Source organism: Brassica napus, chromosome A9 (assembly GCF_020379485.1).
Source record: "Brassica napus cultivar Da-Ae chromosome A9, Da-Ae, whole genome shotgun sequence".
Taxonomy (NCBI): domain Eukaryota; kingdom Viridiplantae; phylum Streptophyta; class Magnoliopsida; order Brassicales; family Brassicaceae; genus Brassica; species Brassica napus.
The window spans coordinates 18,824,966-18,894,715 of NC_063442.1; the positions used below are offsets into that span (position 1 = coordinate 18,824,966).

Consider the following 69,750-nt stretch of genomic DNA (forward strand, 5'->3'; position numbering starts at 1 on the left):
AGTAAATTAAAAGAAATCCAAAAATATCTTATTTTAAATGTATTGATATATATTCCTAGTGAAATATGTAAGTCTGAGGCTCTAAATGGTGACCAAAAGAATGAGTGAAAATAGTAAATTTCTTATCATTCCTTACAATTTGCACCATTTGCAATGAATATTTGTTCTTATGATTCCTTTACATTCTTTAACATTTAAGGAATAATAGACTATAATTATTTCTTATCAAATTAGAAGATGAATAGTTTTTACTCTTATTTTATTTATTTCCTTTTTATTCTTTTTTTTTAATGGTTACCAGTTAGAGCATAAAATTTAAATGATAACATTTATAGGTAGATAAAAATAGGACTCTAAATTAATTGAATATATATCATGATTTTAAATTTTCATCCTAACAAAGAGTTGATTGTATATGGGTAATTATAATAATTATGTTCTTTTCTCAGAGGCATTCTATTTATCATGTATTTAGATATATTGAATAAATAAAAACTAATAACTGTATTAAATATCCAATATATCAACAATAACTGAAACACTAAACCAAACATGATGTTTTTGGCAAAAAGAAAAAAACAGCCGATAAAGCATGATAAGCTTAATGAGTTGATATTAATGCAGAAGCTCTGTTAGCTTTACAAAAAGACCACAAAATGTCTTAGGAAAAAAATTAGTTGATTTAAAGAGAAAAAAATGTTGATATTAAACGAAATCTATTGGAAAACAAACTAGTTGTCAAACACCAAATAAAAAGAAGAATATACATTATAGAGTTTTTGGATGATAGTTGATAAAAAAAATGAGTTTTTGGATGATTTTTATTTATATCACGTTTCCAACGTACCGCTATTAAAATAAAATAAGAATTCCACAAAAGAAAAGCAATTTGTGATTAAAAAAAATTGTAATTTACATATTTTCAATAAATTATTTAAAAATGAGACAACTCTTTCACAAGACGTGAAGAAGACTAGAACATAGACAGCCTGTCAGATTAAAATCTCAACGAAGAAGTAAAAACAAAAACAAGAAGAAGAAGAAACAGAGCAAGAAGAAGAAGAAGAACACACAGCCATGGAAGAATCAGAACAAGTTCTTCCTCTACGTAATTATAATTCTCATTTCTTATATTAATTTCATATAATTTCAGTTGCTAACTAACAAATATTTCGTTACAGTAACAAAAGTCAAAGATCTGACAAACCCATCACCAGCCTCATCATCTTCATCATGCGAAACCAGAGAGGAAGCAGAGGATCTCTGTTTACCAATCTCCTGCAACGAGGAAGGAGAAGAAGAAGAGAACTCTCCAATACGAGAAGTAGCTCTCACCGTTCCGACAACAGATGACCCTTCATTACCTGTGCTAACATTCCGCATGTGGGTCTTAGGAACTCTTTCGTGTATCCTCTTGTCCTTTCTCAATCAGTTTTTCTGGTACAGAAGAGAGCCTCTCTCAATCTCCGCCATCTCTGCCCAAATCGCCGTCGTGCCTCTTGGTCGTCTCATGGCGGCAAAAATCTCCGACAGAGTCTTCCTCCAAGGGTCAAAATGGGAATTCACGTTGAATCCAGGTAGATATATCATATAAATCCAAATTTTAGAAATCTCACCAAGACCCGGCATTGAAATTTGTGAGCTAGAAACTAAATAATCAATATATATATATATATATATTTTAAATTAATTTATAGACCAAATGATCCATACATATTACCTACTAAAACTTTTGATGTTAAAGTCAATGTTTTGTTTCTCTGTGGAGGACCGGCCAGCCTTAAATCTCACAATGGATCAATCAATCCACGTTGGTTGGTTATACACTTTGAAAGTTTGTTATGTTTTGATTAATTTTCAGGTCCATTTAATGTGAAAGAGCATGTGTTGATCACTATTTTCGCTAACGCCGGAGCTGGATCTGTTTACGCCATTCACGTCGTCACCGTTGTGAAGGCGTTTTATATGAAAAACATAACCTTCTTTGTCTCTTTCGTTGTTATCGTTACCACCCAAGTTCGTATTTCAGGCTTCTTCTTTCCTTTTTTGAGCTTTTTCGTTATAAAAAGAATTTAAGTGTTGTTAAAAAAAAAGTTTGGAGTTGGATCGAGTTTATTGGTTCTCATGGAAAGTGTGATTATGTTTAGGTTTTAGGGTTTGGTTGGGCCGGAATATTCAGGAAATACCTGGTTGAACCGGCGGAGATGTGGTGGCCGGCCAATCTTGTTCAAGTTTCACTCTTTAGGTAAATACTCTTTGAGTGTTTTTCACGTTTCTCTCTTGAGTTTTCGATATTTTCTGTATACAAAACAAAACAAAACAAAAGGAATTTATTGTGTTTTTCCAAATTTCAGAAAATTTATGGAGATGCCATTTCAACTTTATGATTGTGGCATTATAAAGTTCTGAATTATCATAGTAAATGCTAGATCATATATCCAATCCCCATATACTCACCAATATTATTTTTTTCTTGAACACAAAACAAATAAAATTGAGTTCTAAACTTAAAAATTTTACTGTAGGGGTAAACATTTAATCACGAGGTTTTTATTTGGCCATGCATGTCGCTTTGGTAAAGTTATATCATCTTCATCTTCATTCTATTTTATATTTTAAAAATCTTCAATTTTATTCTTTAAAATAGAGTTTGGAGTAAAAAAATATATAATTTTACTCCATTTTTTACTTTATGGTAATGTAAATAAGTTTATTTTATAAATAAAACAAATTATTTATTTTTGTTCATCGTTTTGTTTTTTACTTTAGTATGTAATAATATTGAAGTAGAACCCAATTTCACTATATAGTTACTCATTTAAAAAAAAAGTAGAATGATCTATTAGAGATGCTGTGAAAATTAGTTTGAACTTTTTAAAAAAGTTGGTTGACTAAACTAGTATTTAATAATACAGTATGTAAAAGCACATGGGACCCAAGTTTCACATTAAATGTTGGACGTCTTCGAAAAGTACAATCATATGACGTTTTCTATACATTTTTGTAGTTGTTTGTTTTCTAAGCCAATAATTATAATTGATGTAAATATAATAACTTTTCCTTATAGATGTGGTTTAAGCTGTCCAAGTAGATGATATTTCCATTAACCAATCATTTGTAAATTGTGTCAATAAATAACATATTGTTTTGTGGTTTGTTAAAATGACAGAGCGTTGCATGAGAAAGAAGAACGGACAAAAGGCGGACTGACACGTACACAGTTCTTCGTGATAGCATTTGTCTGCAGTTTCGCATATTATGTGTTTCCGGGATACTTATTTCAGATGTTGACGTCATTGTCGTGGGTTTGCTGGTTCTTTCCAACATCAGTCATGGCCCAACAGATCGGGTCGGGTCTCCATGGCTTAGGTGTTGGAGCCATAGGACTCGACTGGTCAACCATTTCCTCTTATTTGGGTAGTCCACTTGCTAGTCCATGGTTAGTCCAAACTCACTCCAGTGTAGGCTAGAAATAAACCGAAATTTGTATATAATCTGATTGGTTTTTTTTATTATTTCTATGATAATTATTCACTAGTTATTAATCCAAACCAACCCCAATGAGACAAAGTTTTCAAAGTAAATCAAACAAAGAAATTTTAGTTTCAAGTTGACCATCACTTATCAAAGTCAAAATAACATAAAAAGAAGACTAAACCCAACAACCAAATGCCTGAATATATGGTTTTATCTTGGTTTAGATTCAATTTAGTTTGGTATTACAACAACTATGTGTCATCTGTTTTTATCAGGTTCGCAACTGCTAATGTGGGTGTAGGATTTGTGCTCGCGATATACGTCGTGGTACCAATATGCTATTGGCTTGATGTGTTTAAGGCCAAAACCTTCCCTTTATATTCGAGCTCTCTTTTCACAAGCGAAGGTTCAAAGTACAATATCACATCCATTATAGACTCTAAGTTCCACCTTGACCTTCAAGCTTACGAGCGTGAAGGCCCTTTGTATCTGAGCACTTTCTTCGCCATCAGTTACGGTATTGGCTTTGCCGCTCTAAGCGCTACCATCGTCCACGTCTCTCTCTTCCATGGAAGGTATAAGCTCATAGATTATTACACATATATCAAGTTACAATTATTGTATATTTTTGGATTTGGCACATGAATGGTTCTTGGTTATGTTAAGATTGTCAATGGTTTTTTGTAGGGAGATATGGGACCAAAGCAAACAGAGTTTTAAAGAGAAGAAAATAGACATACACACGAGACTGATGAGAAGGTACAAGGCAGTCCCAGAGTGGTGGTTTTGGTGTATTCTCGCTATCAATATTAGTGTCACAATCTTTGCTTGTGAGTATTACATAGACCAACTTCAGTTACCATGGTGGGGTGTTCTCTTGGCATGTTCAGTCGCCATTATCTTTACACTTCCTATCGGTATCCTAACCGCTATCACCAACCAGGTAAAACAGATAACTAAATGAATTTGAGTAAATGTTATAATCAAATGTTTCTCAAATGTTATGTGCCAATACACCACTTTCATATTCTAAAAGATGATCTTGATTATAGCTATGTCAATTTATTTGGATATATTTTGTATTTTGTAGGCTCCAGGATTGAACATTATTACAGAATATATCATAGGATATATCTACCCAGGATACCCAGTCGCAAATATGTGCTTTAAAGTATATGGATACATAAGCATGAAACAAGCCGTCTTATTTCTTCAAGACTTCAAACTTGGTCACTACATGAAGATTCCACCTAGAAATATGTTCATGGCACAGGTTACACTCTCTATTTTCAATTACATCATACCACTTGTTAAGGTTTTAAGTTATACTCACACATAAATGATCTATTTTAGATCGTTGGAACACTTTTATCATGTTTGGTGTACCTCGTAACGGCTTGGTGGCTAATGGAGACCATCCCCAACATATGTGATTCAATTTCTAACTCGGTTTGGACATGTCCAAGCGATAAAGTCTTCTACGATGCATCTGTGATATGGGGACTTATAGGACCACGTAGAATATTTGGAGATCTTGGTTTATACAAATCTGTTAACTGGTTCTTCCTCGTGGGAGCTATTGCTCCAGTTCTTGTATGGTTAGCCTCAAGGATGTTCCCCAGACAGCAGTGGATCAAGCTTATAAACATGCCAGTTCTTATTAGTGCAATCAGCTCGATGCCACCCGCAACAGCTGTGAACTACACAACATGGCTTCTTGCCGGATTCTTATCTGGATTTGTTGTGTTTAGATACAGACCACATCTATGGCAGAGGTATAATTATGTTTTGTCAGGAGCATTGGATGCTGGATTAGCATTTATGGGTGTTTTGCTTTATATGTGTTTGGGACTTGAGAATGTGAGTTTGGATTGGTGGGGAAATGAGCTTGATGGTTGCCCTTTGGCCTCGTGTCCAACCGCTGCTAATATTATTGTTGATGGCTGCCCACTTTATACGTAAAAGCGTTTTCGGCTCAGTTCAGTTGGGGAATGGCGGAGGCCGTTGCGATGCTAAAGTTTGGCTGGTGGATTTGGTGCATACGTTTCCTTCTCTCATTTACATTGTGAGAGTATTGTGTATAAATTGGAAAGTATTCAACAGTTTGGTTTGATTTTTATTCTGTTATTTGTTTTTGACCATGTTGTAGGAGAGACTACAACTGTTAAAAATTATAAGTTAGAATACCTAAAAGATCGGGTCCGCCTAGCTAGTTTTTTTGGATAAAATGCAAGCATCTTAACTAGAGAATGAGGCGAACAATGTGAAACGAGAAATGAGGACAAGTGAAACGAGTAATAGTTTATAATATCGATCTTTGTAACACTTTTGCAAGAACAAGTGTAAAAGTAGTAAGAAAATTAGTCAAAATGTGTAGAGAGATATGATGTTCTTGTTTTGTGTCCCTCCTCCTCTTGTTGTAATAACTTGGAAGCATTTTTAACGTTTCCACTTAATCCATCTAATGATATGACATTAGCATTTAATAATATTAACTTCAATTACTTTAGTGGATTATCCTCAAGTGTACGTTTGACGTTGCCTCTCACATGATCAGAGATGTCAAATGAGTAAGCCGTGTCTAAATAGTCCAACCTCCGTTAACATTTTTCGGGTAAAGTATCTAAAGTCTAAACCTGAACTACCTATAATTTACGGCTGAACCACGCAAATATTTTAGTTTTCTGAACATGAAAAAATTGATTGCAATTCTCTTTCGGAATTAGATATCCTATAGAAAGTCTTTTAGTTTAACCACTAACAATGAATCTTTTAGGATCGTAACACTGCTGTTGCAATCCTAAGTATATATATCAATAGTTTATATATATGGGCAAGCTACGTATACTTACAAGATGGATAATAAGATGACGATTTTCCTTCAATCAAATGAAGCAGCACGCTTGAATCTTCGTCTCCACATGTTCGTTGCTGCATGGTGGCATCTTTCGGAGATAGCTTTATCAGCAACAGATATTGCTCGAGATTTCAGTTCATAGACACATTGGAAATTTTCAAATTATGCAACTGTACCAAATACCAATAAACAAGATGGAATGGCATGGAAAAGTTTAATGATTGGTAGGTGTAGAGAGCTGGTTACAATGTGTTGGAAATAAAGGAATAATAAAACAGTCGTAATTAAACGGGAGAAATAGACTTGTTTCCGTTATCGAGCGTTCACATCTGATCAATGTTTAACCTAAAAAAAAGCAGACGAGATCCATATGCTTTACGGCGTCGTATTTCCTAAACCCCCTTTTCTTTTTTTATTAACTCTTTAAGCTTTCCCAACACTGCTCAAAGTCTCTCTCCGTTGTAAGTTAATCAGAGGCAATGGAAACAGAAGCGGAGAGAAACGAAGACGCCACAATCACGGCCGTCAAAGACATGAGAGCTCGATTGGAGAATCGAATCCGAACGCAGCACGACGCACACTTGGATCTCCTCTCGTCTCTCCAATCCCTAGTCCCCGACATAGTCCCCTCTCTCGATCTCTCTCTCCGCCTCATCTCTTCCTTCACGAAACGACCTTTCGCCGCCACGCCTCCTTTGCCCGAACCCAAGAAGCACCACCCCATCGTCAAATCAGACCCCCAACAAGGTCACGACTCGCAACCGCCGACGCTTATCGATTCCGGTGGCTCCGGCGCCGAAGCAGATGGATCGAGTGGGAGCCCGATGGCTCTGGTGAGAGCAATGGTGGCCGAGTGTTTGCTCCAGCGAGTACCATGGTCGGCGACGGATTCGTCGAGTGTGGGGAGGAAGCTCGAGAATGACCAGAACGCGAGACCCGCGGAGAAAGCAGCGCTGCGTGACTTGGGTGGAGAGTGTGGGGCCATTCAGGCCGTAGAGACTGCTCTCAAGTCGATAGCGGAAGAGAACGGTTCGGTTGAGTTGGAGGAGTTCGAGGTGAATGGGACGGCTCGAATCATGGTCCTGGCTATTGATCGAACCAGGTTGCTCAAGGAGCTTCCCGAGAGTTTTAACGAATCGGGTCGGGTCGTGGAAGCCCCGAATAACAACAACTCCACGGTCTCCTCCGGCAATGGCGGGTTTGGGGTTTCCGGGTCGGGTAATTTTCCGAGACCCGAGATGTGGCCGATGATGAATGCAGGGATGATGGGGATGCATCATCATCATCATCCGATGGGGATGATGGGTAGGCCACCACCGTTTCCTCTGCCTTTGCCTTTGCCAGTGCCGGTGAATCACAAGGTTAGAAGCGAGGATGATGATTTGAAAGACGTTGAGGCTCTTCTCAGTAAGAAGTCTTTTAAGGAGAAGCAGCAGTCCAGGGCTGGCGAGGAGTTGCTTGATCTCATTCACCGTCCTACCGCCAAAGAAGCCGCTACTGCTGCTAAGGTAAACACCCTCTTTATTTTAGCTTCTTATGGAATGTGTATGCGAGTTTAGAAGCTTTCCTTACTATTGTTCACAACTTATTTGATAAGTTATGTTGATTACATGGGAGAAAATACTACTCCATTTGTGTTTCCCTACTTGAATGTGAATATTTTAAGATGTATGGTTAGTTCTCAAGAATCGGAGTACTCAGTATTGTGTTGGAATTACTACAAGGTGAAAAGCAAAGATGCTTGTTCTTCTGTTTGGGTGATGATAGTTATGGATTCTGTGATCTCTCTTTTCAAAACTTGTGTGTTTGTTATGACTTCACTTGCCTCAACTCGTCTACATGTTACGTTTTCTTTGTTTTTATCACATATTTCGATTGGTTCTTGTGAATGACTGGTGTATTTGTTATGCTCTTCACAGTTTAAAAGCAAAGGAGGGTCACAGGTTAAGTATTACTGTAGGTATTTAACTAAAGAGGATTGCCGTCTTCAGTGTGGTGCCCACTTTGCCTGCACCAAGGTTTGCGTTTTTGTTTTGATGTCTATGGTGCTTGACCAGTAGATGCGTAGTTCTTATGACTTATAATATGCTTTCAGAGACATTTTCGTCGACTAATTGCTTCACATACGGACGTCAGCCTAGGAGACTGTTCCTTTCTCGATACTTGTCGTCACATGAAGGTAACTCTCTTTACTTCGGTTCATCTCATGTAGATAAACGGTAATTGAGCAGTGTTTTTTTTTTGGATTCGGACAGACTTGCAAATACGTGCATTACGAGCTTGACATGGCTGACGCAATGATGGCTGGTCCAGATAAGGCACTGAAGCCTCTTCGTGCTGATTACTGTTCGGAAGCTGAACTTGGTGAGGCACAATGGATTAACTGCGACATCCGTAACTTTAGAATGGACATTTTGGGAACTTTTGGAGTTGTTATGGCGGATCCACCATGGGACATTCACATGGAACTTCCATATGGAACAATGGCTGATGACGAGATGCGTTCACTCAATGTTCCCTCGCTGCAGACTGACGGTTTGATCTTCCTCTGGGTCACCGGTCGTGCAATGGAGCTAGGCCGCGAATGGTACTTTGAATTTTCTCTACATATGATTCCCCTTTTTTGTTGGAAGTTTCTTTATGCTTTGTTTTTGGTTAAAGTTTGGAGCATTGGGGATATAAGCGAGTGGAAGAGATCATATGGGTGAAAACGAATCAGCTTCAACGTATTATACGAACAGGAAGAACAGGTCACTGGCTCAACCATAGCAAAGAGCATTGTCTGGTTGGAATCAAAGGAAACCCAGAAGTCAACAGAAACATCGACACTGATGTGATTGTTGCAGAGGTTAGGGAGACAAGTCGGAAGCCAGACGAGGTTTGTCCTTATTACCTTTTTTTGTATATGACTTTGGAGGCTTCTTGTGAAAAAAATGGTTGAACCAGTTTGTTACCGTAACAGATGTATGCAATGTTAGAGAGGATCATGCCAAGAGCAAGAAAGCTAGAGTTATTTGCCCGTATGCACAATGCTCATGCCGGGTAATGTTAATAATACTTATTGTCATATGATTAGTAGACATGATTTGTTTGCTGATGTTGTGGTGGTTGTGAACCTTTTGGGTCTATAGATGGCTGTCACTTGGGAACCAGCTAAGTGGAGTCCGGTTAATAAACGAAGGTCTTCGAGCTCGGTTTAAGGCATCATACCCCGACGTAGATGTGCAACCACCATCACCACCAAGAGCTTCAACAATGGAGACAGACAACGAACCAATGGCGGTTGACTCAATCACAGCTTAATTGAATTGAAAGGAAAAAAAAAACTAGAGCGAATAATCCTAGCTTTGTTGAGCTAACGACCGTGATCATGTTGACTTTTGAAAGGTAACATTTTGTGGCATGCTTGTAATCTAAATCTTTATGAAAATGCAAGGAAAAAGCTTTTTTGAAGCCTTAGCAAAGGCAAAACAACACTAACGAACATTGTAACAGTGACAATAACATTTTTCAACTAAAACCCATAAAATTAAGATAGGTTTAGTAGTCAGTACGATTATTCGAGAATTCATTGCTATCAAAATGTAACCAAGATGAAAAACTTTAAAAACACTTTTAAAGTCAACCCACAATGCTAGTTCTTTTAGAAAGTATCTAGAGAATTAAATTAAAAATATGAGAAGCAAAAGTTTACAAGAACCGGTTTCTTAAAGAAATATTTCCAAGAACTCTCAAAAACACCAAAGACGCATGTTATTTTCGAAATGACTAATTTTGTTTTAAGACTAAATTTGAATGTGTAACCAAACAAGATAAATACCAAAACTAATAATTATTTATATTGCTATCTCCAACCACTACATGTGCTCTAAAAGAAAAAAAAAATCTAAAATCCATTTTGAAGTTAGACTCATCCACGAATCCTGCACAACCCGTGTTCAAAAACAACCAAATGAATGTTCTTTTTAATTAAACAGGCCATAGCTCAAACGAAACCAGTTAGAGGCAAAAAGAAAAATTAGAGCCAAAAGTCTCAGCTTTGTTAATTTTGTGGATCTAGACCGTTGAAAGTGCAGTCTCTGATTAGCTAACGACCGTGATCATGTTGGTTTATGAAAGAGTTAAACATTTGTGACATGATTCTAATAAAAACATTGACCAAACAACATTAACGAAACATTGAAAAACGCAAAATCACATTTTATTTTTAAGAAACTGTGACGGAATTACATGCTTATTCGCTCCAGTACTTCTCATCGTCAACATCCTTCCCGTTATCCAACGAATCTTCGCCGTCCGATTCGTTGACCAAACCCATCTTGAATCTCCTGACATCTTCCACAGCAGCGTTCCTGAACAGCCCAATATCGACGGCTCCGGCCACCATGTTATAACCACGTTCCCGGATCGCGGCAGGTCCGTCGTGTGGCATGGCGAACCCTGACAAGTAGGCCCCGCCTTTCGCTGGATCTGACGTCAGCACCGCCTTCTCCGCTCTCCTCATCATCTCTCTCACTTTCTTATGCCCCGGGTCCCACAAGTATCCTATGCTCGCGCTCAGATCCAACGGTCCCATCTGCACGCAGTCAACACCATCGACGGCTGCGATCTCATCAACTTTCTTCACTCCTTCGGCTGACTCCACCTGGCACATGATGAGTAACTCGTCAGCGTAATTACCTAAATACCCTTCGTCGATTCCGTACTTGGACGCTCGCACCACCGTGTGCGCCGAACCACGGATCCCGTCGGGAGGAAACCGGCAATACGACACCGCTTTGGTCGCGTCCTTGCGAGATTCGATCATCGGAAACATGATTCCCTGTGGGCCTAGATCTAAGGCCTTTTTGGCCCATGTAGGACAGTTCTCCGGTAAGCGAAGAACGGCGGCTACACCGGCGGCGTTAAGAGCTCGGATGCAGTCTAGAGCTTCCGGTATGCCGCCGTGGCCGTGTTCCATGTCAACGACGACGTAATCGTAGCCGGAGTGAGCAGCGATCTCGGCTAGAGTCGGCGAAAAGGAGAGCAAGAACATGCCGTAGAGAGTTTCGCCTCCTTGGAGGCGGGATTTCAATGAGGTTTTGGATCGGGTGGCGATTCCCTCCACGGTGGGAGAAGTGATGGCGGCGGCGGGGGAGTGATCAGCGGGAGATGAAGAGAATCGGATTGGAGTTAGGGTTTTCCTGGAAAATGTAACCGTGGATCTGACGGAGTTGGAATTTGAAGGTGATAGCTTCCCGATGATCGGAGAAGAGGAGTTAAAGAGATGTGTCGAATCTGTGTTGACTGTGGAGAAGATTGAAGCGGTGGCCATGGCGGTGTATGACCTGGGAAGTATCGACAATTTTGCCTTTTGCTTAATTCAAGTGTTTGGTAGTGATTACTCGTACTGACCAAATACCTAGTTAGCTTCAACTGTTTATCATCGTTCCCGAGCCAGATCAATGAACTTCATGCTGTTTTCTCTTCGTTCAAAAACGGCACAATGTGTCACTCGCACCTAATCAGATGCCACTAAAATTAAGGATAATTCAAGCTTTTCTTCAAAACAAAGCACTGGTATCTGAATATCTTACTTGATATCAACAAAATTACCTAACGAGATTAAAAATATTAAAAGAAAAATCCATCTAGGGTGATGTCTTGACAAGGAAACTGAAAACATACAATCATGCCTTGTACGAGAAAGAGGAGACTTTCTGCTATACCATGAAGCTATAAGATTCTTATCAAACACAACACTGTTGGATAAGCTTGGATAAAGCTTGTGATATAAGTTTCCTTTTCTTTTAATGAAGTTGTGTTTATCTTAATAGGATTAGGAAACTTAATGTTAGTTGAAATAGGAATTGATAAAGTCCTATATATATGGACGCATATTGATATGCAAATGTGTGTGACTTGAGACTTGTGATTTTGAGCTTTTGATTGAGTGAATAAGAGAAGGACTTCTTATTAATCTTGTTGTTCTATATTTGGTATCAGAGCAATCAAAGATTCTTTGAAAAAAATTAACAAACGAACATGGCAGATGTTAAAGATGGAATCGTATCACCCAAGGAAGCCGGACCAACAACCATCAAATACCCTATGCTCACTACCACAAACTATACTGTCTGGGCTATGCGAATGAAAATTGCACTCAAGGTTAGCGAAGTTTGGGAAGCAATAGACCCCGGAACCAAGGACGAGAAGAAGAACAATATGGCAACTGCACTTTTGTTTCAATCGATACCCGAAGGTTTGATCATGCAAGTCGGCGACCTAGACACCGCGAAAGCAATATGGGAGGCTATAAAGGCTAGACATGTAGGAGCTGAGCGGGTAAAAGAAGCTAGACTTCAAACCCTAATGACTGAATTTGATAGACTCAAGATGAAAGATGAAGATACAATCGATGTGTTTGCCGGAAAGCTATCTGAAATCTCCTCCAAATCTGCCTCTTTAGGAGAAACGATAGAAGAACCAAAGCTGGTGAAAAAATTCTTAAAGTGTTTGCCAAGAAAGAAATACATTCATATGGTGGCTTCTCTCGAACAAATGCTTGATCTCAATACCACACCCTTTGAAGATATTGTAGGGAGATTAAAAGCGTTTGAAGAAAGAATTGCTGACGAGGAAGAAGAAACACATGAGGATACCGGAAAGCTGATGTATACCAATGCTGATACGACCTCTGAGGGCTATGGCTATAACTCTAGAGGTCGGGGTCGCAGTGGTCGATCTAATTGGCGCGGAAGAGGTCGTGGTCGCGGGACGTTTCAACAACAGCGTGAAGCATATAGACAAGGACGTGGTGGAGATGCCTCACATATTACCTGTTTCAAGTGTGATAAGCAAGGGCATTACGCCACAGACTGTCCCGACAAACACCTAAAGCTACAAGAGACGGTTGAGAAGAAAGATGATGATACCGAAGAAGCTGATATTCTCATGATGCATGAAGTAGTCTATTTGAATGAGAAAAGGGTCAATCCAGCAACCTTTGAGGCTGAATTAGATACAATGGAGGTATGGTATCTTGATAACGGCGCTAGTAATCATATGAGTGGCAATCGTATGTTTTTCTGTGAGCTTGATGAAACTATCACCGGAAACGTTCGTTTTGGAGATGACTCAAGAATTGACATCAAGGGTAAAGGATCAATTAGATTCATTATCAAGAATGGCGAAAAGAAGATACTGAAGAACGTCTATTACATACCATCACTACGCAGTAACATTGTTAGCTTGGGACAAGCAACTGAGGCAGGATGTGAAATACGTATGAAAAATGACACACTAACTCTCTATGATCGGGAAGGACAAAGGATGGTCAAAACAACACGAACAAAGAACCGCTTATACAAAGTAATTCTACAAGTTGATCTTATCCAATGTCTGCGAGTAAAAGATGGTGGAGATGGAGAGATATGGCATGCCCGCTTAGGCCATATCAATCGCGAAAAGATGAGAATGATGGCTAACAAAGTACTCGTTACGGGTCTACCCTCCATCAGTCGACACACGGACACTTGTGTATCATGTCTTCGTGGAAAGCAGAACAGAAAACCGTTCCCACAAGCAACCCACTTCCGAGCAACAAAAGTTCTTGAACTAGTGCACGCTGATCTTTGTGGACCTATCTCGCCTTCGACACCATCACATAACCGATATGTATTTGTTCTTATTGATGACCACTCACGCTACATGTGGACGGTTCTGATAAAAGAAAAGAGTGAAGCCCTCGAAAAATTTAAAACTTTCAAAAGACTTGTCGAACAAGAAACACGTGAAGAGCTAAGGAATTTCCGAACTGATCGAGGTGGTGAGTTTACCTCTAATGAGTTTCGATCCTATTGTGAGAAACATGGCGTGAACAGACAACTAACAGCCCCATACTCACCTCAGCAAAACGGGGTGGTAGAGCGACGAAACCGAACCCTCCTAGAGATGACTAGGAGCATCTTAAAGCATATGAATATGCCAAATCATCTATGGGGTGAAGCCGTTAGACATGCGACCTACCTAATCAACATAGTAGCAACGAGATCACTAGAAGGAAAAACACCTTATGAGGCTTTTAAAGGTCGAAAACCAAACCTATCGCATCTAAAGGTATTCGGTTGTGTATGCTATGCAAGAACAGAAACACCCGGAAGAAAGAAACTCGATGATAGGACTAGGGTTCTGATTCATCTTGGAACCGAACCAGGATCAAAAGCCTACCGACTATTTGACCCTATGAACAAGAGGATTGTGGTGAGTCGCGACGTCATATTTGAGGAAAATAAAGAATGGAAGTGGAACAACAACAAAGGTCTTGATGGGTTCGTTGATGAAGAATATGAGATCAACTTGAGACGTCTTAGTAATGGTGAACGCGAAGCTGAAGGTCTTGTTGATGATGATGACGATGATAATGGAAATATTAACGTGACAAACCACGATGGTGATTATGAAGGTATTAACGAAAGCGAAGAAGAAGAAGACCATCAGCCCCAACCAAGACGATCAACGAGAATCAGTAACAAACCCTCTTACCTTGATGATTATATTCTGTTTGCTGAAGTAGAAAGTGAAAGGCTCTTGATGGTTATTAATGATGAACCGTGGAGTTTCGTTGAGGCAAAGGAGATGAAAGTATGGATCGATGCGTGCAAGGATGAGATTCATTCTATAGAGAAGAATAACACTTGGGATCTTGTTGAGTTGCCTGCAGGAGTTAAACCCATAGGACTTTAGTGGGTTTTCAAAATCAAACGAAACGCAGATGGAACTATCAGTAAATATAAAGCTCGGTTGGTGGCAAAAGGATACGTTCAACGACATGGGGTAGATTATGAAGAAGTTTTCGCTCCTGTGGCTCGTATTGAAACGATCAGACTGATCATCGCAATGGCAGCATCACACGGATGGGAGATACACCATCTTGATGTCAAAACTGCATTTTTGAACGGAGAACTAAAGGAGGAAGTTTATGTTAATCAACCAGAGGGTTTCATTGTTTCAGGTGAAGAGCGAAAGGTCTATAAGCTAAAGAAAGCTCTGTATGGATTGCGACAAGCGCCAAGAGCATGGAACATAAAGCTCAACAAGATCTTGCGCGAGCTGTGCTTCCACCGTTGCTCTAAAGAACCGTCTCTGTATCGGAAGGAAGAAAACAAGAGGGTGCTAGTCGTGGTTGTTTACGTAGATGATCTACTGGTCACGGGTTCCTCTCACAAAGATATCAATGAATTCAAGCAGGAGATGGCGTCTAAGTTCGAAATGAGTGACCTTGGCAAGTTAACATATTACTTGGGCATAGAAGTAGTTCAATACGAAGGTGGGATCATACTCAAGCAGGATCAATACGCTCGCAAGATACTCGAGGAAACGGGAATGAGTCAGTGCAACTTAACTCATGTACCATTGGAACTGAATGCAACGTTCTCGAAGTCGATTACTGAGGAAAAGGTTGATGAAAGGGAATATCGACGGGCCATTGGATGTTTACGGTATCTATTGCATACGCGTCCGGACCTATCATTCAGCGTCGGTGTGCTCTCTCGATACATGCAGGACCCTAGAGCATCTCACGGCGCGGCTCTTAAACAGATTCTCAGATATCTACGAGGTACTTGTTCCCTTGGTCTCCATTATTTGCGTGGAAGAGATGCGAAATTGATAGGTTACAGTGATAGTTCCCACAACGTTGATATTGATGATGGTAAAAGTACTAGTGGTCACATCTATCTTATTAAAACTCAAGTACAAAATGGGATTGTTTGGTAATGTAGATAGTAGTTAAAAAAATTAGTACTGTTTGGAAATATGGATAATAGTAAATTAGAAAAAAAAATAATGGGTTTATGCTAATAAAAAAATTGAAAGTCCATTATATTATATTAAAAAATAATGGGTCTATGTTACTTGATATATATATTCAAATCAAAATAATAACTTAAAATTAATTTATATCAAAAATTAATTAAAAAATTTACATATATTCAAAATTTGATTTTTACTAACATATTTTTCAGTAACTATTATAAAAATGTTTTCAATATATATAATAAAAATACAATACAAAGCCCAATTTCAAACACCAACTAAAATTATGGTTTTTATATTTCACATTAAATTTTAAAATATAATATATGTGATTATTTATATGATTGTACATATAAAATATTATTAATTATAAGAAAACTTATTTGATGGTACGTATAAAATACGATTAATTATATGATAAGACATATTTTGTAACCTATGATAACACACACATATATATATATATATAATAGTGATTATGGGTGGGCGTTCGGGTTCGTTTTCGGGTCTTTTTGAGATTTCGTGTTTAATTCAGATCTTTGAGGATTTGGTTCTGATTTGGATAACCAATTTAAATAAGTTTGGTTTAAATATTTGGATAGAGAATTAATAATTATTTAAGTATTTTTGGAGTTTTTAGTTTTTTTAACTATTTAAGATATTTACGTTTAATTATTTGTATATATTTTCAAGCATTTATGCGAACTTAAAAGTATCATAAATATTTTGGATGTTTTTATATATATTAAAAATAATTCGGTTCAGATCGGATTAGATTTCAATTCTTCAAATACCAAAATTTTGAATAATTAAGATATTTAATCAAATCTGGTTCGGATTTAGTACTACTTATTTGGATTGGAATCGGATCGGTTCGATTCTTCGAATTTGAGTTTTTTGCCCAACTCTAAATAGTGACATAAAAAGCAAATAGCTTCATACATCATATTTTTTTTAAAAAAATACACCCGCACGGGCGTGCGGGTCAAAATCTAGTATTCTATTATGGAGAGAGTCCTATTACCTGGAGTTCCACAAAACAAGAGATAGTAGCTCTCTAATCATGTGAAGCCGAGTTCATGGCCGCAACGGAGGCAGCAAAACAAGCCATTTGGTTGCAGGAACTTCTAAGTGAAACCATTGGAGAAGAAAGCAAACGTGTAGTTATCATGGTTGACAACAAGTCCGCGATTGCTCTTACGAAAAATCCGGTGTTTCATGGGCGAAGTAAACACATTCACAGAAGGTTTCATTTTATTCGAGAATGTGTTGAGAACGAGCAAGTTGAAGTTGAACATGTCCCGGGAAGTGAACAGAAAGCAGACATCCTAACTAAATCGCTTGGAAGAACAAAGTTCAAAGAAATGAGAGATCTTATTGGGATCAAAGATGTATGCAATGATGAGCTCAAACTTAAGGGGGAGAATGTTGGATAAGCTTGGATAAAGCTTGTGATATAAGTTTCCTTTTCTTTTAATGAAGTTGTGTTTATCTTAATAGGATTAGGAAACTTAATGTTAGTTGAAATAGGAATTGATAATGTCCTATATATATGGACGCATATTGATATGCGAATGTGTGTGACTTGAGACTTGTGATTTTGAGCTTTTGATTGAGTGAATAAGAGAAGGACTTCTTATTAATCTTGTTGTTCTATAAACACTGCATCAGACCAAGGTTTGGCAGTTCCATGTATTTTATACGTTTTTGTTTTTCATTTCTTTTAGTTTTTGGTTTAGTTCGGCTATAGTAAGACCCTACAAGAAAATGTGAGAGTAACGACTACAAATGTGTAGTCGTAAATTAACTTCGACATTATGTCTAACTTACGACTATGTTAAAGTCCGTCGTAACTTACACGTAATTTTGTTACTTAAAGATTTAGTCGTAAATTGGTCGTAAACTAACTTCGTTTTTACGACCACACTTTCAGGTAGTCGTAATGTGGTCATAAATGTACGAATAAATTACATTGACAAGCTACCATCCGATTAACAACCAATTTACGAGAAACGTAGTTGCATATTCGTGGTTAAGTTATTATCAAACGTAAATATGTTATTTATTATAACTAATGAAGTTATATATATATGTTGATGATCCAAGTTGATTATGATGATCCATTCTATCCTCGGTGGTTTCACGAATTGATACAAGGTCCAGTCGCTAAGGTCACCACATCATCTATGTATTTCACACGAGGCTACACTTTTCACACTTACGAATATCGAAATCGGCGAGCAACAATGAACTATGGAGTATGTGTGAAAGGTGAAACTGATTTCTATGGAATCTTTCAAGAGATCATCGAAGTGGAGTTCCCCGGCCTGGTAAAGCTGAAATGCGTTCTTTTCAAATATGACTGGTTTGACCCCACCGCCAATAGAGGTGTTTGGTATAGCAAGTTTGGAGTTGTTGATATAAATGCTACACGGAGGTACAACACATTTGAACCCTACATATTGGCATCTCAAGCAAACCAAGTTTGTTTTATTCCATACCCGAGGATTATACAATCTAGAATATCTTGGTTAGCCGCTATAAAAGTTACACCTCGGGGCCGAGTCTTGACTGATGCCGTAAATGAAGTAGAAGTACCTGAGCAAGCTACAAATGATATCTTACTTGTTGATCCACACAACCAGGGATATGAAGAACTTCCAGACGATGCAACAGACGAACCCAACGAAGATGAATTTGAAGAAAATGATGAAGTGGATTATGTTTCTGATGACGAGTGATCGAGTTTGATTATGTTGCAATGTTTGTGTTTTATTATATTATTAAACTCTTTGTATTGCATAAAAATAATATATAACTTATTATCTTGTTTGCTCAATTATATATAAACTTAGTTTAAAGAAAATCTTTGTACTTTGGGGTTTAGAAGTGTATAAAACTTATGATGTTTGGGGTTTTGGATTTGGGGTTTCGGTTTTAGGGTATAAACACGAAACAAAGCTAATTAGTTGTAAAGTACGACTCAGTTACGACTAATCTTAATTCTTCTCACATTGGTCCCTAATTGGTCGTAAAGGATTTCGTCCCGCATTGGTCGTAGTTTTAATTCTTCTTTACGACTATTAGTCCTTAATTGGTCGTAAATAAAAAAATTATTTAGTCCCTAATTGGTCGTAATATTATTTGGTCCCCCATTGGTCATAAATTTACGTCTCCTTTACGACTGCTAGTCTCTCATTGATCGTAATATTACAACCCATTTACGACTAACACCAAAACTCTATATGTACTCAAACCTCGCGAAGCCATTTGGTTGCTCATTCCCTTCTCTCTAACAACGGCTTCTCTTCTCTCTCTAGGTAAGTTTTTTTTTTTGTTTTAGTTTTAGGTGGTTACTTAGGTGATTAGATTAGGTTTGGAATTAGTTTAGGATGGAAGTAGATTAGGATGGAGTTCGATTATGATGGAATTAGAATACGTTTAGATTATTTTTATATAAAAATTTGAATTGCTTATAACCATCTATTGTTTTTGGTTTTTTTTTTCAGTTTGACGATGATGCTATGGCTGGCGGTAGAAAGAGACTTAGGAACCTTGCGCCTAGAAACTCTTACGTGAGTACCTTTCTCGGACAGCCGGATCCATCAGCTTCTACCTCCGGCACATCATCCGACTTCTTCGACAAAATAAACCTTAATGCTTAGTTTTTTTTTGGTTTTAATTAATTTGTATTTTGAATGTTTTATATTATGGATATTATTATGTTTACGGATGTTAAATATTTTCTTTTAATTTTATCAAATTTTAAATAATTAAATCAAACTAAATTTAAATATTTAATTTTAATTAATATATAAAATTCGTAAATAAATACAAAATTCGAAAATAAATAAATAAAGTTGGTCAAATTTACTACCAATAAACATCTAAAGTCGATGTAAATTGGTCTTTATCTTACGACTAATAAACATCGACATTAGAGGTAAATTGGTCGTAAGGTTATGACCAGTGTACGACTAATATATATGTCTATTCGTAATATTACGACCAATGTGCCTCTAATAATTAATTACGACTAGCTTCTAACGACCAATCGATTTTCGAAGTTAATTGGTCGTAATGCCCATATTACAACCAACTAGCTACTAATATTGTTGTCGTTAAGGTCATGTTTTTTTGTAGTGAGACTTGGATCCGATAATTTGTGATAAATTGATAATGAAATTAAAATATTTTACATAAATACATTCAAATAATTTTGGATGCAATAATTGACTTCTCCAGCATTGCACACGCAACCTTTTTGATGCAATAATTATAGAGGACTAGAGTCTTTGTTCGCGCTACGCGCGGAAAGTACTTTTAAATATTTTAATTTTAGATGATAATCAATGAATATCTCAAATTTTATTGTTTATTTTAATTAAAATTTTATTATATGTTGTACACGGGGTTTTCCAGTTTGTGAATTAATTGATGAGGATAGACTGGCCGGAAGAATTAATTTGAAGACGTAATATAAAAAGTTATTAAGACAGGAATAAAAAATAGAAAGATGTTTGGAGAGTTTTTTGTTTCTCTATAGCTTTGATTTGTTTTGATGGTTTTATTCCGATGAGTAGGTTAAGTTCGCCTTGAGTTCATCTTTTTGTTGACTTGTATCGTCTTTTGAAGTGCTTGATCTGTTTGATTGAAGAATAAAAATAATATCTGTAGCTAGTGATGAAGAGAATTTTAGTTTACCTGCAGTAGTAAACTTGAAATTAATAATAAAGTAAAAATTAATTTAATAAATTAAATAATAGTAAAATTGCCGCGGATATTGGGTCTTTGCAGTTTAGTACTTGTTTTAATAATAAATTAAATAATATCACATCATTATTTTCAGTGATAGCATATATTAAATCATGTGATATTAAATTCTAAATTGAAAAATCTTATTGATTAAAGATCAAAAATTTAATTTTAAATTATTATATTAAATTATTATCATAAGTTTAGTAAAATATTGTACATGATATTAGTTATAATTAAAAAATTAATTAGATATTTTAAAAGTTTGTTTTAGTTAAAATAAAATATATATTTAATTTTCAAATAAACACGAAATTAACTAAAAAAATTAATTTTTGCTGAAGTGAAAAGTGAAATATACATTTATTTTAAACAAATACGAAATTTATTAAATATTTAAAAGCTTTATTTTAATGAAAAATAAAATATATTTTATATTGTAAAAAAGAAAATGAAACGGTTTTTATTCAGATACAATTTGAGAGAAAATATAGGAATAATACCAATGCAATTTATACAATCTTTCAGCTCAAAATTAATTGCAAAATTCATTGATTTTATAAATAAATTGATTTATCAAAAATACTATTGGTCAGATATGTGATATTAATGAAAACATAAATACATTTTAATGAATTCCTTAATATGTGTGAAAAGTGTGTAAGTGACACTCTTTGTGAAACGAAGGGAGTAGAATATTCAAATAACTGAAATATTTATACAAAAATAATTTAAACAATTTTAATTTAAACAACTTTCTAAAGGTGGTCCAAATTTAAAAAATCACACATGAATTAAGTCATGACTTTTATTTTAATAGTATAGATTGATCCATATCGGTTTATAGTATACGTGGATATAGTTGACATGATTAAACTGTAATTCAGGTTGCGATAGCTCTATTGTGAGGATATTATCCTGTCGTTGAAGGTTTATACATCGAGGACTGAGGGAGAGTAAAAAGTGTCACAGCTTTAAAAAAAAATAGTTTGACAATAGAAATAAATAATTGTTCCAAGAAAATAGAGAAGATTTGTATAAAAAAGAGAAGATCATATGTGTCTTCATTCGTTATTTATTTGTTTCTGTTTTAAGGATAATAAGGAACAGGTGAACGTAAAAAGTTTTATAAATGCATAACCAAGCCTCGGTGCAAAACCAAACCACTCTAAAGAAGAAAGCCAATAGCACACTGTCAGAAGGAAACAAAACGACAAAGCGGAAAAAAAAAAAATTGTTATTAGAAAAGCATGCTGGCTGGGCAGTCTGTACCAACCATTGATTGAGTGACATGAGTGCAGGATGATCAACCATTACGCCTAATGCATTTTGGTTTCTTCTCCTCGTCAGTTGCTGAGCTGGGATGACTGTTTGCATAGGAAAACCCTCCACCACTGCTCTCAGTCACCACTGAGCTATCTACTTCACTGGCTGTGTGGTTGTTTTGGCTCGAAGAAATAGGCATGGGAGGCATGTCAAGTGGGCGATCCTTAGGTGGTAAGACTGCAGGGGAGACTATTTTTGTGACAGTCAAGGATAGTCTGTTCGATGTTCATAAGGATAGTCTGCAGCTTGGTCCCATAGGTAGACGTTCATAACAGGACCACTGAGTTTAAAATATAGCGTACGTTAAAATCAGAAAGTAATTGTCGATGGATCATATTACTAAGAGAAAATATATTTGATTAGTTGAAATACAACCACTTACTCTTTAAGCTGCAGGGGGACCATAATTTTCTGTGAAGTTGAGCCATCCTTGGTACGTAAAACCGGACGTTGATGGAGAGCCTGGCCGTCAACCAACTTAAGGTGACTAACAACATCTACAACACACACACACATAATTACTCAAAATATCCACTCAAAATATCCACTCTTTGGTTTAATTAGCAAACTCTGAACTTATCAACGTAAAAGTGAGAGATATTGACTAAAAAAACTAAAGTGGTGGTCTGCAAGAATCAAATTTTGAATTGACCTTTGCTGGTTTTTAAAGACTATTTTAATTATTCTTTTACTTGCTAAAAGCAGCAGATAGTTTTAATTAGTCAGAAAATTTTAAAAGTTTAAACTTGAGAAGAACTCATCTAAATCTTACCATGAAGATCCCCTCTAAGATCACAGTTGGCTTCAAAATCTGCAAAGGAATGGATCCTGAAGCACTGAGACGGAATGCCTTCAATGTTTTCTTCAAGCTTTGACAGGATAGAGGTATGTGTGATACAAATAACCAGCTTCTGGTCAGCCACACCGTACATCACCTTGCTGTTGGATGCAAAGAAGTTTGTCAAAGTGTAGATGCTTCCACGCTTGAGCTGTAACACGGTTTTGAGCAATGAACCACTGGGCGACAGTGCCCTAGAGATCAGATAAAAAAAGATTAATTCAGCTGAATATGTAAAAGTATGGTGTGATAATTCATATTGTTGTCTCTAACAAATATATATGCAGAAGACACAGTGATGAACATTGTATATATAGATATTGAGCACATTAATTAAAAGAGGTCTGTTCTGTTAGTGATGAAATAAATAGTCAGAGGAAGTCGAAAGAAAGAAGGATGAGACAGTGACACATACTTGTTCATCAATCATCAGCATCTCAATCCCGATAAGGATGCCTCCTTTGGCATGTTTGCGAGCTTCCCAGAAATGGATTAGCCGAAACTGCAACTTTGAAGTGGAGAAGGAACTTGAGCGATTATTCCAATATAACAACTAAAAAGAACACTGGAGCAAAAAACCATATATAAAGAACTAAACTTTGACAGATTTGTTTTTTAAATCAGATCTGATTCGGTAAGAATCAGAAGATGCACATTTACGTGAACACTAAACATTTAACAGAATATTATGTGAACCACCATTTCATATCAACCTATATTCGTGATAATGATTAACAATGAGCAGCTTCAAAGCTAAATTCAATGAAAAAAAAAATACAAATTCAAATCAAAATATCAGATCTAATACATGCAAAAAGTACATGGTAAAAAAAACGTAAAATGAAAAATGAAATTACGTTAATTTTTTGCAGATCACCGACACGGATGAACGTGAATACAAAAAATTCTCAACACTCAACAGAAACTCAGCAGATTCAAAACCAAATCGATGGTAAAAAAGCAGCGAAATAGATCGAAATCGAAACGATATTGGATCTCGAAAACAGAGAGGGAGAAGATACAATTGATTCATACCTTTGTGCAAGCCTCTGGTGTCGCCGGAAGCGTATGACCTGAGGAGTTGGAGAGATGACAGAGATGTCTTCAGGTGATTAGGTTAACGGGGATAGCGATAGAAGGAACGTTGGGTCACTTAAGGCGAAAACATAACAAATGGGTTCGGTATAAACATGTTATCGAGGCCCATAAAACAAAAACCCTTGATGACATGTCTAAATGATTGGTTCTAAATATTTTGTCCTATGTGGCATGCATAATAAGCTCTTAAAATAGTCTCTTTTATATAATAGTATATTTGAAGCTTTTCTTCCTAAAAAGACTGAATATCTTAGTTGATACCATCACAACGATATTTAAAATATTAAAAGTACAATCCCGTATAAGGATTTGGGTAGTTGGGTGAAGCCTTATAAAGAAATTGAAAACACACGAAGCATGCCTTGTACGAGGGAGGAGACTTTGTGCCTAACCATGAAGATATAAGCTTCCCGTATAAGGATTTGGGCATTTGAGTATTATCCGGTTTAGTTCATTTGTTCTAATATTTTTATTCAAAAATGGAAAAATTATTCATGGGTGTAACTGTAAACCATTTTATGGAATAGCATGAATAAAAAGAATTGAAATGAAAGGAATGAATGAATATGAATGGAATAGAAGTAGTTATAGGAATGAAAAGAATGGAGCAGAGATAAAAATTAAGTATTAACTGAATTAAAAATAAAATTAGGCATTTCACTCATTCCTCAACATTTACGTTGCTGAATGATTTTGTTAAGAAATTCTTCTCTTTCCATTTATTCCAAAAAAGTTTTAGGAATGCTTTATGAATGATCTTTCACTATAACTGGTGTTATTTTTCTAGAATCAAATGGAATGACTCATTTCACGTATTCCAATTCCAAATTTTGTTGATCCAGTTGCAGTCCATGTATAAATAAATTTTGGTCGGTTTCAGTTCATTTCTTTTAGGTTTTAGTTTAGTTGGATAGAAAAACTAAGAATCGGGAAAAACTTGGAATTTTTCAAGTTTAGTACAAATTTTGAAGTAATATTTGGATAATTTAATTAAAATATTGGATAATTCAGATTGTTTGTATAAAATATTGTGTAAATTTTTTATTTTTCATAAAAAATATTAAAGTAATTTTGGATAAATTAGGTTTTCAATAATTTAAGTTTTCAAATAATTTTTGATATTATCAAATACAAAAATTTGGTTTATAAACTATATCTAAATTATTTCAAAACTAAATATAGATATCATTTTTAGATATTTTGATTATATTTTGGATATATGAGTACCGATTTAGCTCTTAGTTCGGTTCGAGTACTTTAAATCCAAAGATAGAAAAGAACTGATTAGATATTTATGATTATTCAGGTCAGTTCCATGTGATTGTTTTGGTTCAAATAATAACTGTCATTGGTTGTAATGAATTTTGTTAGCTCCAAATATTAGTTAAAAATTAAAGAATATCAAGTAAGTTTATCTAAATTTATTTAACATTTAGACCAAAAAGAAAAGTTTTATCTAACCCAGTTTTATACGGGTAAGGCTGTATTTAGGTTTGGTAACGAAAAAAAAAACAGATAATTCCAATAAACATTGATCCTAATTCGTTGACAAAAGAAAACGTTCGTCGTTATTCAAGCCAACCAAAGTCAACGAGCGAGCAAAATGTGTAGATGCGGTCAATCTCTTTCACAATGCCACGTGTCATAATCTTAGATGCTTAACACTTTTGCCACGTCAGCAAATAGCAACTCTCAATCTCGTTGTTTGTTGTCGTGGTCAACTTGGATCAGAAAGAAATACAAAAGCACCAGTCGAGCCGAAACGAACCAAATAGGTAGGAAGAAGAAGAAGAAGAAAAGAAAAAAAAAAAAACAATTTCACCAATCTCGATGGTGTCTCCGCTTCGTCAAGTTATACAGTACCTTTTCTCATTTTAAAATCTTTGTTTTTTTCCTTTAGTTTTTCTTCGTTCTTTGATTGTTGTCTGAAGACGGTTTTGGTGAGTGTGTTTTCATTTTGTAGGGCATTTATCAGTCGTAGACGGCGTAAGAAAATGGCGAGCGGTGGTGGTACCAGTAGCAAGGAGAAAAAAGGTTTCTCCGTAAACCCTAAAGATTACAAGCTTATGGAAGAAGTTGGAAATGGTGCTAGTGCTGTCGTCCATCTTGCAATTTATCTTCCTACTAAAGAAGTCATCGCCATCAAGTGTTTGGATCTCGATCGCTGCAACACCAATCTGGTTCCTTTCTTAAACCCATCTCCTTCGTTTACGGGCCAACTGTTCTATTTTTTTTATTTAGGGTTATTAGTTTTCGATGATGGTTTTTTTAATCTCAAATTAATGTATTTGTTTTCGGTAGGATGATATAAGGAGGGAGGCTCAGACCATGAGTTTGATAGACCATCCGAACGTGATAAAGTCGTATTGTTCGTTTGCGGTTGATCATAAGCTATGGGTCGTCATGCCTTTCATGGCTCAGGGTTCGTGCTTTCACCTTATGAAGGCAGCATATCCTGATGGATTTGAAGAGCCTGCTATATGTTGTATCCTTAAAGAAACGCTTAAAGCTCTTGATTATCTTCATAGACTCGGCCATATCCATCGAGATGTTAAGTCTGGGAACATACTACTTGATGATACTGGAGATATTAAGCTAGGCGATTTTGGTGTCTCTGCATGCCTTTTTGAAAACGGCGATAGGCAACGTTCAAGAAACACATTTGTTGGTACTCCATGCTGGTTGGTTATTGTCGTTTTTCTTCAATCCGGTATTTTAAATTGCTCTCTACTCGACCATTTACATGTAATTTCTCATTTCTGTTTGTAGGATGGCACCGGAAATCATGCAGCCAGGAAGTGGATACGATTCCAAGTAAGTTCTTATGCTTCTCTGCCTGGTCCTTTTGTAGATAGTGTTGTGATTGGTTGGTTTGGTCTTCTGTACCTTCTTTACAGGGCTGATATTTGGTCTTTTGGAATAACTGCGCTGGAGTTGGCTCATGGTCATGCACCTTTCTCTAAATATCCACCCATGAAGGTATTCAATACTATTCATATTTGTACTTAAGACTTGAGAGCAGATCTTATTCATTTTCTTCCCTTGTAACAGGTACTCTTAATGACGATTCAAAATGCTCCCCCTGGCCTTGATTATGACCGTGATAAGAAGTTTTCAAAGGTAACTTGTGTTAGATTCTTATGTTTATTTTCCGTGTGCAAGACTTGTTCTTAACTAAAACATGTTCAGCTGTGCCCCAGTCTTTTAGAGACATGGTAGCGTTATGTCTGGTGAAAGATCAAACAAAAAGGCCAACCGCTGAAAAGTTGTTAAAACACTCGTTTTTCAAGAATGCAAAGTCTCCAGAGATTTGTGTGAAAAAGTTATTTGCTGATTTGCCACCTCTCTGGACACGTGTTAAGGATCTTCAGGTTTGCCTTGCTTTTATCTCTTCTCCGAGCTTGCTGTACTAGTCATGTTATGCTCGAATTCATAAGAGTCGTTGTATGACAGGATAAGGATGCTGAGCTTGCTTTGAAAGGACTTGACCAGGAAGCTATATCAAAGGTTACAAAAGTTTGAAATTGTGACTTAAAGACTCGAAATTGCACAAATGCTTATTAAAAGGTACCTTTCATGTCAGAGTGAATACCAAAGAGGAGTAAGTACTTGGAACTTCAATATTGAAGATTTGAAAGAACAAGCAGCTTCGGTAAGCTATTATGCTTTCATAAGAAACCATTGGTTGCCATCAAAGAATCCTGTGGTTACATTCTTTACCTGTTTATTTTTTTTTGTGTGTGCAACAGCTAGATGATGATGACATCCAAGAAGAGGGTATGGAAGAAGATGAATTTTTTGTCCAACAGTTGCGTAATAAGGCCAGTAACAGAGGACAAGTGCCATCAGAAGACATGAACGGAAAGGAAAAAGTTTCAGATTCTTTCAGTTTAACTGCTTCGCCTGTTGAACCAGCAACGCCAAGTCCAAATCACGGTGTTCCACAGGCCAAGGCTAAGTCATTGAGAGTCCAGGCTCATGAGAGTGGACCACAGAAAGGCCATGTTTATGCAAGGTTTGCCATTAGCTAATTGTTGTGTTTAGAGATGATTGGATTAGGATATTCCACACATCATGTCTACTTTATCTACGCAGGCCGGCTGCATCATCCCGTGTAGAACCTAGCTTTAGCGGAGCATTGAGTCTTCCAAAGCGTGCTTCAGAAAACAGTTTCTCAGCTCCTAGCAAATCTTCTGGAGGTGAGCAAGTACATTTGCTTATTATTGTTTTTTTATTTGTTGCTTAGAGTGGTGTGTTCTCTCTCTCTCTTGATTAGGATTCCGTGATTCTCTGGCTGACAAGTCAAAGGCTAATGTGGTTCAAACCAAAGGAAGATTCTCAGTAACATCAGAGTACTTGGATCTTGCAAGGGTGGGTTTTATGATCTTTTCCTACTTTTTAAGATGACTCTCCTTGCCTGAGCTTATTCATACTCCTTTAATCTGTAGGCACGCCCTTTGAGAAAATCTACCAGTGTTGGTTTACTCGAATCTAAAATGGTCAGTTTTTGCTAACACATTTAGTTGGTTTGCTTTCTGTCTCCTAATCTTACCATTCTTTTTGTTTTTCTTCCGGCAACAGCCCATCAAGGAGTTAATTAGTCGTCCTGCGTCTCCTTCGCCTCCTTCGTCTCCTCCGTTCATCATGCCTCAACTTCAAAATCTGGTCCTTCAAACTTCAAAACAACAGGTGTGCGGAAAAAAATAATACATTTCCATTGAGACATGAGTTTCTAGTACAGCTCTCAAGTTTTGTTTTTGTCTTAATGTAATTTCAGGAACTTATTATTAATCTACTGAAAAACTTACAAGTTACTGAAGCAACAGATGGTAAGATAGAGACATTTCAAATCTTTTTGATTTGCTATAGTGAAGAAGTATGGCTATAGAGAGTTTAACTCTCCTCCTCTGTTATAGGCTCTCAAAATGGAAAGTTGCCACTTATGCCTGGAGGATCTGACATCAATGGAACTGTGAGTAGATTTGTCAACTTTTTTCTTGGAATTATCTTCACATAGACCTCTTATGCAGTCCATAATCACAGGTTGTTGAACCAATATCTTCAGAGAGAGAAAGGTTACTGCTTAACAAGATATCTGAGCTTCAGTCTAGGTTCTTCTTCTTCTTCTGTTAATCAAATCTTTCTTTATAGAGATCAATGCGGTGTAGTATTTTCTAATTGCTTTATAAAAATTCAATTTTCTTTTAGGATGAAAGAGGTGACTGAAGAACTTGACGAAGAAAAGTCAAAACACGCACAAGTATGTTAACACTCTTTATCTCAAAAATAAATCCTTTTAAACGTCACATTATCCTAATCGCTTAACCGTGATGATCATATCTTGTGTTTGTCAACAGCTGCAGCAACAATTGAAAACACTGCTGAGTTACGCAGAAGCTTATGCAGAAGAGTAAAAGTATGTTTTTGTACACTAAAACACAGAGGGGGACAGATTTGGTTTTGTTTTATGTGAAGAAGCAGACATCGGCCATTTGTTTCTCACCGATGTCTGGAACTTTTGTTTTTATTTTTTGTGTTGTAAATGAAACTTATTACATTTGTATTGTATCCACCAGATTCTTTTACTAATAATCACATGTGAGGGATTCATAAACACATTTGTTCTTAAGAGAAAAGCTCAAAACTTGGTTGCTTTTTTTTTTTTTTTTTTTTTTTTTTTTTTATCATCTACTTTACAGACTCGTATAGACTCTGTGAACCAAACTGGGAGATCTTGATCCATGTGAACTACAAAAGACGTTTCCTTCCTAGCGCTACGGGCTAAGCTATCCGCCTGCTTGTTCTGCGTTCTTGGGATATAGATAATCTCTGCACAGGAAAAACTCTTTTTCAAGTTGTTTATATCCTCCAAATAACTTGCAAATGCTGGCCAATCCTCTGGTGTTGAAACCATTTTCACCAATTGAGAACAATCTGTTGCAAACATAACCTGAAATTATCGTAAGTTTTTCATACATTCCATTGCCCATAACAAAGCTTCCATTTCTGCATGAAGTGGAGAAAGGGACGCCCGGACATTCCTTGCACCCATAAAACCCGCAAATCCCTCTAGAGTACTGTACCATCCCTGTCCTAAGAAAATATCATTGTCTCTCTAGGAACCATCCGTAAAACACCATCTTCCTGGGATTGACGGAAGAACCATTGCACCAACCTGTTGAACCCTCTTTTCATCGGTCAGAATTTGAGACTCAGCCCAAAGCTTTGATTCCGTTTCAGCCAGTTTAAGGGTATCTAACGGATCTACATCCATATTACTAAAGACTTTATTATTTCTTCCCTTCCAAATATACCATAGTATCCATGCAAACTGATGATCCTCCATCTGTGGAAACACTCTCCAAAAAAGATGATCCATGTTCAGAAAGAGGGAACTTGTTGGAAACATATTTGGATTTGTTGGAATCTTTGAAAGAGCCCATGTCTGAAGTGCAGGAGGGCATTTAAAAAACACATGGTTGATCGATTCCTCCTCCGCACCACATCTTGCACAAACAGTGTATCCGGGTATCCCTCGCTTATGCAGATTTTTCTTGACTGCTATACACCCTGTCACCAATTGCCATAGGAAATGTTTACTCTTTGGTGGACACCGTATTTTCCAGCAATGTGCCTTCAAAATATCCACCGTGGGTCCAAACACTACTGGTGGTTTATCATTATCTGGATATATCCTTTCCACCTGATATCTAGATTTAACCGTATATTTTCCATTATTTGTGAAATGCCATCCATCTTTGTCTGCCATCCGAATTCTACTCAATGGTATACTCTCTATTAATTTCACATCATGTGGGTCCACCAAAGCCCGAATCGCCTGTGAATTCCATCTTTGCAAATGAGGATCAATAAGCGAATCCACTGTAAGGTCTGGGTAAAGAGTGTGTTGATTTTTATTGGCTGGTCTCGGGCGAGTGGTTGGGAGCCAATGATCATTCCATACTGATATAGAAGATCATGTTTCCACCCTTTTGATTAGTCATTTGCTTACCAGAAATCTAGCAGAAACAATACTCCGCCAACCATATGACGGGGAGTATGAACGAATCGGTTCCAGGGGTGAAGCATTCCTGTAGTATCGACCTTTAAAAACTCTAGAAAATAGGGTATTTGGCTTTTCTATCAGCCACCATAATTGTTTGCCAAGCATCGCAGTGTTAAAGTCAATGATATCTTTAAACCCTAAACCTCCATCTTCCTTACTTACACATACTTTGTCCCATGATTTTCAATGCATTCCTCTTGTGCTACCGCATGGGCTCCACCAAAACTGAGCTACCGCACTCGTCAATTTTTTTGCAGTAGCCTTGGGTAAACGATAGCACGACATCACATGATTTGGCAAAGCCGTAATCACGGATTTGATGATCACCTCCTTTCATCCTTTTGTAAAGAACTTAAAAGTCCAACCATTGACCCTATTATTTAACCGTTCCTAAACAAAGACAAAAACTTGTATCTTATAACCCCCAAGACTCTCCGGTAATCCTAAGTATGTTCCCATTCCTCCCAGATTTTGTATGCCCAAAATATCTCTTAGCTCCTGTCTGACAGATTCTTCGATTTTGTGTCCAAATTGAATTGAAGACTTATCAAAGTTTATAAGTTGACCCGAAGCTTTCTCATATTCCTTTAAGATCATTAGAATAGTATGACACTCTTCCTTTTGAGCTTGACAGAAGAAGAGACTATCAAAACTTGGTTGCTACCATTTCAAATTTTCTTTTCTTTTCTTTTTTTTCCTGTAACAGCCATTTCAATTAGTTTGCTCTTTTTAGCAGCAGACTTAAGTTTCATATTCTTATATATTAATTCTTGAAATGTCTTAAATCTTCATGTACAAGTAAAATAATTTTTCTAAGCTAAGTATGTATTCCTAAAGAGAACCCGCCCATCTGGATTTTCAAATTTTAATCTAATTTTGAATTTAGTAACTATATATATATATATATATATATGTAGAGCATAACTATAAAATCATTTTTATAGACTTTGTATCATTATTAAAATCTAATAATCACATGAATACAAAATGATTTTTTTTAAAAATAATATAAAACTGTCATGAAAACTAATTAAGTTAGATAGATATTAAAAAATAATATGAAATTTTATGATTTCGTAAAGAAATTTGCAATTTTTTTTTAAACTTGAATTTGACAAAATCGGGTTTTAATATTGAATCGGGTCATCGATTTAAGAGAATTTAACCAGTTTTGACTGAGTTTACCAGTTTAATTCAAATCCATTTTCAGGACAACCCCGGAACCGGTTAGAAAAGAGAGTCAAGCTCCGACGAGCCGGTCCGGACTAGTTTTCAAAACAGTGGTCTAATGGATTGTAAAATTATTTATTCACATAATAATCTACAAACCATAAATGGATATTATTGCATCAATTGTTTTTTTGCTTTCTTTGTTTTCCTTGAGTTTGATTTGCGTTTGTTCATGACAATCCATTATATATTAAAAGAGAACCATTGTAATACATACATTCACACTATAATAGACACGTGGCAGCCTCACAATGATTTGATAATAAGTATGCTAACGCGTTCACACTATATTCATAAATGAGTTCACACTATGTACTTTGCGCTTTTTTAATATAAAACTCACATACATGGTTCCAATAACTCTAGATTTTTTGTTCGAATAAAAATAGATAACGAATCAAAATCCAAACTATATATATATTATTTTTATTATTTAGGGATAAAGTTGAGCAAAATATTAATAAATTTTGATTTGATTCGTTATCCGTTTTGATTTGAACCAAAAAATCTGGATATATGTAATTCTACGAAACAAATCAAATACTAAAATACAATATCCAAAAAAGAAGCAAATCATAAATACCAATACTTTTAGGAACATATATCTAATTTGATATGTTATATGCATATATATACATATATGTAAAGAATTATATATACGTTATATATATTATATTTTTATGAATTAAATTTACTATATTAGGTACTAGAATTTAAAAAGTTAAATAATGTTTTATTTTTATAATACACTGTTATTAATAATTTTTTCAATTATTTTTAAAAATTTATTTTATTTACGGATCAAATCGGATATTCTTTAAAATTCTAAAATATTTCGGATATCCGAGTCACCGAATATCTAGGTGGCTAAAGATCGAATCAATACGAATGCTTCCAAATACCCAGATATTCGATTGAAAAATGACTAATGTCAAGGCCTTTTTTATTTTAAATTAATTTTAATTTTATCTTTCATGTATTATTTTGAACAAAAATGTCATTTAATATTAGTTAACAATATCGTTATATATTTGTCAACTAATTTTATATACTTTTTACATACACATACATGTGCTCCTTGATGTGAGCACTTTATAACTAAGTATTCACCACAACTGAAGTATCTAATTTTTTTGAAAGTTGAAATGTTTTTTCTTAATGCTTCTTTCACTACCGACCAAATTGTAGTGAAATTATTTGTCTTAATAATTTTCTTTTCTTTTCTTAAACTATTATCTGTTTAGAAAACTATAATATGAAACTATTGGTTCGACATGACGACTATCTAAAATTCATAACATGAAAATAAATAAATAATATTAATTTTTGGATTTTACCTGAAAAAAACCAAAAAATCAAACATTTTAATCGAATAAACTAAAATGAATATTAATTTAAAATAATAGTTATATTTTAGAAGATTAAAAACCAAATAAAAAACTTAAAACCGAACCAGTATCCAGATTAAACAGATTTAATATTTTTTTTTATTAAAAATAACGAATTTATTAATCACATCCGGCGCAAGGCGCGGGTTATTACCTAGTATAACGTTATAATGGAAACAATATTGCATAAAATGAAAGCTACAGAACTCACTTCATCTACATTCAACTCCTTTAGCTAAATCTAATGTTGTCAAGCCTTCAAAAATCAAATCACTTGTGGTTCCAGGTATCTTCTTCTTAGACCGCCTCCAGCGCACGGAATACACAACCATGTACACAGCAATAATGATCAATACGGAGACCGCACTAGTAGAGAAATACCACACTGTATCTGGAGATATAACCGACATTGAAACCAAGTAAGAAACATATAAGGGCACTGCAATCCACATGAACCACCATACATAGCCTTCACCAGCTGGTAACAAACATAACGCCATGAAAACTTCTCCAACGAAAGCCATACTATTCACATTCCGGAGAACATAGAAATATTTATGATTCATCACTATAGTACCAACACTCTTCTTGCTTTCCTCAGCTGCATTTTCTTGGTATACACCGCCTGGTGGCTGCAAAGCTGTTTGATAAGTAGTTGTGATTATTAGTGCAGCTATCACTAGAAGCGCAGCTCGTGTTCCTTCTGATGTCTGGTTCTTGTACCGTACTGTCAGTGTGAACAAATGCTCTGTGAAACCAATCGGAGTTCTCAAGATTTCCGACACTTTCTTGGGTTTTGGCAGAGAGTTTCCGGTCTTACCTCCCGATTTTCTAACAATGTTTTCGATGTTTCTGTTCGTTTGATGTTCCCCCTGGTTCTGTAAGACATCTAGAGCTGTTAAACCGATCCGGTTATGAACGTTTAGGTTAACCGCATGACATTTTACCAACAGCTTCACTGCTTTGAATCTGTTGTGATATGCTGCTAGGTGCAAGGCTGTGTTACCGTCTTGGTCACGTTTGTTTAAAAAATGCATCTCTAGCGATTCAGCGTCTGCTTGACGCAGTCTCTGAACCCATCCTAAGAACAGTTCAAGCTCTTCATACCTGTCGTTTAAAACCGCGATGTGTAGAGCGGTTCATTGACGTTAGCATCTCTAATGCAACCAGGACAAGCTAAGAGAAACTCTGTCATGAGATCAGTCTCTCCTCTATTAGAGCTAGTGAAGCTCGAGCTCAAGCTCGATGAAGATGGTGATGAAGAGAGAAAGAGTAAAGCTTGTTAGGGATTTCAAACTGTATGTTTCACTTAATGAAAAATGTAACCGTATACAATCAGTATTTATATGTGCATTGTTAACCATCTCAGGATACGTTCCGTCAACAAACACTGCCTTATTTCTAGCACCTAAGGCCATTAACATCAATGTTGGGGTCAAAAACGGTTACGACGGAATTACCACCCGAAAATCTTCGGAGATCGTATTTCCGAAAGAGATAGTAAAAGGAAAGATGTAATTTTCGTAAAAATAACCAATACGAAGTTTTTACAAAGAAGTATCCTTCGGGATTAAAACCAAACGAACCAAGCTCGTTCGCCACGCATGCACGCCTTCTGGTCGCTACGTAGCGACCGAGCTCGAGCCAAAGCTCGGTCGCTACGTAGCGACCGAGCGATCGTCCCGATCAGTCGCTACGTAGTGACCGAGCTCGAGCCAAAGCTCGGTCGCTACGTAGCGACCGAGCGATCGTCCCGCTCGGTCGCTACGTAGCAACCGAGCTCGAGCCAAAGCTCGGTCGCTACGTAGCGACCGAGCGTTCGTCCCGCTCGGTCGCTACGAAGCGACCGGGCTCGAGCCAAAGTTCGGTCGCTGTGTAGCGATTGAACCTTTCAGAACGTCGGTACAACACCAGTTCTTGCATTCTCGTCAAAACCTTCGAATGCTATCTCCCGAAGACCGTAGCAAGCTCAGTCCATGTTCCGGCCATTCTAATTCATCGATCAAACCTCGCGGATTAGAAACCGCGGAAAACTCGTAGTAAACGTGTCGAGTCGGAAGACGGCCCAAAGAGACCTAAAACACGACTCGAGGCCCATCCTATGATTTTCCTAACCAAAAGCCCGTAAACCACAGCATGGTTTACGCTTGGCCCACAAGGAAGGATAAATGTCAAGTTTCCGCGGATAAATACGAAAGTTTTGAAGATAATTGTGAAGACCGGGAAAAATAGAATATCTCCATTTTTATGCTATGACGGCTTAAGGGCAGAAGAGTAAAAGCGTAAACCGACCTTGGAGCTAGTATATAAGGAGTCCTAGGCAAGGAGCAAGGAGGAGAAATTTTTCAGAGCAAACTTAACACTTAGAGCGATTTAGGCAATTTTCCGTTTTTGTTATTTCGAGCTGCGACTCAATTAAGTTTAGCCGTCTTAGGGTTGCTAGAACTAGGAATCTCGCCGACAGCTCTCGAGCCCAGGCTTATACCTTGTTGTAAACGCTCATACGCAAATTCGGAATAAGATCTTCGTTGCTCTCTTTTCGATTTCTTATACTTTATCGTTGTTATTCTCGTGTTCTGATTGCTTGACGTGTGGTAATTAGCAGATATCCGGGTCCTCTGGGAAATTAGGGTTTTCCTAGTTTCCTTATTTAAACGGAAATCGACGGTGTGAATTTCGGTTCCCACAATCAATCTACGCCAGCAATTGAAATTGCCAAGACCGCTAAGTTTCTCAGAGACGAGAGAAATACCAGCATGATCCGCATGATGAACATATAACAGATTCACATGAGGATCGGAGAGTGACGGTGGGATTGAAGAAGATGACGTCTGAATCGGAGATGGTTCATGAGGCTCCATGATTGGTATAATGAAACCAAATTGGTTTCGATAATTAACACACTAAAGAGGAGTAATATAGTTTGTTGTTTTTTGTTTTTTTGTCGTTGCCTCTCCTAACTTTATAAATTAGAAGATGATATAATTTTTTTGTATCTTTTTCATTTCATTTGAAACTTCATTTAATTTCTCTATATTTGTTGAATTAAAATCTTCTTAATGGTGTTATGACCATTACTAATTTCACTGCATTATTTTGATTATTTTTGAAAAAATATTGTATATGGCTAATTCATGTAAGTATTTATATATTTTGGGATTAGTGTTTAAGACCAACATGATAACTTAAAATCTTATAGATATTCAAATTTTTCAATGATTTGTAAGCAACTATAACATCTTTCATTGACTCAAGCACACAAAGAAATATTTTTACTATACCATTGTTCACATTTTTAAAATCAGAAAACTATGATCATTTGATCATAGGTTTTTGGTTTACCTCTTCACTGATCACATTGTTATTAAATATTATTTGGTTTACTTTGCGTTGAGCATTTTGTATAAGTTTAGATGTTTAGTGATTAGTACTCCTAACTATCATATTCTTTTTGGAAAATTTCATTTAGTTATAATTATTTGTTGAGTAAAGTACATGTACGAAATGAATAATAAACTTGAAACTCTGACTTGTGTTTTTGTTCTCATAATATTTCTTTTAGTGAGGTTTTAGCAAATTTAACTTGTCTTTCGAAAAGATATATTTGTATTTTACATAAAACTAAGAGAAACTTTGTAGGATAACCCTTTTAATTTTATTTTCATAAAATAGCTTCTAAAGAAGAAAGTGACTAAAAGGAATTTTGTTGAAGAGTAAATATACTTTAATAACCTTAAGGTTAACTAACCCTAGACTTTGGATTTAGAGTTAAGTTGTCGGGTAAATTTTTTTTTAACAATAAACAAAAATTTAAAAGTTGAAAAAATATTCAAAAATAGTTTCAAAATTGTTTTCGAATTTCAGAAGGAAAATTAGAAAAAAAATATTTTTCTTTTTGAAAAAAAGATTCAAAATGTTTTTAATAAAAATTTCGTATTAAAAACATATAATTCGAAAATTATTAGAAAAATATACATTATTATTTTTATTATTTATATATATATATATATATATATATATCAAGGAGTAGAAGTGTCTTATTTTTCTCGTTGAAAACTCTTTGTGTGAGAGAAACTTACAAACATATATTTGGGAGAATCGCCATAAAACTAATCAATATTTATTTTTTTATTACACTTGTAGAAAAAAGGTAAAACTAATCAACACTTTTTTTTCCAAGCCTAAGTTCACATTGTTGTTAAGCCGAACATAACAACGAAGTGCATAAATAATTATTTCTAAATTTATTAATAGAGGAATACATACTCACAAATGGTTAAACATGTATAATTATTCTATTTTAAATAGGTAATATTATTAATAAATAACATAAGTTTTCAAATTTCAATATCCTAATAATTCTATTCAGTTCAAAATTTTATTTTTTTGTTAGATATGAGTTAAGATCTTTGGTAGTGCAGGTTGCACTATTGATAGGAAGCTAATGACTTTGAAGATGATGTGAACCCAAAAGAAGAACATGTGTTAGTAAGGAACTAATGCTTGTTTGATTTGTGCAGATGCTAAACTTCAAGATTAATACCGCTGGAGTATGATCCAAGTATATTATCCTGTTTTTTTTTCATTCAATGCTCGATAACTAAAGAAAAGACACATATAAGTAATCAAAAAACGATAAATCATAATCGTATTCCATACATTAAAGCCAACTTGTAGACTGTAGAGTACGAAAATACAACACACATGCTTGTGAAGGAATACCTCAACTTCATAAATCATTATTCATTACCTCAAAAACAGAGAGCTCTTTTTTTTTTTGATCAACTACAGAGAGCTCAAAAATAGTTTAGATAAAGTTCTGCTAGATCCCCTCATGTTCTTTTGTTACTGCTGCTCCAGTCGCACGTCAAGGTAGATCTAAGTGACACACACTACTTGCCAAGCTTCTCAAACGTATGTGATAGAACAATGATGTATATTTGATGAATAACCGCCCAACCTCCCTCTCTTAGCCTCTACAAACCAGAGTACTAAGCCAATTACAATCTTGCTTGCAGTAGAGAAGCAAGCCCAAGACTCACCAACTAACTCTCAATAACAATCCTCCCTCTTATTTATACTCTTCTCTTGAAAGTAACTGCCTTCTCTTCTTCTTATCGTGCATGTACCAGCTCCTTTCCACGTGCCTTGTATCCTATCAGTATGATACATCACTGGTCCAATCTGTTCTCCTAGAGACTTAAATGTCCTCTCTCTGCACCCCTAATCTTCCAAGTATACACTAATTTCCGGCTTGTAAGCGTTCACTCCAAAACTCTAGTGCACGGCTATAGAGAATTTCTTAGGATCAAAGCAAGACAAAACCCTTCTCACCAGCTAATTCAGCTGGATAGTTTTGAACTCATAACCCACAGCTTCAACGACAGTGTAGTTAAACTCATCTTCAGTGGTTAAAGATGAAGAAAAATGGAAATCTCGAGCATGGCAAAATCTTTCCCGGGACAAAGACCGCTTCCTAAACAAAAACGAAGGAATGTACCTGGTTTTGGCATGTATCCCTGTAGAATGAACCTGACCATGTTAGTTACTCTTTTGCAACATCAACTACAAATCACAAAGACATTTTAATTGTTGAATGCACCACAAATCTGTTATATCTACATTCCTCCCATCCCGAAGGTCGATACTTCTTTGGATCCATGTAAATCTCAGGATTCAGGTGAACGCACCTGAACAAAGTGAGAACCTTCCAGCCTTTTTGTATGATATTGCCTGAATACAAAAAACATGAAAAATGAATAAACAAGAGAGTTTGAAGATGATTTACTGTGTTCCATTCAGGCTATGAGCATAGACGGACCTTTATTTGGCCATCACGTTTTGCTTCCTGGACCATAGAGAGAATGTTATTACTCTAAAGTGTCTCGTCAATAACCCCATAAAAAAGCCTCTTTTTATTCAGTAAGAGACAGTGAAACAAATTATACCAGTTTAGAACCGCCTTAAACTTGTTTTGCTATGAGGCGCCTGAAAGGTAGTCCATTTTACGTGTCTGTTTAAGAGTCAAATTTTGGGTATGATGCTCAATTTTTAACAATCGGATCTTGTTATCCCTGTGTACAACGAAAACCACTATTCAAGCTTGTAAAAAGAAATGGAAAAGGATTATCAAAACATATATTCTCATTTTACCTTTACCTTCAGTAGAATCTGAGGGTGTTCTTGCAGGAAAATGGTAGCCCAAATATTGGTATTTTCAAATGATACATCAAAAAAGCATAGATAATTTCATCTTCCTCTAAAAAGAAACGATGGCGCCGCTAGGGTTAGGCGACACAAAGGGCGACTCAGAGATCTGCGTTTTCCCCGCCTCCATCAGACCCCCGGCGACGATCTAATACATCTCTCCAGGCTCTCGGGACGCAAGGGAGACTACCAACACTCCTTGTGCTTCCCAGATTTCCCATCTCTCGCAGAATCGAAGTTTTCCTCTCTGGCTTCTTTGCCAAGTTACAGTATATTCTCTCATTAAACGTCCTCCGATTAAGGTAAGATCTTGTTCCACCGCCCAAGCAAGCAAAACCCTAGATATCTACGCTGTTTTAAGCAACCCTCCCCTCTCCCAAATACGACACACATCCCTCTCGAGTCTCTTATTCACATCCCTCTAGCGTGTGCTAAGTTCTCCTCTGTTTCTCGTACTAATATGAGTCAATTATCTCTTGTTGTGCGCAAAGGAGGATCCTCCAAAGACCCTCACCGTGCGATAAACCCTGAAGATGACATCATCCGTATCCCAGACTGTGATATCAACGACGCAAAGGAGCGCTTCCGCCTCACCCTTATCGGACGCGTCTTTCACCTTCGTGGACGCAGCATTGATGCGCTAATCAACCTTCTTCCCCGCCCAAGAATCTGGAATGTAGAAGGAAGAGTCCGTGGGCTGAACTTGGGGAACGGACGTTTCCAGTTTGACTTCGATAAGGAGGCGGACCTCATGATGGTGTTGAACAAACGCCCCTGCCACTTCAATCAATGGAGTTTTGCTCTTGAACGCTGGGAACCATTTACCAGCGAAAATTTCCCAAATACAATACCTTTCTGGATTGGTGTAACGGGAGTCCCAGTACATTTCTGGAATGACAAGACCTTCACGGAAATTGCGAATGCCTTGGGGAAGAAACTACTCATCGATGAAAAGAAAGCGCGCATCCAAGTTTCAATTGAGGCGGACAAACCCCTCCAGTTCGAACGTCGCATTGGCTTTCCCAACGGTGATATCGGCAAAGTTACCCTTATCTATGAGGGTCTCCATCGCTATTGCTTCACCTGCAAACTCATCTCCCATGATGAGAATACATGTCCTCTGCTCACGCAAGCTGAAAGGGAGTTCAAACGTAAACAGAGAGCAGAAGCGCATGCCAACAGTGACAACCCTCGGCCCCCCCTTCACGGCCCTCAAGGATACGCTGCGGGTAACCCACTAAAGAGACCTCGATCCCCTATGCATGAGCGTTACCATAGTCCATCAGCAATTTCAAGGAACAGCGGCTCTTACAGAGAAGATAAGCAAAGAAAGAGTACCTCAATATCCCTATCAACACGTGATGCTCGGGATATGCGGAACAGTGGAGGCCAAGGACGAGACATGAGAAACTCCAGCCGTCAAGACGGCCGACAATCCCACCAAGGCAAAGAAGTGTGGAGCAGACTAGAGGTACCGAGGAAAAGTGACGAGGATTTATACCGAACTAGAGGTCGAAACAAAGAGCACACTCACACTCACTCTAGATACACCTCTAGAAAGGAAGTGTCTCAGTCAAGAATCACTCCCACTTTGGAATGGCGACAAAGACACAGCCTCGAGGACTCGCGGAACAGAGACGCCAACAACAAAGGCGCAAACGCCAGAGCCACCATCAACTATGTGTCTCGTCATGTTCAGCACGATCGCACGGAAAAGCCACGAGCCACTGAGGACTCGCAAAAGACAATATCTGACACCCGTGTCTCCCTGGAAACAGGAGAATGTGCAGTAAACAGGGGAGCAAGTACAGGCCTTGCCGAAACAGAGGAGGAAAAATCCCGTCGACTCAAAGGCAAAGCTGTTGCCACTGACTCGCCCACATCAAAGAACACGGCAGAACTCATCGCTTCAGCAAACCGAAGCGCAAAGCTGATCATCTCTGAACCCTCTGAGCAACCCCAGCATAACTCAGGCCGCAGCAAAAGGTATGGCTCTTCCTCTCTGGAACATAGTGATAAGTACATGGATCTAGAGATGAGCCAAGTTCGGGACTTAGATATCCCTTTGAATGAAGTAGAACTGGCTGAGGTGGATAATTTAATCTTAGAGACGGAACGCTTGGAAATGGATGAGAATATGTTAGATATTGATAATGATGATCTACTTGGAGACTCTCCTGACCGTGATGCAGAAAAAATCGAGGCCATATCTCAACTCTCTCCAGCAAATGCTGTGATCACGAAAGCTGCTCCCCCTGCCCAACTACCCTTAAAGGAGAAGGCTATCCTACCCCCACATGAGCCCACCTCAGAGGCTCAGCCCCCCTACGTCCCAAAAGGTCTGCTTAAAAAGAAAAGCCCTCGCTCCTCAGACATTAAGGGATCAAATGCATCAAAGAAGCTCTTATCTCTCTTAAGCCGAGCATCCCCCAAGAAGAAGACGGCACTGGGTAAAAAACAATCATCTTCTTCGACTATGGTCCCTCGTACTGAGGTGTTCCCTTCTGCTTCACGCAAAAAAACTTTGTCTCTTTCAGGTTCGGTGGTGTCCCAGAAACCACCCAGTAAGAAGATATGAGTGCAATAGCGTGGAATTGTCAGGGTGCCGGAGCCTATCTGACAAAACAACATCTCCGGGAACTGCACCGCTGTTTTCTTCCTTCTTTTCTCTTTTTATCTGAAACAAAAAACAATTTTTCTTTTCTGCAAGACTTTCAGTTTGAATTTGGTTATAATAAACTGTTCACCGTGGAACCCGAGGGCAGAAGCGGTGGACTCGCTCTTTTTTATTTGGATTCTTTTGATGTTACTGTTCTTTACTCCAATAATCGCATGATTGATATTGAGGCCACCATTGAAGGGCAGAAAGTTTTTATAACCTTTGTATATGGTGATCCGGTCGTTGAGTACCGAGAAAATGTATGGGAACGCCTCACTCGTATGAGTCTTGTTCGATCTGGACCATGGCTGATGCTTGGGGACTTCAATGAAATAACTTCTAACCTCAAAAAAAAAAGGAGGTCGCAGGCGCCCAGACTCAACTTTCATCCCTTTCCGAGCCATGCTAGCAAACTGCGGAATGATTGACTTCCCTTTTAAAGGAAACTCCCTCTCCTGGGTCGGTAACAGGGCATCTGGAAAGGTTCAATGTAGACTAGACAGAGCTGTTGGAAATGAAGACTGGCATCATTCCTTCTCCCACACGAATGTGGAATACCTCCGCCTATGGGGCAGCGACCACAGACCGATACTCACACGCTTTCTCTCTGTGAAAAATCTCGCCAAAAGAGCTTTTAAGTTCGACAAGCGCTGGATAGGGAAAGACGGCTTCCGGGACTCAATTCTCCGTGGCTGGAACGATCCCTCTCTCTTCTGCCGGGAAGATCTCCATGAAAGAATAGCTCGCTGCCGCAGCTTTATTTCCCGTTGGAAACGAAACAACCCCTCAAATGCTGCAAAAAAAAAAAGAAGAAATCAAGACCCAACTAGAGCAAGCTCAAGTGGACGACACCTTCACCCAGGAAGCGATCCTCAACCTAAAATGGAATCTCTGTACTGCCTTTCGGGATGAGGAACTATACTGGAAACAAAAGAGCCGAGCAAACTGGCTGAGAGAAGGTGACCAAAATACAAAGTTTTTTCATGCTACGACGAAACAGAGAAGAGCCAGGAACAGAGTTATTAAACTCAAAAGGACAAATGGGACCTGGGCGGAAACTGAACACGAGCTTGAGCAGGTAGCCACAGGATACTTTCAAACACTCTTCACTTCCTCCGATCCCTCGGCTTTTGAGGAGTCTTTAAAGTATATAACAGCTAAGGTCACCCCGGCCATGAATGCTGCTTTAACGCAAATTCCATCAGACGATGAGATCCGTAAAGCAGTTTTTGATATCAATCCTGATAAAGCTCCGGGACCCGACGGCATGACCAGTCTTTTTTTCCAAAAATATTGGGGTATAACGGCGGAAGTGATGAGGCAAACAGTGAAGGATTTCTTCCAGCACAATATCTTGGACCCCCGTCTGAACCAAACCAACATCTGCCTCATTCCAAAAACCGACCGCCCCAGCGAGATGACTGAATTCCGTCCAATCAGTTTATGCAACGTAAGCTACAAAGTCATCTCAAAGATCCTGAGCAAACGTCTTAAACGTTGTCTCCCCAGCTTGATCTCAGAGACTCAGTCAGCTTTTGTAGCAAGACGACTGATTACAGATAACATTCTGGTGGCTCATGAAGTCTTCCATGCCTTAAGAACGAACCCAAGCTGTAAAGCTAAGTTTGTCGCAATTAAAACGGATATGAGCAAAGCCTTCGACAGAGTTGAATGGTCCTTCCTCGAGGCCTTACTCCTCAAGCTAGGATTCTCGGCTAAATGGGTCTCTTGGATCAAATTGTGCATATCATCTGTCTCTTATCAAGTCCTCTTGAATGGAGAGCCAAAAGGAAGTATATCCCCGTCTAGAGGGATCCGCCAAGGCGACCCTCTCTCACCTTTCCTGTTCATAATCCTCACGGAAGCACTCATCTCTCAGATACAAGGAGCGGAGAGAGAAGGAAGGATCACTGGTCTGAAAATAGCGAGAGGTAGCCCACCAATCTCCCATCTCCTCTTCGCAGACGATAGCCTTTTCTTCTGTAGAGCCGAAACCTCGTAATGTGCGGAGCTTATGAAGATTATCAACACTTATGGATGCTCGTCTGGACAGCAGTTAAATGTCGAAAAATCTTCTATCTTGTTCGGTAACAAAGTCCCACCGGAAGTAAAGTTGGAGATAAAACGAACTTTGGGGATAGTGAAGGAGGGCGGTATGGGAGTCTACCTGGGCCTCCCGGAGAAGATCTGCGGAAGCAAGAAGCAAGCTTTTGCCTTCATCCAAGATCGTCTCCAAAATCGAATTAACTCTTGGTCTGCAAAGCTTCTCTCCAAGGGAGGAAAGGAAGTACTGATTAAATCAGTAGCACAGGCGTTACCCACATATGTTATGTCCTGTTTCCTCCTACCTCAAGAAATTATTCGGAAACTCACAAGTGCTATATCTCGCTTCTGGTGGAGCACGAAAGATAATAACCGCGGCCTCCACTGGATAGCTTGGAAAAAGATTTGCCTACCGAAAGATAAAGGAGGACTAGGCTTCAGAGATCTTAAAAACTTTAATCTCGCATTACTTGCGAAGCAGCTGTGGAGACTCATACAATATCCAGATTCTATCCTGGCAAGAGTCCTCAGGGGACGATACTACCGCCTCTCAAACCCAGTTGATGTCAACAAGGCCAGCAATCCCTCGTATGTATGGAGAAGCCTTATGGCAGCGCAGCCTCTGCTAAAGGCAGGCCTTCGTAAAACGATCGGAACAGGACATAGCACTCTGGTTTGGGCAGACCCTTGGATTCCCACAAAACCGGCGCGCCCAGCCATTCCTTGCGGCCCTTCTTTCAACCCCGCACTCCGAGTTGTCGACTTGCTGGAGCCAAACTCGGGAGCTTGGAAGCTAGACCTCCTGCGCGAACTAGTGGCCCCCGAGGATATCCCCCTCATCCAGAGTCTTAAACCTACGCGATCCTCTCGTGGAACAAGGTACTGCTGGAGCCACACCAAGTCAGGAGTCTACTCTGTAAAAACTGGGTATGCTCTGGCCATGGAAACAATGGATGCTTCCGAACCTGCTCCTGTCCTGGAACCAAGCGCCATGGCCCTGCAGGCCCGAGTTTGGACACTCAAAACCTCGAACAAAATAAAACAATTCATTTGGCAGGCGCTATCCAATTGTATACCAGTCTGCAGTTCACTCGTAGATCGGCACTGCGGAAATGAGCGTTCATGCCCGAGATGCGGAGCGGAGGAAGAAACGCGCAACCACCTGCTCTTCGAATGCCCGCCTGCGGTGCAAGCGTGGGCTCTGGCCGACATACCCCACTTTCCGGGCTTATTCCCGTGCACATCGATACTTAGTAACCTGGATCATGTCTTGTGGCGAGCGAAAGACTATGGTTTGCAGGATACAATTATCAACAACGTGCCATGGGTAATATGGTACATATGGAAAGCTCGGAACGACAAAGCCTTCAATGGCAAAGATATCTCTCCGCTGGAGACTATCCAGACCGCCAAAGCCGAGGCCGAAAGCTGGCGTGTAGCACAAGCCATAGAAGAAATCCACGATGAAGATGATGATGGAATCACCCCGGCCAGCACCATCACGACCACACACGCTCGCCCTGTATGTTCCATTGACGCCTCCTGGCACAAAGAAGACAAATTTTTTGGTGGAGGAATGGTCCTGACGACCGAGGATGGGATGACGACTTCTGGTTCATTTGCTAGTAACCAAGTCTTAACCCCCATGCATGCGGAGTTCCAAGCTCTGCTGTGGGCCATGAAATCCTCTATCCAGTTAGACCATAGCTCAATGACCTTCGAGACGGACTGCCTTCAACTGGTCAATCTACTCGAAGAAGATGAAGAAGACAACTGGCCATCTTTGTTGGCTGAATTTGATGATTTCCATCTTATTCGTTCTATGTTTACTTTTTGCTCTATATCTTTTATTCCTCGTACTATGAACTTCCGAGCCGACCACCTTGCTAAGGGAGCTCGGTCTCGAGGCTTTTGCTTCTCCCATGTAAACTCTCAACTCCCAAGCTGGATGGCTCCAGAGGCCACCCTCTTGGCAGTTTCTTAATAAAATATGGAGCTTTCGATGTCAAAAAAAAAAAAATTTCATCTTCCTCTAGAGTTTTTTCGGTAATTTCATCATCAGTTAATCCATCATGTCTCCTTCAATGGATTACACAGAGTATCGCATATCTGAGACTTTGGGAGCATCTTTAAGAGTTTGCTGAGAAAATTATCTTTTGGAGATTCAGAAAGAATCTTCAATATTTATTGCATTTAACTTCCTTCCGAAAAAGTTTGTTTTTTAAAAATTGAAATATAAATGAACATTACGACCACATGAGGAAACAAAATTATGATTATAAGCTCAATCAATCTGGCCAAAAAATACTATTTCTCACAAGGTAGAAAATAGATGAAAGCAATCAGATGATGTCGCCATATGCAACAAAAATAGGGCCTCACCACATCATTAAACCAAACCGAGCAAATACTTGTAATACCTAAACCGGAACCAGGGAATCTAGGCTGGAAGAAAAGTGTTCCCAAACTAAATCCCTTACACAACTCCTTGAGTGGAAAAGAACAGAAAACTAAATCAGCATCGATGAAACATAAATCAGTATAAACAGGATCACACAACCATGTCGTCGAGTAGTTTCAATCAGCGAAAATGAGTGCATACCTGTTCAATGTGTTCATCATAATGAAGGAGCTCCATACCAATTAAGAAGGCACATTTCACTATGTCTCTCGCTTCTCAGAATGAATTAATCGAAACCGTAGCTCAGACTGTCCTAAACCAGGAACGACGTCAATGAAAAATGGTAACCGGACTTCATCATTTGTATATTTGCTTGTATTTCAATCTAATCTATTAGTTTAGGGTTCTATTTTTATCTACCATTAACAAGTCATAGTAGAACCATTTACAGAATTAGTTAATATGACATATTTGATTATTTACATTAATAATGAATCAACTATAAATTTGAATTTTCTTTTAAAGTATGATAAAATCTGTTGAAGAAGAATCTAACAAAATCTTACTTAAAATTTTAAATATTTTTATAAAATAATATATTAATTAATTTCGTAATTAGTAATATAATATTATTATAAAATTAATATTAGCTAAAATTTATTATAAAATGAAAAAATGAAAATTATATACGATTTATTTTATAAATTCTATAATTATATTATGTATTATATAAAAATAGAAGTGCTATATGAATTAAATATGACAAAATTTTATTTTTTTAAAAGTTGTTTCATTTAAATAAATTATCATTCATCGTTAAAATGGGTTAACATTAAACTATATAATATTTATATGCAAAAATAAATTTATTAACATAGGTTAAAATTTTATATCTGCAACTATATAATATATTTTTATTTATTATGAAACTCTCAACAATATATTTTTTAAATGTTTATATACAAAAATATATAGTATATAATAACCTTTAGTTCATATACTATTTAAAAATATGTTATTAGAAAAATATGAAATTTTTGTAATTCACTTAAAATATTAATGAAAAATCAAATTTAAATATAATTTTTCTTTTTAATATTTTAACAAAATCTGTTGAAAAAATTAGAAAAAATTACCAAAATTTCAATTATTTTTATAAAATAATGTATTAATATAGTAACAAAGACAAATTCAAAATTCATGTAATCTTCCAAATTTGGTACATTTACACAATATATAATAACAAAATTCATGTAATTAATAATACCGAATAAGAAATATAAAAAAATAATATTATAGATTTACACAATATATAATAATAAAATGTAAATTATATATTTAAAATCTTTATAATAATATCAAATATATTTATAAAATGAAAAAATATCCGCACGAATGTGCGGGTTAAAATCTAGTTCTGATTTAAAATTAAAAAAAAAACCGAATTAACGTATGCAATTCTACTGTGACCTGATATTTAATATCTATATATATATATATATTTATATATAATAGTGTTTCCCTCACTCTTAAGCCATCCACGTCAGAAATTCAGTGATTCTGGACGCACCACGTGTCCTCCTAAGCTGGTACGCTGCGTTTCATTAATAGAGTTGTGCGCGTGTCCTCCTAAGCTGGACTTCGTCTTTACTTTGGTCTTCTGTGCAATTTGTTTGGGTTTATTATCATATCTGGCCTTTTGTCGTCTCCACCTTAGATGAAGCGCCACGTTTCAGTTAGGAGACCGTGTTCTTCTTCGTTGCCTCTCCAGAACTTGTGTCGGTTAGGTCTTCGTAATAGCTATTTCATCTTCTTCCTCATAGACAGAAACATACCAGTTACGAATAATCATCTTAAAACCCTCCATTAATCTCTCACACACGATTCCTATTCAATGTGATTTCTGGAAAGGTACGATTTCCTTATTAGAGAATCATCCTCTCATTCTTCTAAGCTAACCAGTAAACTACCACTGTAAGATATGGCTAAAGTTTCAGTCTTTCTCTCCGATCTGCAGAAGGGCCGCTACTCCTCCATTGTTTAAGTCCGGTTGCTCCGTTTATGGGAGGCCAGAAATGTCCACCGTGGTGGAGAGCTCATGGGAGTAGTGGATATGCTCCTTCTTGGTTCTCAGATATCTTATTTAACTCGGCCTTTTGTTCATGAATAGCATTCTTTCACAATTTTTTTACTATTTGAAAAAATGAAGAAAATAATATTAGAGAAAACCAAAATTTATTTTATATATGACAATATTAGTTTGTTTTGTTATTTATATTGTTTGAGGAATAAGTTTAAAGATGTCGGATCGTATAAGGAATATTTCAAAATATTTTTTTATTAGTATTGTGAATATATAAATTTAAATCGTTGGAGGGAAACTAAGATATGTGTTAACAACCTAATTAAAAATATTATTTTTGGTTAAATAAGTTAAGATCTAGAGACATTAATGTTTGTTACTATAAATAATATCACTTAATAAGAAATATCATTAATAATCACCTCATTTAAATTTTTACCATAATTTTTTTTGACATCAATTCTTACCATAAATAAGAGGAGAATTTAGGGTGGTTTTGTTATATATAAATTCATTCGGCTTAAGGATAATGTAGGGATATTAATTATATTATATAGTACTTTTAAATTTTTTAACCAACAAGTAAGTTGGGTTCAACTTTATGCTTACTAGATCGTTTTTCCGCGCTACGCGCGGATAATATATTTTTTAAATTTTTTTTTTCATATTTTTTTCACATGTAAATTATCATCTTAATTTTAGATTAATTGTGTTTATTTAATCAATTGCAACTTACTATTTCTACTTTCATTGTAAATATTTTGTATAAATGAGAAAATTTAGTTTTAAAATTTTATTTATCGTTTTAAAATTTTATTTATATTAATCTCAAATAAGTTTCTATTATATGAAATGAAAAAGAGTAACCTGACTATCACAGTAAAATTAAGAAGATAGTTTGAATTACTTTTCTTTTATTATGTTTGGCAAACTTTACTTTTGTATAAGATTCGAAACATTTTAGGAATTAAAATTTCATATAAGTAAACACATCAGAACAAACAAATTTGTTCAATAATGCACCTGCATTTATTATTATTGTTTTACGTAAATTTTATAAATTAATGATTAATAACTGTTTTAAAACTGAAACCGTTTAAAATTTGTCTATGCATTATTAAATAGTAAAAATATTAAATTATAAAATAATATTAATATTGATTGGAAGTGACGTAATAATATTATTATTAGTGACCAATAATTTAAATCTTTTAAATTATGTATTTTAATCTTTTATGGTAATCATCCTAAATCATCCTAAATCTTTATACTAAAAGGGGGATATAATCAACATTCAGCCTATCCACGTCAGACAAAAAAATCAGCCAATCAGAGCTAGTCTTTTTACCACGTCATTTGAGCTGAGTTATTAAGGGTATTTTGTGTGGGCTTTGTTTTAACAATCTTCAGCCCAACCCCACCCTGTCGACAAACTCTTTTACGGCTCTTCACTTCGTCTTCTTCGTTCTCTGAGTTTAAGCGTTACTTTGAGCCTCTCCTGATCAGTCAATGATCAACCTTAAATTCTTCTAATTTTTTTTTTGTTCCACCTCCCCTTGATCCTGCACCTGTAGAAAGCGTTGTATCTAAACCTAAATTCACTCAAAATCAAAAACCTACTTTGAAACTACATCCATGTCCACGAAATCCACCGGAAAATCTCAGATCCCCACTGACAAGACTCAAATCGCTGTCTATTTTAATGACATCTCACAGGACCAGCTCAGTCAGAGCTTCCATTTTGGTAAGTCCATTTCGGCGAGGCAAGAAACATTGCTATATGTTGGACCTTTATTGGGTTATAGAGCTCCTCCTTATCGATGAACAGGTATGATTTTTTACCGCTAATTTACTTCCGTAATTATTCTAAACCAGCCATCAATCGTACGGTTCCATTAATTGATTAAGCAGGTTACGGTGCGAGTGTGTGTTTTGGCAGGTCGGAGTGAAATTGATCCTTGGAGATGGCCAAGGCCTGCTGTCGAGGTGTAGACGGTTTTGGTAAAAAGTATTTCTTCTTCCTAGAGGGTTTCTGGTTTTCTAAAGATCATCACTCTAATTATGTTTTTAAGTACCTTCAAAACACTTAGGTGGGATTCATGTAAACAATTTGTTTTAAGTATGGTTTTGAATACATTGCTATTGATATAGGTTAACCAAAGTTGTGAGATGTTTAAGCTGTTTGATTTCTATTGCTGTCGCACAAACCACAAAACCCAACGTGGAGTTCATATAATGACGATGTAAGTGATAATTGTTTCTTTTTAAAATTAACTGTATACTATATGCTTCATATTTTCCTATATTAACTCATGTGCAAATTGTCGTAATCAATACGAGCTTTTCTCTGATGACATTACCAGCATATAATAGGAAGAGCTCGAGTTAGTTTTCTCTTACATGGCTCTAGGGAAAATGTGTTGCAGCTTAATATTGTTGAAGAGAGCGGGTTGAGTTTGGTCATTTGACATGAACAAGAATGAAATGTGTTTGGTTTTAATGTTAAGTTATTCAATTTTTCTTAGGAGCTCAAATCTGCTGAACGCCTGAACGCATCAAAAACATTCCCGTGGGAAAAGGGGCTCAATATGATGTGCCTCATGGTCGCATTGGAGATCTATAACAAGCAGCCGAGAAAGAGGTATGAAGTCTCATTTATCCATACCTTTTGAAACCTACCTTTTATAATCAAATACAAATCTGAAAATTCTTTGTTCATTTTAGGTTCTGGATGTTGGCTCAAATGTACCCGAAGAACAATAGGAACGAAGATACGAGAGTCTGGAAAACTCCTCAAATGGAAGGACTTATCGATAGCAATTCTAGAGTAAGAAAACGAACCACCAGTTTTTAGATCTTAAAATGAACGTTTATGTTCTGGTTTTTAACTCTTGATTTAAAGAATTGTTTTCATTTCAATTCATTTGTCTTCAGATATCATCAATGATCTAGATCGAAGTGGATATGGACAGTCAAGTTCTTGCAGCCGAGGCAGTCAACTATTGCTTGAGTTATTTCTGCAAGTTACATCTGAATATTTTTGAATATTGTGCTCAAGTGGAAACTCCATTATTCCACAGGAAAGCATTGCTCAACATATATTGCAGATCTTGGAGCTCGACAACCTTGAAGAGGTATATAATTTTAAGATCACTTTACACTCGAATCAAATATATAAAATAGTGCAATCTTCCAGTTCCATTTGGAACAAAGCAAAGCATAGTTGCTTTATGTGTTAATGTCACTTTTGTGTTTATTGTATGTGATGCATAAATGAAAATTACAAGCGGAAGCAAATGATGAGGCCAAGACTTCTCCGCGCTTATCTATATCACCAAACAAAACAGGTGAGTAAATAGTCATCATCATTATAATCTTCCATCAGCACAACATCGTTCATCCTCATGGAAGACAATCTCTCGGTGGCATATGTATGATATTAATAATGTCTGCTCTTGAAACTGCAACGTAGATTCACCAATGATATGGGACCGTGGAATGGACGTGGAATGAACGAATGTTCTGGTAACTTACAGTTTAATTACAAAATGTTTTATTCCTTTCAAATTATCTTTCAATAGAGCTGCACTGAGATATATGTACACTGTAACAACGTTTACTCTGTAGAAAATGTGTATATTAATGATGAGCATATGATGATACATGTATGGTATTACAGAATTTACTCTCTGGGAGGACGAACAGAGCTTGATGTGAGCAAGACACTGGAGCTCGAGAAGTTTTTGTGGATATCTTAAGTTTCTGTTTTGCTATGCCAAAGTTCAGTGTCAACTACTTATATCTTAGTTTCGTGCTGATTTCCATCATGTTTGGATCAGTATTTTCAAGATGTTGGATTATACCTTAGTAAGTACTAAGGAAGAAGCTGTTAGAAGGGAGGATGTTATGGGAAAACATTATCAGGTTTTTACTACTTTTCAAGTAAGAGAAATTATGGTTATGGATTTTTCATTCATGTTTGATGATAAGGTCTTTGTTCTTTATCTCTGTAGATTATAAAAGCAATCAGCCCCGCCTACGGATTGACTGAGCAGATGCTTCATGAGGCCAATGAGGAGATATTTACTTTTGGTTCTTAACGGCTGGGTAGCCATATAGATTAATATAAGATTAAACTTTATTTTATTCATTCTTTTTGTACCGTGAATTCTTTGGTGTAGAGGAAATGGACATCGTAAAGTGGTGCAAGCTGTGTGTTTATTTATTGTGGTCTAATACTTTAGATGTTGCTCATACCAAAATGGTAGTCAATCTATATATTGTTTAGAAATTTTGAATATTAGTATTTTTATCACTTTAACAAATATAAATCTACATAAATCTATTTCCATAACTTCAAAGAAACGAAACGAAACAAAAGTTTATCCACATTAGATATCAAGGTATTCAGTATACTAAAATAATTTAGTCACAACAACTATACAATATTCATCAGAATTAAAGTAAGAGCTTTAATTAAACAATCATGCAATAATATTAACAAAATAGCGGTAAAGAATATGATAATTATTATTTATTTTTCATTTGATAAATGAATTAAAGATTGAAAAATTGAGTATTCACACATATTAAAAAATTCATAAAATTTTGATTATAAATATATTATTTTTGTGTTTAGCTATTTCTCATAACTTTTAGCCAATTAAAATTTGGTAAACATAATTAATGTCTTCGGAGTTTACAATGTACTATTATTACATACAGTGAAAATGTAAATATTGATTTTTTAGAAACAAATTTGTTTTTTAAAATATGGATTATTTTAAAACAGAGGGAGTAAAATTTATTGGGTTCTATATTTTTTAGTTTGTTTATATGAGATGACGAAGTTGCTGCTTTCAGACAATTATTACTCATCAACAAACGGAAACAATTTTTTTTTCTTGAAACTTTAAGAGCATTAATGTATGATATATTTAAAACTAATTACAATAGTAAAAAAATATTAGTAATTAGGCATGGGACGGAACGGCTATCTCGAGAATTTTAGAATATGCGGATCCGAATCTTTATCCGACGAATCCATGTTTTTACTATCTTTATCCCGATCCGGAGTTAAATATCTGGATATTGGATATCCTTTCAAAAAAATTCATATCTGGTAGATATTCGGATTTGGATCCTGACAGTAAATATAAATAAAAAATATTAACAAAGTTTTTAAAATAAAATTAATATTGATTGGAAGTGACGTAATAAGTACTAAGGAAGGATATCCGAATATCCTTCCTTAGTACTTATTACGTCACTTCCAATCAATATTAATTTTATTTTAAAAACTTTGTTAATATTTTTTTATTTATATTTACTGTCAGGATCCAAATCCGAATATCTACCAGATATGAATTTTTTTGAAAGGATATCCAATATCCAGATATTTAACTCCGGATCGGGATAAAGATAGTAAAAACATGGATTCGTCGGATAAAGATTCGGATCCGCATATTCTAAAATTCTCGAGATAGCCGTTCCGTCCCATGCCTAATTACTAATATTTTTTTACTATTGTAATTAGTTTTAAATATATCATACATTAATGCTCTTAAAGTTTCAAGAAAAAAAAATTGTTTCCGTTTGTTGATGAGTAATAATTGTCTGAAAGCAGCAACTTCGTCATCTCATATAAACAAACTAAAAAATATAGAACCCAATAAATTTTACTCCCTCTGTTTTAAAATAATCCATATTTTAAAAAACAAATTTGTTTCTAAAAAATCAATATTTACATTTTCACTGTATGTAATAATAGTACATTGTAAACTCCGAAGACATTAATTATGTTTACCAAATTTTAATTGGCTAAAAGTTATGAGAAATAGCTAAACACAAAAATAATATATTTATAATCAAAATTTTATGAATTTTTTAATATGTGTGAATACTCAATTTTTCAATCTTTAATTCATTTATCAAATGAAAAATAAATAATAATTATCATATTCTTTACCGCTATTTTGTTAATATTATTGCATGATTGTTTAATTAAAGCTCTTACTTTAATTCTGATGAATATTGTATAGTTGTTGTGACTAAATTATTTTAGTATACTGAATACCTTGATATCTAATGTGGATAAACTTTTGTTTCGTTTCGTTTCTTTGAAGTTATGGAAATAGATTTATGTAGATTTATATTTGTTAAAGTGATAAAAATACTAATATTCAAAATTTCTAAACAATATATAGATTGACTACCATTTTGGTATGAGCAACATCTAAAGTATTAGACCACAATAAATAAACACACAGCTTGCACCACTTTACGATGTCCATTTCCTCTACACCAAAGAATTCACGGTACAAAAAGAATGAATAAAATAAAGTTTAATCTTATATTAATCTATATGGCTACCCAGCCGTTAAGAACCAAAAGTAAATATCTCCTCATTGGCCTCATGAAGCATCTGCTCAGTCAATCCGTAGGCGGGGCTGATTGCTTTTATAATCTACAGAGATAAAGAACAAAGACCTTATCATCAAACATGAATGAAAAATCCATAACCATAATTTCTCTTACTTGAAAAGTAGTAAAAACCTGATAATGTTTTCCCATAACATCCTCCCTTCTAACAGCTTCTTCCTTAGTACTTACTAAGGTATAATCCAACATCTTGAAAATACTGATCCAAACATGATGGAAATCAGCACGAAACTAAGATATAAGTAGTTGACACTGAACTTTGGCATAGCAAAACAGAAACTTAAGATATCCACAAAAACTTCTCGAGCTCCAGTGTCTTGCTCACATCAAGCTCTGTTCGTCCTCCCAGAGAGTAAATTCTGTAATACCATACATGTATCATCATATGCTCATCATTAATATACACATTTTCTACAGAGTAAACGTTGTTACAGTGTACATATATCTCAGTGCAGCTCTATTGAAAGATAATTTGAAAGGAATAAAACATTTTGTAATTAAACTGTAAGTTACCAGAACATTCGTTCATTCCACGTCCATTCCACGGTCCCATATCATTGGTGAATCTACGTTGCAGTTTCAAGAGCAGACATTATTAATATCATACATATGCCACCGAGAGATTGTCTTCCATGAGGATGAACGATGTTGTGCTGATGGAAGATTATAATGATGATGACTATTTACTCACCTGTTTTGTTTGGTGATATAGATAAGCGCGGAGAAGTCTTGGCCTCATCATTTGCTTCCGCTTGTAATTTTCATTTATGCATCACATACAATAAACACAAAAGTGACATTAACACATAAAGCAACTATGCTTTGCTTTGTTCCAAATGGAACTGGAAGATTGCACTATTTTATATATTTGATTCGAGTGTAAAGTGATCTTAAAATTATATACCTCTTCAAGGTTGTCGAGCTCCAAGATCTGCAATATATGTTGAGCAATGCTTTCCTGTGGAATAATGGAGTTTCCACTTGAGCACAATATTCAAAAATATTCAGATGTAACTTGCAGAAATAACTCAAGCAATAGTTGACTGCCTCGGCTGCAAGAACTTGACTGTCCATATCCACTTCGATCTAGATCATTGATGATATCTGAAGACAAATGAATTGAAATGAAAACAATTCTTTAAATCAAGAGTTAAAAACCAGAACATAAACGTTCATTTTAAGATCTAAAAACTGGTGGTTCGTTTTCTTACTCTAGAATTGCTATCGATAAGTCCTTCCATTTGAGGAGTTTTCCAGACTCTCGTATCTTCGTTCCTATTGTTCTTCGGGTACATTTGAGCCAACATCCAGAACCTAAAATGAACAAAGAATTTTCAGATTTGTATTTGATTATAAAAGGTAGGTTTCAAAAGGTATGGATAAATGAGACTTCATACCTCTTTCTCGGCTGCTTGTTATAGATCTCCAATGCGACCATGAGGCACATCATATTGAGCCCCTTTTCCCACGGGAATGTTTTTGATGCGTTCAGGCGTTCAGCAGATTTGAGCTCCTAAGAAAAATTGAATAACTTAACATTAAAACCAAACACATTTCATTCTTGTTCATGTCAAATGACCAAACTCAACCCGCTCTCTTCAACAATATTAAGCTGCAACACATTTTCCCTAGAGCCATGTAAGAGAAAACTAACTCGAGCTCTTCCTATTATATGCTGGTAATGTCATCAGAGAAAAGCTCGTATTGATTACGACAATTTGCACATGAGTTAATATAGGAAAATATGAAGCATATAGTATACAGTTAATTTTAAAAAGAAACAATTATCACTTACATCGTCATTATATGAACTCCACGTTGGGTTTTGTGGTTTGTGCGACAGCAATAGAAATCAAACAGCTTAAACATCTCACAACTTTGGTTAACCTATATCAATAGCAATGTATTCAAAACCATACTTAAAACAAATTGTTTACATGAATCCCACCTAAGTGTTTTGAAGGTACTTAAAAACATAATTAGAGTGATGATCTTTAGAAAACCAGAAACCCTCTAGGAAGAAGAAATACTTTTTACCAAAACCGTCTACACCTCGACAGCAGGCCTTGGCCATCTCCAAGGATCAATTTCACTCCGACCTGCCAAAACACACACTCGCACCGTAACCTGCTTAATCAATTAATGGAACCGTACGATTGATGGCTGGTTTAGAATAATTACGGAAGTAAATTAGCGGTAAAAAATCATACCTGTTCATCGATAAGGAGGAGCTCTATAACCCAATAAAGGTCCAACATATAGCAATGTTTCTTGCCTCGCCGAAATGGACTTACCAAAATGGAAGCTCTGACTGAGCTGGTCCTGTGAGATGTCATTAAAATAGACAGCGATTTGAGTCTTGTCAGTGGGGATCTGAGATTTTCCGGTGGATTTCGTGGACATGGATGTAGTTTCAAAGTAGGTTTTTGATTTTGAGTGAATTTAGGTTTAGATACAACGCTTTCTACAGGTGCAGGATCAAGGGGAGGTGGAACAAAAAAAAATTAGAAGAATTTAAGGTTGATCATTGACTGATCAGGAGAGGCTCAAAGTAACGCTTAAACTCAGAGAACGAAGAAGACGAAGTGAAGAGCCGTAAAAGAGTTTGTCGACAGGGTGGGGTTGGGCTGAAGATTGTTAAAACAAAGCCCACACAAAATACCCTTAATAACTCAGCTCAAATGACGTGGTAAAAAGACTAACTCTGATTGGCTGATTTTTTTGTCTGACGTGGATAGGCTGAATGTTGATTATATCCCCCTTTTAGTATTGTATTATGTTTTAATTGTATTGATTTTTCAATTGATATTAGAATATATGTTAGATATGAATCTCCATTGATATTTAAGGATCTAGATTCATCTCCCAAGATTATAAGTACGATTCGATCTACATGCTAAAAATTGAATTAGTATTTCCAAGGTAAGAAAGAAAATTGTGCTAGATGTTAAATTTATTTGTCCATTTAAAAGCTTATCCATTATAATGAGAATTGTGTATTTCAAGAGGTTAAGCATGACATAAGCTCAAAGACAATGCCTCAACTTGCTGATTCTATACATGCTGCAGTTACCCGCATCGCCTAATCTAGTGATTCTGTTCTTTGTTGTTTCATAAGAAATTGGGTTAAAACATATTTCTTGGTTTACATTTCACAAAGACTCATACGATTTTCTTGTTTTTCTTCGTCTTTGTGATTCTATACGTTTTTCTAGTAATATTTCTTGATGGAATTGTAGGGTAAGAATATTAAGAAACTTTATGTAGTTTTGAGTCTTGTCTACAAGAGAAAAACAAAGAGTATGATCACTGAGAACCCTGAAAAATATGTTGGAAGCCACTCCAATTGTAAAACTACAGTTTCTAAATTTAATACCAAAATAACACTTTAACAATTTGACTCGCATGTGTCCCACGTTGCTAAATCAGTACATGAAAACCCTAGTTTCGATCCCCATGTGTTTCCAAACTCAGCAATTGTACAACACAGTCCGACACATGGGGCATGCCGTTGAAGCCAATCCGAGAGACAACGTTCATGGAAGACATGAGAACAGTTCATCAGTGTGGCGGAACCATGTATCGAAGAAGAACCATAGAGATTGTCGAGACAAATCGAACACGGGGTCGTCAAACTCTCATGCTCCTCTATATCTATCTTCCCTAGCACAACCAACTTCGATAGCACAGCTCTCAAAAACATTCCCTCGTCTGGAGGAGGATCAGACATGGCCACAACCCTCTTGTAAGCAGGGCCGGCCCTGGGCTAAAGCCCATAAAGCAAAGGCTTTAGGCACCAAAAAGTATTAATCGTTTAGGGGCGCCAAACTTTGTTAAAAGGCCGTTTAGTGTAGTGGCTTTGAGATTTGGCAACTGTCTTTCACGTGGGTGGTTCAAAGCTCTTCATCCTCTTTTTATTTTCTTTTTCTTCTTGATAATGATGACTATGAAATAAAACACGATGGAACACCATCACTTGTAAAATAAATAATAGTTTCTTCTTTTTTCATTAGTTTCTTTTATTATATTAAATATGATGTATAAGATAAATATTAAACAAAAACCTAATTAATAATTCATTATACGCTTTATGTTTTATGTTTTAATTCTTTTCAATTGTATTTTATTCTAAAGCTACGTTCACATTTGGTGATGACTGAAGTGGTTGTGTTTCCCACCTCTATATATGCCTTCTTCTTTTATTTCTTCTTATTGGTTTTCATACTTTTTTTATAATCTATTTAAGAATTTCTTGAAATCTGAATAAATATAACATTATTAGAAGTTAGTTGTGTTTTCTGGAATTCAGTAAAAATTCAATATAATTTTATAAATGAAAATATTGCTAAATCTATTTTAGTCTTATGAAGAAAATTCATTTTATGGAATTTGATTACCTAAAAAGAATGTTGACAAGAACTTACAAAAACGATTGAAGTATTAGAATTTTTCAAAAATAACGAATGATTTTTATCCAAACAAAAAATTGCTTGTGTGGAATGTTTCTCCCAAAATTTTAACTCTTTAAAATTATATCTCTCGTGAATGATTAACAGATTTTATAAATAATATATTGATATTTATGAACTACATTTTTTCAAAAAAAAAAAAGTTTTAATGATAGTTTTCCTTGTTGTGATGATATTTTTTTAAAAAAAATTAGAGGTAAGGGGCAACAATTTTTGTGTCCGCTTTAGGCGCCAGATGAGTCCGGACCGGTACTGCTCGTAAGTGATTTGGATGGAGAAGGTCAAGCTAAATCCATTACGTCCAAAACCTAACTCCTCCGCTTCCGATGAGATATCCGCGGCCAAATCTTGGCATAACCAATGGTGGCCAGGAGCAAGATTATCTCGGAGAAGCTCTTGGATGTAACTGTTGCTTAAACTAGAGAGATTGAAATCGATAAGAACTGGTGGGGAGAGCAAAACGAACCGGCCGGTTAGCGTTCGCTGACGGGTGGTAAGGTTTTCAAGAACCTCGTGAAAGCAAGTGTTGATCATGATGCGTACATTGTTTGATGTGTATCCTACCGATGGAGGGAGTCTCCTTCTGTCGATACTAAGTTCAACTTGTGGAACATTCATGCTTGACGACATAACGCTTAAAGAGAGAATTGATTTTCTAAGCAATTGTGAAATTGTGATTAGTGTAAGTACCGTACATATATATAAATATAGTGCAACGGTCTCTCTACGCGGAGAACACGAGGGGTGTTAATGGACTTTATTAGTTACCCTTTAGGCCCAATAAAGATAAGGCCGTTTCGTTAAAGTCGGTGTTTATGCAAAAAAGAAAGAAAACCAAGCGCGGGGGGAGGGGGGCGATACTTTCCATATAAGTACTGAATTGCCTCTCAAAATAACTATTCCTTTTCTTTGGTCTCTATCGCTCTGCGTCTAGCTCTTACTCACTCTCTCTCACGAGACGTCGCGGGAACTCTGTTTTTCGAGGCTTAAACGCTGCCGCGTGGAGCTTACTACGTTCTTAGTTCCCCTTCATCAAGTAAGTATCTCCTTGATTTCTCCGTTCATCACCATTATAAGTGAAACGTAAATCGCTTGATTTTCCGTACACTTATTCTTCTTAATCTCGGATTCAATTGATTTACTCTCGTTTTTTTTTGTTCTCATGTTCTTCAATTTATCCATTATGATGATTTCGCAGAATATTTTTCCAGTAATTAATCATTTTGTTATTTTTTCTCTGTTCTTCATTTTTTTTAGGACTTCGCCGTGCTTCTCTTCGCGTCTCTGACTTCGATTTAAGCTTTCCTTGATTCTAATTCGAGGTTTGTTTATCTTCACACTATTTTAAACTACATTAAGTAGCCTTCCCAAAAAAAAGTTCTAAAGTTTCCTTTTCTTTTTCTTTATGGAGATTATTGTATTTTTTGATATTTCATAAGTTTGTGTTTCGTCGATTCACTGTCTCCTTCAATCTGCCGTGATATTTTTGATATTTATCACTCCATCCGTTATGGCTTTGCAGCATTTTCCCAATAATTAATTAATTAATCGTTTTGTTTTTCTCTGTTCTTCAGTTTCTAGGGTTTCGGCGTGGTTCTGTTCGTATCTGTGACTTTAATTTGAGATTTTATTTGATTCGTATTCGAGGTGCCTTTATTTTCTACCCTAACTTATTTTTTTCTGGTTTGGTGGCGTTCACCAAGTTTAAAATTAAACCTAGTTTCAATCTACGAAACCCTAAAATCTGATGCCTTAAGTAGCCTTCATTCTCCCTTTGGAGTCTGTTGTATTTTTTCTTGATGAGATTGTGTTTACTCGATTTAATGTTTCTTTTCAATTTGTGATAAAATCAATGAATGCAAGCTTTATGATAAACTTTGCACTTCTTTTCTCAGAATTTTTTTTTTTCCTCAGATAAGTTGCGGCTGGAATCTAAAAGACGGCAGACTCAAGGAACGGTGATACCTACGTCATTGATGTCATGAAGTTCATCTCACGTACAAGAGCCTTGTATGCACACTGGAATGAGCACATTGCAGACCTATGGGGATCTGCGGACGCTCTTGCCGTAGCTACACATCCTGCTACTAACTGATCTTCGCTACCTGAAGTCCTCTGCTTTGCATATTTGGCTTCTTGGGTATGAGTTTTCTGACACTATAATGGTCTTCACCTCAAATCAGATCCATTTCTTGTGTGGCAAGAAAATAGCAACTCTGCTTGAAGTTGTGAAACAACCTGCACATGATGAGCTGGGATAGATGTTGTCATGCATGCAAAGGATAAAGGTGATGATGGAAATGGGCAGATGGATGCTGTACTCCGTGCCATCCGTGATGGAAAGGAGTCCCAAGTTGTGGGACACATTGCTCGTGAAGCTCCTGAAGGTAAGCTTCTCGAGAAGTGGGCTGCGAGGTTAAAGAATGCTGAGTTTCAGTTTGTTGATATCACTGCGGGGTTGTCTGATCTCTTTGCTGCTAAAGACGGAACAGAGATTATTAATGTGAAGAAAGCAGCGTATCTTGCCTCCAGCGTGATGAAAAATGTTGTTGTTCCAAAACTTGAGAAGGCCATTGATGAGGAGAGAGATGTCACCCACTCTCTGCTGATGCGTCTCACGGAGAAAGCGATACTTGATCCGACGAAAGCCGGTGTGAAGCTGAAGCCAGAGTGTGTTGACATATGCTACCCTCCTATATTTCAAAGTGGAGGCAAGTTTGATCTCAAGCCTAGTGCTGTAAGCAATGATGATCTGCTCGCTTACGACCCAGGGAGCATCATTATATGTGGTGTTGGTGCTCGGTACAATAGTTATTGCTCTAACATCGCCAGGACATACCTAGTAGATGCAACTAATCTCCAGAGCAAGGCTTATGAAGTTCTTCTCAAGGCACATGAGGCTGCTATTAATGCTATGAGGCCAGGAAGAAAGTTAAGCAGTGTCTATCAAGCTGCACTTTCCGTGGTTGAAAAGGAAGCCCCTGAGTTGGTTGACAAGCTGACTAAATCTGCTGGGACTGGTATCGGTCTTGAGTTCCGGGAATCGGGGTTAAACATCAATGCAAGGAATGATAAAGTGTTGAGACCACAGATGGCGTTTAATGTCTCACTTGGTTTCCAGAACATGGAATGTGAGAGCAAGAAGAAGACATTCTCTCTTTTTCTGGCCGACACTGTTATTGTTAAAGAAGAGGATCCTGAGATTTTGACAGGCAAGTGCTCCAAACTTGTTACAGATGTGAGTTACGACAAAGAAGAGAAGCCCCGGAAGAAGGCAAGGAGGACCAGCGGTCCTGAGAGCTACTTCATCAACAAGACATCGCTTAGATCGTATAAGGCCCTGTTCGTTTGCTCACCCAGGTGATCCATCTGGGTGAAGATGCAAATTGATGTTCGTTTAGTGCATTATAATGCTACATCCAGATGGATCACCCAGCTGAATTTTTAAAAATTCATCTCAAATTCTCACCCAAATGAAGGTGAGTCTTGATGGTGCATCTGGATGCAGATGCATCTAGTTCAGTCCAAAATGATAAATGACAAAAATGACCTTTTAAAATCGAAATATTATTTTCAAACCGTCAATCTTATTTTTTTGCAAATACATTTTTCCGCCAAAACCAGAAAATACATTTTCTCGCAAAAACGGAAAAACACACTTTCCCGCCAAAACCGCAAGATGCATTTTTCCGCAAAAAACATAAAACACACATTTTCATTAAAATACATTTTTCAGCTAAACCAGTAAAACCACATTTTTCGACAAAAGCCCAAAAAACGCATATTCCCGCCAAAACTCCAAAAGCATTTTCCGGCCAAAACCGCAAAAAGTATTTTCCAGCCAAAACCGGAAACAAAACATTTTCTCGCCAAAACCAAAAAAACGCATTTTCTCGCCAAAACCGAAAAAAACAATTTTTCCGCGAAAACGAAAAATACAATTTTCCCACCAAAACCGGAAAACGGAAGTTTCCCGCCAAAACCAGAAAACAGAATTTTCCAACCAAAACCAGAAAAACGCATTTTTCCGCCAAAACCGGAAAACAGAATTTTCCCGCCAAAACCGGAAAACGGAATTTTCCCGCTAAAACCGGAAAAACGTATTTTCCCGCCAAAACCGAAAAAACGCATTTTCCGCCAAAACCGGAAAAACGCATTTTCCCGCCAAACCCGGAAAAATGTATTTTCCCGCCAAAACCGGAAAACGCATTTTCCCGCCAAAACCGGAAAACGCATTTTTCCGCAAAAACCGGAAAACGCATTTTCCCGCCAAAACCGGAAAACGCATTTTCCCGCCAAAACCGGAAAACGCATTTTCCCGCCAAAACCGGAAAACGCATTTTCCTGCCAAAGCCGGAAAAATGTATTTTCCCGCCAAAACTGGAAAAATGCATTTTCCCGCCAAAACCGGAAAAATGTATTTTCCCGCCAAAACGCAAAAAATAACTTTTCCCGTCAAAATCGTGAAAAAAAACTTTTCCCGTCAAAAACACTTTTCCCGCCAAAACTTCAAAACACACTTTTTCCGTCCAAACCGCAAAAACGTATTTTCCGCCAAACCCATAAAACTTATTTTTCTGCCAAATACACATTTCCTCAAAAATCGCAAAAATATTTTCGGCGAAAACCGTAAAAATGCTATTTTTCCACTGAAACGTAAAAAAATATATTTTAGTCATTTTATTAACAAGTCCACCCGGATGCAGATGAAAATTAAAAAAATGACAAACAAACGAACATAGTTGCATTCAGATGATTCATCTGGATGCATGGACGAAATGAAGAAACGAACAACATCCAGATGGAGCATCTGGATAAAACATCTAGATGGACCATCTGGATGCATCTTCCAGATGTACAAACGAACAAGGCCTAATAATAATGAAGTGGTCTCGAAAGATGAGCTGGGGATGCGGAAGCAGCACCAGGCAGAGCTTGCACGCCGGAAGAATGAAGAAACTGTCAGAAGGCTTGCTGGTGACGGCAGCTCCGGTTCTACTGCAAAGACTTCAGCTGATTCGGTTGCCTACAAGAACGTTGACGATGTGCCTCAACCTCGTGATTTTATGATGATGATCCAGGTTGATCAGAAGAAGGAGGCTGTATTGTTACCCATCTATGGTGGCATTGTTCCATTCCATGTGTCGACGATAAGAAGAGTCTCGAACCAGCAGGATAGCATCCGTATTATTTTCAGTGTCCCGGGTACAACTTTGAAAAACCAGGGTGCTATATACCTTAAAGAGGTTTCGTTCCGGTCCAAGGATTCAAAGCGTAGCAGTGAAGTGGTTCAGGCGATTAAGACCCTTAGACGGCAAGTCAAAGCCCGAGAGTCTGAAAGAATGGAAAGGGGGACGCTGGTGAACCAGGAGAAGCTTCAGCTTGCAGGAAACAAGTTCAGACCCCTCAGGCTGTCTGGTCTGTGGATCCGCCCGCAGTTTAGTGGTAGGAAGAGGGTTCCTGGGGCACTCGAAGCTCATGCCAATGGTTTCAGATACTCAACGACTAGGCCTAATGAGAGGGTGGATGTCCTGTTTGCAAACATAAAACATGCGTTTCTCCAGCCGGCTGAGAAGGAGATGCTCACTATACTGCATTTCCACTTGCACAACCACATCATGGTGGGAAACAAGAAGACAAAGGACGTCCAGTTTTGCGTGGAGGTGATGGATGCTGTGCGGTCTCTAGGCGGTGGTGGAAGGAGATCATCATCATCATCGGCCTATGAGTATGACCCAGACGAGATTCATGAAGAGCAGAGGGAGCGCGATAGGAAAAACAAGATCAACGTGGATTTCAATCATTTCGCAACACGTGTCAGTGCTCTTGAGTTTGAACAACCGTTGAGAGAGCTTGGTTTCTCTGGCGTCACGGACAAGGCACGTGTTTTCATCGTCCCGACATCGAGCTGTTTGGTTATGCTCACCGAAGCCCCGTTTTTGGTGGTTAGTCTGAGTGAGGTTGAGATTGTGAATCTCGAGAGAGTCGTGTTCGGGAACACGAGCTTCGACATGGCCATAGTCTTCAAGGACTTCAAGAAAGATGTCCTCAAGATCAACGCAATCGACACAACTTCTCTAGAAGGGATAAAGAAGTGGCTTGACGCTATCGATATTAAGTACTACGAGAGCAAAGCGAATCTCATGTGGAGAACGATCCTCAAGAGAATCACGGATGATCCTCAGGGCTTTATAGACGATGGAGGTTGGGAGTTTTTGAACTTGGAAAGAAGCGATTCAGAACCTGAGGAGTCAGACCAAGGATATGAGCCACCAGATGCAGAGGATGAGTCTGAGTCGGAGGATGAGGATTCTGAGAGCGAGTCAGAGGACCAAGAAGAAGAAGAAGAGGACTACTGAAGAAGAGAAATGTAAGAGACTTGGGGACGATTATCAGTTCGATTCCTATAGAAAAAATAATGGACTAGAGTATGTTTAGGTTACAATTGTTTTTTGTAATAATCCTTTTTCTTATATTATAATTTACATCATCGTTCACAACTATGATTTAGCAAAGAAGAAATATTACAAATATATTCCACCTCTCTAGAAAACCAATCTTGTCTTCGGACAACTAAAGTAATGTGGTCTTTGTTCTCTAATGGATTTTTGTTTTTTAATTTAAAAATAGAGTAATTGTATAATTGTGTTAGATTTGTGTTCTTTTTTTTTTTTAAACAACCAAATAACGGTTCGTACAAGAATATAATCAACCAAGCAGGAGGAGTAATATAAAATACAGAAAGATTATTTCCTTGTTTAGCTTTCTTAGCTAGAGCATCAGCAGCTTGATTTCTTTCACGATTTATCTGATCAAGGGAACATTCTGGTAATAAACTCATCCAATACCTGATATCTGTTAAGATATTACCTAACTCCATACTCCAGGCCGATTGATTAATAATCTTGGTTAACTCCATATTATCTCCTTCAAACCAAACCTGTCTCCATCCTTTTATCCAAATATTCTGTAATGCATACAGAAACGCATGTGCTTCACCATCCAGACTTGATCTCAAACCACTAATTTTTGCAGATCCAGCAGCTATGAAGTACCCTTTATCATCGCGAACAATCCATCCAACTCCTGTAAATTCTGAATCTCTTTTAAAACTACAATCAAAATTACATTTCAACCATCCAGTAGGAGGAGGAATCCATTGACTACATTTGAAACGTTGCGGAGGATCCCTTGCTGATTGGAATATTACGTTTTGATGCCATTCTTCATTCGAATCCCAAGCTCTTCTCAAATCTTCTATAGGTTGCTGATTCCTCTTGTTAAACAAATACTCATTCCTCGACTTCCACACAAACCAAATAATCCAAAACGGTAACAAACCAATCCTTGTATCTTCCTTATTGTCTACCATAAATCTCATCATCAGCTTAATGTTTTCTTCTAAATCTCGTGTAAGCATATTACCGATAGGGAGATGTGAAATTCACCATATAGCAATAGCATGAGGACACTCGAAGAGAACATGATTGATAGTTTCTTCCTCCACACAACACCTTTGACAAATAGGAGAGACTCTAATTCCCCGAGAGCATAACTGAGTATAAGTTGCCAAAGCTCCAGATAAAAGTTTCCAAAGAAAGTTCTTGATTTTAGGAATAATATTAATCTTCCAGCACTCCATCTTCAAATCAAAGGATCCCATTGATGGGATAATAGCATCTCCCTCTCGTAAATCATGAGTTGTAGCCCAATAACCAGATTTAACAGAATACTCTAAATTTTTAGAACAAGGCCAAACCTGTTTATCTTGAGCAGAAAATCTTGACAATCTTATCTGTTTCACTGTCTCTGAATATCCTTGGCCCAGTGCACGATCTATCAGAGGAATATTCCAAGAATTGGTTATGGGACATATCAGATCACTAACCTTTATATCAGGATCTTGAGATACATTTTGTATCAATCGAGGAGGTAGAACAGGTAGCCACTGATCAGACCAAACATTTGTTGATTTACCATCACCAATAAGGGTTATGAGACCCTTTTTAATAACTCTTTACCCACTTGAATGGATCTCCATCCATAAGAGGCTTGAGTTGAGTTCGTCGACTGTAAGAATGTCGATGAACGGTAATATCTTCCTTTATACAATCTACTGAGTAGGGAATTAGGTTTCTGAAGGATCCTCCAAGCTTGCTTGCCTAACAAGGCTTTATTAAACTCATAGAGATCTCTAAATCTCATACCACCTTCCTTCTTAGGTAAACACAATTTATTCCAAGAAACCCAAGAGATCTTTCTATGACCATCATTTCTGCCCCACCAAAACTCAGATAGAAGGGAGTTAATTTCATCACAAATTGTCTTAGGAAGAAGAAAACAATTCATTGAGAAGACTGGCTTAGCTTGAAGAATGGATTTAATCATAACTTCTTTACCAGCAGGAAATAAAAACTGATTATACCAAGGATTTATCTGTGATTTAACTTGCTCTACCACAAACTGAAAATCTTCTACTTTGCTTCTACTGAGACGTTCCGGTAAACCCAAGTACTTACCACACCCACCAGAATTATGAATTTGTAAGATAGCATGAATCTGACCTTGAATTTGAGGAAGGATTTTCTTTCCAAAGGTAATCGCAGACTTAGTCAAATTCACCTTCTGCCCTGATACACCTTCATAATCATTGAGTATTGTAGCAACACATCTTGCATCATCTAAAGTTTCTCTACAGAAAAACAAAGAGTCATCCGCAAATAATAGATGAGAAACTTTCGGGCAAGCTCTTGCCAGCTTCATGCCTTGATAGTGATTCTGATTCTGAGCATTCTCCATCATTTGACTTAAAGCTTCAACACATAACAGAAACAAATATGGAGAAAGAGAACCACCCTGGCGAATACCTCTCTCAGGTTTAAAATTACCATACGGCACTCCATTGATTAACACCGAATAGGAAACTGAGGTAACACATGACATTATCATCTGAACCCATCTCTGGTGAAATCCAAGCTTTATCATAATCTCTTCAAGAAAAGACCACTCCACCCTATCATAAGTCTTACTTATGTCAGTCTTAATAGCCATATACTTCTCTGCACAATCTTTTTTGGAATTCAAAGCATGCATCAATTCATGGGCCACAAGGATATTATCAGATATTTGTCTTCCCGGAACAAAATTTGTGTTCTATAATAATGAATAGCAAATAAATGAATTATTCTAAGCTTATTTTGTTTTTGTTCTAAAATATGAAAATAGCATAATTGAAATATTTTTACTATAAACTCTATTTTAGAATGATAAATAAAATGGAGTTCTTTGACACATGAACAAGTTTAAAGCAGTTTGTAAACTTTCCTTGTGTTGCAATTTAATTTACTTTTTGCTTACTCATCTGTTTGTTATTTTCAATCTCTGTTTCATCAGATTCCACTACACGAATCTGATTATATAAATTATTTTGTTATTACAAAACAGTTGTCTCTAACCACCATTTCTGAGGAATATACAAATGAAAATTGTATATAAGATTTTCAAATATAACATATAGGATATTTCCCATGTTTATAAAATAATTAATTAATATTTACTTTCATTTTATATGATATTTACCTCATTTATTATTTATATATGAAAAATAAACAAAACTG

At 36.8% G+C, this 69,750-nt stretch overlaps 7 protein-coding genes, 2 long non-coding RNA genes and 2 pseudogenes across 21 annotated transcripts; 6 read left to right on the plus strand and 5 right to left on the minus strand.

The window, feature by feature from the left end:
• Positions 1-900: 900 nt before the first annotated feature.
• LOC106391766 (oligopeptide transporter 7) lies at positions 901-5,670 on the plus strand. Its single transcript, XM_013832466.3, has 9 exons — positions 901-1,108; positions 1,182-1,577; positions 1,862-2,016; positions 2,148-2,245; positions 3,170-3,439; positions 3,753-4,052; positions 4,165-4,420; positions 4,568-4,750; positions 4,831-5,670. Exons 1-9 carry the CDS (start codon positions 1,078-1,080, stop codon positions 5,437-5,439), a joined length of 2,298 nt encoding a protein of 765 aa, XP_013687920.2. The 5' UTR covers positions 901-1,077; the 3' UTR covers positions 5,440-5,670.
• A 1,071-nt stretch (positions 5,671-6,741) lies between these two features.
• Positions 6,742-9,787, plus strand: LOC106391767 (N6-adenosine-methyltransferase MT-A70-like). Its single transcript, XM_013832467.3, has 7 exons — positions 6,742-7,842; positions 8,254-8,352; positions 8,430-8,513; positions 8,590-8,921; positions 8,996-9,212; positions 9,297-9,376; positions 9,466-9,787. Exons 1-7 carry the CDS (start codon positions 6,814-6,816, stop codon positions 9,635-9,637), a joined length of 2,013 nt encoding a protein of 670 aa, XP_013687921.1. The 5' UTR covers positions 6,742-6,813; the 3' UTR covers positions 9,638-9,787.
• A 630-nt stretch (positions 9,788-10,417) lies between these two features.
• Positions 10,418-11,750, minus strand: LOC106391768 (2-keto-3-deoxy-L-rhamnonate aldolase). Its single transcript, XM_013832468.3, has one exon. It carries the CDS (start codon positions 11,646-11,648, stop codon positions 10,569-10,571), a length of 1,080 nt encoding a protein of 359 aa, XP_013687922.2. The 5' UTR covers positions 11,649-11,750; the 3' UTR covers positions 10,418-10,568.
• A 10,238-nt stretch (positions 11,751-21,988) lies between these two features.
• LOC106391769 lies at positions 21,989-24,273 on the minus strand. Of its 3 annotated transcripts, none has more exons than XM_013832470.3 (5): positions 24,084-24,273; positions 23,464-23,556; positions 22,983-23,242; positions 22,593-22,707; positions 21,989-22,490 (listed from the first exon to the last, which is right to left on the minus strand). In XM_013832470.3, the coding sequence occupies exons 2-5, from the start codon at positions 23,469-23,471 to the stop codon at positions 22,415-22,417; spliced, it is 459 nt and encodes a 152-aa protein (XP_013687924.1). In that variant the 5' UTR covers positions 23,472-23,556; positions 24,084-24,273; the 3' UTR covers positions 21,989-22,414. The 3 variants fall into 3 exon arrangements, with proteins under 3 accessions (XP_013687924.1, XP_013687925.1, XP_022546765.1); XM_013832471.3 differs by having other exon boundaries at positions 23,464-23,550; positions 24,084-24,268; XM_022691044.2 differs by having other exon boundaries at positions 23,464-23,613; positions 24,084-24,222.
• A 1,170-nt stretch (positions 24,274-25,443) lies between these two features.
• Positions 25,444-29,792, plus strand: LOC106395090 (serine/threonine-protein kinase BLUS1). Its single transcript, XM_013835617.3, has 19 exons — positions 25,444-26,005; positions 26,110-26,326; positions 26,448-26,827; positions 26,916-26,960; positions 27,044-27,125; positions 27,198-27,266; positions 27,347-27,517; positions 27,600-27,653; positions 27,730-27,798; positions 27,896-28,161; positions 28,242-28,345; positions 28,423-28,517; positions 28,595-28,645; positions 28,728-28,835; positions 28,924-28,975; positions 29,063-29,118; positions 29,190-29,257; positions 29,355-29,406; positions 29,504-29,792. The coding sequence occupies exons 1-19, from the start codon at positions 25,977-25,979 to the stop codon at positions 29,558-29,560; spliced, it is 2,025 nt and encodes a 674-aa protein (XP_013691071.1). The 5' UTR covers positions 25,444-25,976; the 3' UTR covers positions 29,561-29,792.
• A 4,157-nt stretch (positions 29,793-33,949) lies between these two features.
• On the minus strand, positions 33,950-36,691 carry LOC106394169 (annotated as a pseudogene).
• Positions 36,692-50,623: 13,932 nt separating this feature from the next.
• LOC125578347 lies at positions 50,624-53,521 on the plus strand. 6 transcript variants are annotated; one of them, XR_007316434.1, is made up of 10 exons: positions 50,626-51,051; positions 51,135-51,231; positions 51,375-51,466; positions 51,749-51,864; positions 51,948-52,050; positions 52,158-52,233; positions 52,304-52,570; positions 52,696-52,748; positions 52,903-53,147; positions 53,237-53,521. It is a non-coding gene; the product is annotated as an uncharacterized LOC125578347 (long non-coding RNA). The 6 variants fall into 6 exon arrangements; XR_007316437.1 differs by having other exon boundaries at positions 50,624-51,051; positions 52,158-52,570; positions 52,903-53,165; positions 53,214-53,521; XR_007316436.1 differs by having other exon boundaries at positions 50,624-51,051; positions 52,158-52,570; positions 52,903-53,165.
• Positions 53,522-55,404: 1,883 nt separating this feature from the next.
• Positions 55,405-58,268, minus strand: LOC125578348. 6 transcript variants are annotated; one of them, XR_007316442.1, is made up of 10 exons: positions 57,875-58,216; positions 57,695-57,791; positions 57,460-57,551; positions 57,062-57,177; positions 56,876-56,978; positions 56,693-56,768; positions 56,356-56,622; positions 56,178-56,230; positions 55,779-56,023; positions 55,405-55,689 (listed from the first exon to the last, which is right to left on the minus strand). It is a non-coding gene; the product is annotated as an uncharacterized LOC125578348 (long non-coding RNA). The 6 variants fall into 6 exon arrangements; XR_007316444.1 differs by having other exon boundaries at positions 55,405-55,712; positions 55,761-56,023; positions 56,356-56,768; positions 57,875-58,268; XR_007316443.1 differs by having other exon boundaries at positions 55,761-56,023; positions 56,356-56,768; positions 57,875-58,266.
• A 3,801-nt stretch (positions 58,269-62,069) lies between these two features.
• On the plus strand, positions 62,070-63,549 carry LOC111198112 (annotated as a pseudogene).
• A 1,096-nt stretch (positions 63,550-64,645) lies between these two features.
• LOC125578349 (FACT complex subunit SPT16-like) lies at positions 64,646-67,566 on the plus strand. The gene has a single exon (XM_048740849.1). It carries the CDS (start codon positions 64,903-64,905, stop codon positions 66,490-66,492), a length of 1,590 nt encoding a protein of 529 aa, XP_048596806.1. The 5' UTR covers positions 64,646-64,902; the 3' UTR covers positions 66,493-67,566.
• An 11-nt stretch (positions 67,567-67,577) lies between these two features.
• LOC125578113 lies at positions 67,578-69,184 on the minus strand. Its single transcript, XM_048740406.1, has 3 exons — positions 69,022-69,184; positions 68,582-68,946; positions 67,578-68,081 (listed from the first exon to the last, which is right to left on the minus strand). Exons 1-3 carry the CDS (start codon positions 69,182-69,184, stop codon positions 67,578-67,580), a joined length of 1,032 nt encoding a protein of 343 aa, XP_048596363.1.
• Positions 69,185-69,750: the final 566 nt, after the last annotated feature.

Excerpts from the sequence above, each read along its gene's own strand:
- LOC106391766 (XM_013832466.3), top strand. The coding sequence starts at position 1,078 with ATGGAAGAATCAGAACAAGTTCTTCCTCTAC. Across the intron at positions 2,017-2,147 it reads TTGTTATCGTTACCACCCAA|GTTTTAGGGTTTGGTTGGGC; the intron begins GTTCGTATTTCA and ends GATTATGTTTAG. Across the intron at positions 2,246-3,169 it reads GTTCAAGTTTCACTCTTTAG|AGCGTTGCATGAGAAAGAAG; the intron begins GTAAATACTCTT and ends TTAAAATGACAG.
- LOC106391767 (XM_013832467.3), top strand. The coding sequence starts at position 6,814 with ATGGAAACAGAAGCGGAGAGAAACGAAGACGCCACAATCACGGCCGTC. Across the intron at positions 9,213-9,296 it reads CAAGTCGGAAGCCAGACGAG|ATGTATGCAATGTTAGAGAG; the intron begins GTTTGTCCTTAT and ends TTACCGTAACAG. Across the intron at positions 9,377-9,465 it reads ATGCACAATGCTCATGCCGG|ATGGCTGTCACTTGGGAACC; the intron begins GTAATGTTAATA and ends TTGGGTCTATAG.
- LOC106391768 (XM_013832468.3), bottom strand. The coding sequence starts at position 11,648 with ATGGCCACCGCTTCAATCTTCTCCACAGTCAACACAGATTCGACACAT.
- LOC106391769 (XM_013832470.3), bottom strand. Across the intron at positions 22,708-22,982 it reads TCTTAGAGGGGATCTTCATG|ATGTTGTTAGTCACCTTAAG; the intron begins GTAAGATTTAGA and ends TGTGTGTTGTAG. Across the intron at positions 22,491-22,592 it reads GTCCCCCTGCAGCTTAAAGA|TGGTCCTGTTATGAACGTCT; the intron begins GTAAGTGGTTGT and ends TTTTAAACTCAG.
- LOC106395090 (XM_013835617.3), top strand. The coding sequence starts at position 25,977 with ATGGTGTCTCCGCTTCGTCAAGTTATACA. Across the intron at positions 28,346-28,422 it reads TCCTAGCAAATCTTCTGGAG|GATTCCGTGATTCTCTGGCT; the intron begins GTGAGCAAGTAC and ends TCTCTTGATTAG. Across the intron at positions 29,119-29,189 it reads GATCTGACATCAATGGAACT|GTTGTTGAACCAATATCTTC; the intron begins GTGAGTAGATTT and ends CCATAATCACAG.
- LOC125578349 (XM_048740849.1), top strand. The coding sequence starts at position 64,903 with ATGGACGAAATGAAGAAACGAACAACATCCAGATGGAGCATCTGGATA.
- LOC125578113 (XM_048740406.1), bottom strand. The coding sequence starts at position 69,184 with ATGGCTATTAAGACTGACATAAGTAAGACTTATGATAGGGTGGAGTGG. Across the intron at positions 68,947-69,021 it reads AATCAATGGAGTGCCGTATG|CTTTAAGTCAAATGATGGAG; the intron begins GTAATTTTAAAC and ends TATGTGTTGAAG. Across the intron at positions 68,082-68,581 it reads TTCAGTTTGTGGTAGAGCAA|TGGCTACCTGTTCTACCTCC; the intron begins GTTAAATCACAG and ends TGGTCTGATCAG.